The 60,948-nt window shown below is 39.5% G+C and overlaps 2 protein-coding genes across 3 annotated transcripts in view; both read right to left on the reverse strand.

Moving 5' to 3' along the window:
- tmem214 (transmembrane protein 214) overlaps positions 1-7,396 on the reverse strand; it is a 21,175-nt gene extending 13,779 nt beyond the window's left edge. The window contains exons 1-4 of one of the 2 annotated variants that reach the window (XM_017710711.2): positions 7,075-7,396; positions 1,619-1,812; positions 770-920; positions 194-328 (exon numbers count right to left, since the gene is read on the reverse strand). In XM_017710711.2, coding sequence (XP_017566200.1) covers positions 194-328; positions 770-920; positions 1,619-1,812; positions 7,075-7,234 — 640 coding nt within the window. In that variant the 5' untranslated portion in view covers positions 7,235-7,396. Of the gene's footprint in view, positions 1-193; positions 329-769; positions 921-1,618; positions 1,813-5,912; positions 5,999-7,074 lie in introns of those variants that run through there. The other variant, XM_017710712.2, reaches the window with a different exon arrangement.
- A 22,224-nt stretch (positions 7,397-29,620) lies between these two features.
- On the reverse strand, positions 29,621-58,814 carry mapre3b (microtubule-associated protein, RP/EB family, member 3b). The gene is made up of 7 exons (XM_017710713.2): positions 58,708-58,814; positions 52,066-52,193; positions 45,788-45,933; positions 44,337-44,493; positions 43,777-43,925; positions 36,395-36,547; positions 29,621-30,885 (listed from the first exon to the last, which is right to left on the reverse strand). Exons 2-7 carry the CDS (start codon positions 52,184-52,186, stop codon positions 30,820-30,822), a joined length of 792 nt encoding a protein of 263 aa, XP_017566202.1. The 5' UTR covers positions 52,187-52,193; positions 58,708-58,814; the 3' UTR covers positions 29,621-30,819.
- Positions 58,815-60,948: the final 2,134 nt, after the last annotated feature.

Genomic DNA, 60,948 nt, shown 5'->3' on the forward strand with positions numbered 1-60,948 from the left:
CAGAAAATAAAACTGAAATGAACCCAAATAACAAGTATCCCATTTTCTGAACTCAATACGGACTACAATACGTTTTATCAGCACATTCTGCTCTATACAGATACTTTTTAATTGCACTGATTACTGCTGAAGCTCCAGAGCCCAGACAACTGAATTTGGGACAGCCCCAATAATTAACATATGTATGCTTTACCTGCTTGCTTGTCTAACTCCCGGAGCATGGTGAATATGCAGTGGTCGAAGAAGTCTTTCAGAGCGTCTGTGCTTTTTCCAAGTATATTCTTAACGATGCTGCGCAGCTCCTTGCCCGCAAGACAATATGGGTAATCTAGACAGAAATCCTTTTGTTAAAACCATTAATTGACACTAAAGATGTGTTCATGCTGCAGGGCTGGAGCAGCTACTTAAACATTCTATCTACAAGCTACATTCAAAGTGTTGTCACTGAGGCAGGAGTTTTAATCACCTTAATAAAGTCAATGTGAAAGCACCAAGTTGATTGCATGGCACCACAGGACCAAGATATCTACCAAATTCTGTATTTAAAAACAAGCTGACAAAGTAAGATGACCATATGCGTATTAAGCATCTGGCTATTCTATTTTACAACAAACTTCAGGAGCCTAACATGTATATTGTGTTAAGTATGTTTGTCAAGGGCTACTGAACAAGATTGCACAGATTTTTTTTTTTTTTTTTTTTTTTTTAAGTGAGAAACATCCCATCAACACATTATACAGAAAAGGGTTGAAAGGTTTTAGACACCCACCGTGAGCATAGCTGCTGAGTGTGGGATCTGTGTCTGGAGCAATCAGTTTGCTGTTGAGGTATCCAGCCAGATCCTTCACCCACACGCATGGATTCTCAGGGAACAAAGCCTGACTTTTCTCAAGCTGTTGCTTCAAATCCATTACATCCAGCTGTGTGAGAGTTGAGAGAGAAGACCATATCAGAACATTTCACCTTTAATGTGAAACTTAACAACCAAACATTTTGAGAGGAGAGAGAGAGAGAGACAGACGTTTGTACTTCTTGACTTGGCAATATGTTCCCTTTTGTAATTATGACCAAAATGTTCAACTTTGGTCTCAAGAGACCACAAAACAAATGTCTACACAGTTTTGGAAGACTGGGTGTATCTTCGTACAACATTTTTTTTTTTTGTACAGACCTAAATTATTTTTTTATTTTTCATGAGAAATGTGTACCATCTTGCCACTGTACCCTTGGAAATCAGACATATGAAGAATACAGATTTGTCACACGTAAGCCAAATTTCAAATCAGGGTTAATCAGTCACTTTAATTGATAGTAAGTGTGTACCAGCTACTGTTTAACATGAGTTATGTGGTTGATGAATTCTAAGCCAAATCTCCAAATTATAATCCCCCCCCCCCCCCCCCCCCACTTCCTGGAGTAAAAACGACTTTCTAACCTTGAAATCTATGGTACCTCCATGGAATAGCGGTATTTCTCATAAGGGCACTTCATGAGAAAAACTTAATTCCTGTTACAACTTCATTGATATTTCAAAATGCATTGCTATGAGAGTGAGCTCCACATCTTATGTTTGGGAGAACTACCAGCTTGCATAAAAATAAAGAGAGCTTGTACTCACAGCTTTGATGGCTTCCTCCAGGGATTTGTAGTGGGTCTGTTTTGAGCTGCTGTTAGAGGGAGACTTCTTGTTCTGCTTCCCTGCATTGGGTTTCTTCTGTTGGACCTCAGCTGGCGGAGGAACCTGCTCTTTATTCAGCTTCTTTCCAATCTTCTCAAAACCCTCAAATATAGTCTCGGACATTTTCACAGCCGCTGAAGTCAAATAACAAGAAAATGAGAACGAACATGAGGCAAAGGGAGCACTGACTGAAAAGGAGAAAGGCAGAGCAGATTACTCAAAGCAGTCACAAATCTTTTGCAACCAGATGCATGCAAAAGAACTGCCTTTTCATCCTTAGCCTAATATTTTGTAATGATATTCCTCAAAGGGAGAAAAAAACGCAACCGAGAGAAAAGTAAAGTAGGGCTAGCACATTTCAAAACTGACCCATAATTCTGAGCATGACTGACTTTGCTCAAATCACAGCACTAAGCTTAACAGGGAAATTGTGGAGCAATATGACATCTAGTGGTTAATACGGAGAGAAAAAAAAAAAAAATACAAATGCTTCCTTTCTTAAAAACAACAAATTCCATGTTCTTGGAGAAAGAACCACCAAAGACAGGCAGATTGGACTTAATCCTGAGAACAATTGCAATGCTGATTACGTCTACTTAGGGCTGGGCGAAAAAAATGATAATTACAACAATATAAATTTCCGCAACAGAAACAAATTTGTTAACTGTTCAATATAATAGAGCATTCTCACACTTCTGCGTTTAGTGACAGTCCTGGCAGCATTTTCGACTGCAAGGAAAGCGACACTACTCTGCTGTCACCACGAGAGGGCACACTTCCGAGCTTTGCGATGAGTAAAACCAAATAGACCACTGTAGTTGTGCATCATTCTGTAGTCGTCATTATGCCCATATTAGGAACCCATTTGCCTATGGCCAGGATGAATAGGGTTTTCGTAAAGTCGCCTCTATTGCACTGTGTTGAATAAAAATCTTCAGAACCTGATACGTTTTGTCCTGTGTACATTTTTCTCCAGAATACCACTGGATCCTCCAAATTACGAGGTCATTAAGAGCTATAATACTAATATTGCTACATGCGAGCTAAAGCTATAACGCATCGATTTTATGTCACTATGCTACACGAAACTAAGGCGGGCTGCCACAGTGCTCTAACCAGTTGTGCCATCTTACCAAAACGTTATACTGTAGTGCATTATTTACGGGTATACTCGGAAATGAAGTGGATATTTTGATAGGCTACAACTCCTTACCCTACCCGTGGACAGTGGGTTAAAACTATGAGGCTGAACATAGCTTCTCTTTGAAATGTTCCCGTCCCACCTTAACTGGTGCAGTAGCCATGACTAGCCATCACAAACATTAGCAAAGTAGACAAATCAGAATCCTTTATTGATCCCAGAGGGAAATTGCAGATACTTGCAAATTGCAGATAATTGCAAACACTGACCTGTCGGTTCTGTTAAACAGCAAAATAAGTTAATGTCACTGTTATGCCGAAAGAGAGAAACACCCTCATATCATGCCTTTCAACCCTCCATGAAGCTGAAGTCAACTTCTTTTTCACTGCTTCTTGTTAAAAATTTCCCATTCTATCTTAAAATTCATAGCAGCTCCAAACGTGGCTGATGCACCATTTAAGGTGGAACGGGAGAAGTCGAACAAAAAGCTGGCAAATGCCCCAAGAAAATGTCCTCGGGCAAAACGTTACTGGCATTAAAATAATAAATCAGGATATTCTGAGAGCTTAAATCAATGAGCATCAGATGAAGAACAGAAAAGGGAAACCTGGTGATACTGCTCTGACTCCTTTTCACTTCCCCTCAGTCTGAACACAGAAATGTTTGCTGCCAAAACCTGCTTAAGGAGGCTGTCAGTCTAATGACGAATTCAGTGCACAGTAGCTTTAGCACACATGTAGCAAAATTAATTTCAACTCTTTAACGACCTCTAGAGGACCCAGTGGTATTCAAGAGAAGAATGTTCACAGGACAAAACGTATCGGTTCTGAACATTTTCATTTAACACAGGGCGTGACTGAACATTTTTCAAAAACCCTAATAATTCCAGGCATAGAGAAATTAAGCTTAGACCCGGAGTTCCTAATATGGGCATAACAACATGGCGCCAACTACAAAATGATTACACGACCACAGTGGGTCTATATACTTCGTCAACATATGAAATGTGAAGTTAAACGTTTCCTGTTTGAGTGGAGCAAATCGGCGATCTGTTCTCTCGTGAAGTGTGAATGACAAGATAAGTGGCATAACTGTACTGGCCAGCAAGCTAACTTCTATTCTAACATCCCAACAAGCTTTAGCAGCGTTAAAGCACATCTGCTCCACACAACTATAGCAATGTTACAGCGCTCGGTCATATTTTGGTGTTCTGGCGCAACAAAAGTGAAACAAAGAACTGGGTTCATGTACGTTACAACACCGATTTAAACAAAAGTAAGCCGAAAACGCAGTGTGTGTGGCACTGGAGAGTGGGAGAATGCTAGCTTCCCGGGGTATACGTTTAGAGCAGCTGGCTAACTTGAAGCAGCACTCACCCGCACAGCACGGCCAAATAGATGTTACTGTACATCAAACAAAACAAATACAGCACTGATTTCATTTTAACCATACCTAAAAGCTGGGCGTTGTTTGTGTAGTGTTAACGAGTCACACTGAAACTAGTTCTTTTTACACAGCAAGCATCTGATGTATTGTGGTCCTGCCCTCAGACTACTAAGATAGAATAGACAAATCCAGATGTCTGCTACCTTGTGTTTGAACACCGTGAAATACTGACATGAATGTGGCAGGAATGATGGTCTATGAATAGGTTAGCACTCGTCACCAGACAGCTAAAAATAATTTGTCTTTGTTAAATTATGAATATTACAAAACTGTGGCTGTGATTTAACAGTTGGTAAAAACAGCTGACTTGAAACTTTCTCCCAACATCCCACGACAGATTTGCGAAATGTTCCATTGTTTAGCAAGTGTTTGTCATTTTCTGACCAGAAAGGATAGTTAGTCTTCAAACTTGAAAGAGATAATGTGACATCTCGATATGGATCAAGATCAATGGACATTAACATTTTAGCGTTATAAAATTTTTGGACATACGGCCCAGGACTACCTAGCATTTGAAGCATTAATAGCTACTTGCAAAGGGGACCGTGATCACTATAGTTATCTTAAATCAGATGGATGGAAAGATATTAAAAGACACAGTTTAAAAGCTCTACACCAAATCACGCTAGATGCTGAGTTGGTTCTCCACTCCAGCTGGATATCTGCTACTACAGCATATTTGACAGGTATGCTGGAAGTTATTCTGACTAAAACAACCACCAGCATCACATACGTGTAACACTACTATGTTTGAGCAATATGTAAAATTCCACACAAATGTACAGGAAAAACATACAATGTACTCAACACTTTGGAGATCCGCAGCTAGCCATTTTTTGATGTACTGCTGTACTACTTTCATCAAACAATCAACCATGCACATACAAATAGGCCCAAGTAAACATTTCAAAGCAATTAAAAACAAGCACGCCAACTGGAAACACATCTCACTCTGACTGGACTCACATTCATTTGCATCAGATTACTTGCAGCATGCATGTAAACAACAATTTTCCATCAAACTGTTGAACAGTGTGCACATATAAACACCAATCTGAATGTATTCAATTGGATTGGCAAAAATCTTTGCATGTGAATTTTTTACATTTTGTAAAAATTGTGAATTTCCCCGCTGTGGGACTAATAAAGGATTATCTTATCTTATGTAAGCATGGCCACTGTCAGACTGGTTAGAGGCACACACCTGGTTTGAAGGTAGCCAAATAATTTCCCATGGAAGACTTAACATGAGCATTCCCACACAGTGCACAATGAAAGCTTTTTGCACAGTGGTGCACAACTCTGGTCCTGGAAGGCCAGTGTCAGAATCCAACAAAGTAATTTACCTGCACAAACACACCTGCTTACCCACTTAATTAGGCAATTAACAGAGGAGCGTATGTTAGAGGACAGAAACTACCAAACTGCGCTAGACAGTGGCCCTCCAGGGTGTGTACGCCTGGACACGTAAGATTTAATATGTTAGCCTTGTCTAAAGACGGCCTGTACAAGCCAGGTGAATTCATTTAATGATTTATACAGAGCAGCTCAAGTGAGTGAAGCTGTGAATGCATCACAAAAGCCTACAACTAATCAGCTATAAGCAACATAAACAAACCAATAACCACACTTTATAAATACACTCACAGTGTAACAGTAAACGTCTGTTCCAGCTATTGTAATCTCGTGGTCATCTGTAAAACCTTTGCAAGACATACTAATACAACATAGCTTTGAATGAAAATTTGACAAAGTAAAAAAGGACGTGAACAACAAGAGGCCGACAATCACATATTCAGCACAGTGTACACTCTTATCAGTTGGGGATTATCATGAACAAAAATAGTGTCCGTCATATGTTTTGTTTGGATATACAAATGGTAGAGAGACAACCCCTAAGGCACAGACTACGACCCGTAAAAATCCAGTACTTTTAGAACTAGGACAGGCCATCACACAGCAAAGTAAGGTTACAGGTGTACTACCGTCATTTCAAACGTGTGGAAACTGTAACAGTAAAAGCAAGTTTCGTTCAGAGTTGCGTTTCCACCGCTTTTTAGTTTCTGTGAACATGTCGTCCTAGCCTAGAAAACGACTCTTGTAGTTAGTTAGTCTCTCCATGCATAATTAGCGTCCATGCGGTCAAATGTATCTACATGAAACGCTTAACCTATGTTTCAGATAAAAGCTGGCGAGCTATATGTTCACCTAAAAACGACTATTCGTCTGGCTAGTTAACAGTTTCTCTACCACACGTCGTCCTAAAAAATAGGATGTTAGCTTAGCTTCTAGCTAGCGTTCTGGTAACGACTGTAGTTAGGTCTACATGTGAAAGTCATCACTTTTCTGTACATTTCCAACAGTTACACAAGTGAAAGCATGTTTAATGTGCACGCGTACATAAATAAGTTAAAACATTAGTCGGTAACGTGGCTAGCGAAGCCGTTAGCTTAGCTAGCTATCTCTGGGTGAGGTAATTCTAACGTTAGGTCAGCTAGCTAGCTACCTAATGCACCAGTTAGCTACCGTCGGCTGGTTCGGGCGACTTAGCTAATCCAAGTTAGGAACTTTGTTAAAATCACTTTTACAGGGGATGATTAAGAAGAACCTGGAAGCACTTAAAGTATGACTTTATTGTTTAAGACGAAGCGCAAACTAGCAAGACGCTTTAGCCCGCCAAGCAGAATGACAGCTAGCTAGCTAACGCGGTTAGCGTGTTTCAAACGGACGTTATCGAGCGACGTGGCACTAAACGCTCAGTTCAGAGGAAAATTACACTTTGAAAAAACAAAACAAACGTCTTACTTACGATATGCGTCGACTCTCAGTAAATTGGACTCACTCAGGGCTTTCCTCCCACCGCCACCGGACTTTTTATCGGGTTGACTCTTTGCAACGCCGCTCTGTTTCTTGCCTTTTCTAACTACCTCCCATTTACCTACAGAACTGTTATTTGCAGATGATGCCATTATTTATTGAAGGCACCAATATTGCCAACGAACACAAAGCCTTAAGAAATGTTTCTGTTAAACGCCGGTTCTCCGTTCTCCTTTTCCTACTGATAATGGTCGCAGTTCGCTGCTTCAGCCTTTATTGTGTTTCAAAACGCCTTGTGTGCCACGTCTGCTTTGGTGGTACGACGTCACAGCGCATCCGACCCATAGCTGTACGCTGTATGTGGATGATCTGATTTCGGTTCGTTTTCAGGTCATGGAGAACTTTCTTCATGTCTCCCTGAGGCACGACAGTTCATGTTTCTGGTCTGCACTTCACCCATTTACGTTTGTTCTACTAAAACCTTTTGCACTGTAGAAAGGACATTCAGGGCTTTTCCCTAATATCTAATATTTTGTAGTGGACTCTCCTTCCACCCCACCGGATGTAGGCCTATGGGGGTCCCTGCAACCCAGGGTTCCTGAACAGTCTGTTCCACTGTTGCCTAAGTTCTGACACTCCTGCTGATACCAGTACAAAGGAAGAGGTTGAGGTAGGTGAGGAACCGGTTTCAAGCTAATAAAGAGCATGAAGCAGACTAAGCCTACACAATCCACTGTCCAGTTAAGGGTTCAAAATAACATGTGTGCATCTGAAATGCATTATTTTTGACCGAGGCATTCCACACAATGTCTTGATTTCTGTGCAAATGCCTTTCCAAACTTGTACACCAAAGTAAACTATTTGTCTGGGCCTTTTATTCTGAAGGCACAATCTACCTACAGATCCTGGATATTAGGCTGCCTCAGAAGCTTCTCACCTGTACAACATGTGCAATTATGAAATATGCAGTTTTGATCTGAAACAATAAAGGGCAGCCAGGTAAAAGTGTTTTATTTTCTGTCATTAAAGAGAGTAACTTATTTTGTATTATTAGAACAAAATGAAGAGGAGGGAAGTCGTTTCAGTCAATAAGAAGCTTTGAATTGTTCATTCACTTTTATTAAATAGCTTACAAACATTTGTTTTTCATAAAAAAATATAGTTAACTGGGCCCAAAACTGTGGCACTAGATAACTGCCAATCAGATTTAATGCCTGTCCCTATGGTGTCCTGCAAGTTTTAATCCTTAATCCATTCATATTTAATTTATATAGCAAGTGTCTCTCTATTCTACTGTAGTGACCTTACATATTGCTCTGTAAAAGCATAAGCTAATTTTAAATGTATATATTTATTTGGAAATGGCTCTTTGGTTTCACAAAAATACGCTGACAAAATGTGTCAATGCAAACTCAACATATAGAGAGGTGAATATACAATGTAAATCCTCTGCACAAAAGTCTATCTTCTTCTTCTTTCGGCTGCTCCCTTTAAGGGTCGCCACAGCGGATCATCTGCCACCATCTTGCCCTATCCACTGCCTCCTCTACTTTTACACCAACCATCTCCATGTCCACCTTCACTACATCCATAAACCTTCTCTACCTCTTCTCCTTCTACCCGGCAGCTCCATCTCCAACATTCTTTGACCAATATATCCACTATTCCTCCTCAACGCATGTCCAAACCATCTCAACCTGGCCTCTCTGGCTTTATCTCCAAACTGCTCCACCTTCACTGTCCCTCTGATCTGCTCATTTCTAATCTTGTCCATCCTTGTCACTCCCAACGAAAATCTCAGCATCTTCATCTCCGCCACCTCCAGCTCAGCCTCCTATCTTTGAGACAGAGCCACAGTCTCCAAACCATACATCATAGCAGGACACACTACTGTCTTGTAAACCTTCCCTTTCACTCTTGCTGCTATCCTTCTGTCACACATCAGCCCTGACACCCATCTCCACCCACTCCATCCTGCCTGCACCCTCTTCTTCACCTCTTTTCTACACTGTCCATTGCTCTGGATGGTTGACCCAAGATATTTGAAGTCATCCACCTTTACGACCTCTACTCCTTGCATCTTCACCTTTCCACCTGCCTCCCTCTCATTCACACACATGTATTCTGTCTTGTCTCTACTGACCTTCATTCCTCTCCTCTCCAGTGCAAACCTCCACCTCTCCAGATTCTCTTCCACCTGCCCTCTACTCTCACCACAGATTACAATGTCATCTGCAAACATCATGGTCCATGGAGCCTCCTGCCTGACCTCATCTGTCAACCTTTCCATCACCATTGCAAACAAGAAGGGGCTCAAAGCTGATCCCTGATGTAACCCTACCTTCACCTTGTAACCATTTGTCACTCCAACTGCACACCTCACCACTGTCTCACTATCCTCATACATGTCCTGCACCACCCTAACATACTTTTCAGCTACACCTGACTTCCTCATACAGTACCACAGTTCCTCTCTTGGCACCCTATCATATGCCTTCTCTAGATCCACAAAGACACAATGTAGCTCCTTCTGATCTTCTCTGTACTTCTCTACCAACCATCTGACCTTCCGCATTTCTGTCTTTCACACCATACATACCCAGCACCTCTTCATCCCTTCTGTTCCCTTCATCAACAAGTCCATTGAAGTCTGCACCAATCACTAATCTCTCCTCTCTAGGGACACCATCAACCACTTCATCCATCTTACTCCAAAATTCCTCTTTCTCCTCTAACTGACAACTAACCTGTGGTGCATATGAACTGACCACATTCAAAATTACACCATCACCCTCCAACTTCAGGCTCATGATCCTGTCTGACACTCTCTTTACATCCAGAACACTTTTCACAAGCTGTTCTTTTAGGATTATCCCTTCTCCATTTCTCTTCCTCTCTACACCATTATAGAACAGTTTGAATCCACCTCCAAAGTTCCTGGCCTTACTTCCTTTCCATCTGGTCTCCTGGACACACAGAATATCTACCTTCCTTCTCTCCATCATGTCAGCAAGCTCACTGCCTTTATCAGTCATTGTCCCTATGTTCAGAGTCCCTACTCTAATCTCCACACTCCTGCCTTTCCTTCTCTCTCGCTGCCTTCTAACCCGCTTTCCTCCTCTCCTCATTGATGGTCTTCGACCTACAGTTGTCCAATTTCCACCGGCACCCTGCTGGTCAACAGCACCGGAGGCAGTCGTTGTTAACCCGGGCCTCAACCGATCCGGTATGACAATCATATTTGTGGTCTGCATGATTACTACTAGTTACTACCGCACTATAATACTCACTCCCATCATGATGAAGTTCTTTGAAAAGCTGGCTAGAAATCAAATAACATGCAGACTTCTGACAATGCTTGATCCACTCCAGTTTGCATACTGGCCTAAGTGCTCCCCTGATGATGTCATATCAGCAGCACTTCACCTGAGTCTGGCCCATCTGAAGAATAAGAACAGCCATGTGCAGATGCTCCTCGCTGACTTGAGCTCCACCTTCAATACAGTCTTCCCCATGCACTTGGTAAGAAAACTTGGCCCTGGACCTCCTCATAGACAGACCCCAAAGAGTATGAGCTGGAAGAAACACCTTTAAAACTATCATCATAAACACCAGAGTTTCCCAGGGCTGTGTGGTGAGCCCTTTGTTGTTCACCTTGATGACTTGTGATTGTTGTGCCAAGTGCAACTTGAACCACATTATTAAGTTTGCAGATGATACAACAGCGGAGGGCCTCATCAGCATTTAATACGACTCAGCCTACAGAAAGGAAGTGAACCAACTCGTCATGTGGTGTGACAATAACAACCTGTTACTGAGACTACTGTTGACTCCAGGGGAAGCACATGGTACATCCTCCACTTACGATCTATTATAATGCTGTGGAGTCAGTGAGAAGCAGTGAGGAGTGCATATCACGGACAACCTGACATGGACTACACAAACCACACTCCCACAGCAGCGCCTTCATTTTCTATGACAGATTAGAGGAGCAAATTCGCCTCTGTAGAAAGTTGTGACTTCTCCTATCCTCACAACTTTCTACAGAGTCACTACAGAGTATATCCTGACCAGCAGCCCCCCCAGTGTAAAATGGCAACTGCACCGCCACAGACCATAAGTCCCTCCCAAGAGTGGTGAGGACAGCAGAGAGAATCATCAGATACCCACTTCTCTCCATAAGAGGTTTGTCTACCTGTCACACTGCCTCAGCAGAGACCCCACCCACCCTACATGGACTGTTCAGCCTTCTGCCCTCTGGCAAGCACTACCATAGCAAGGGGTGAAAGACTGTCAGACTCAGCAGGAGCTTCTTCCCACAGGCCATCAGACTACTCAACCCCCTCTAACAATACACATCAAGCTGGCATATCAGGACTGTTGAACACCTGAACATAGACACAAACCATCTGAACACTTCTATTACAACTCTGTGTTTGCTATTCTTTTCTGTGCAGTTTTTTTCCTATACAATAAAATGTAAACTTGACACTGGTAAATAGTGATAATGAGATTTCCATTATGTAGATATCATGTATCATATCCATCCATTCATTCACAGTAGGTGGCTCCGGATTTAACAAAGTTCTGGTAATTGCCTTTTTGCTAGCTTCTAAAAGTATGAGAGCCAACACTGTGAATGAAAACAAAATATAAGAAAGCACATTTGAAAGGAATGTCCTTTCCAAAAATAACTTTTACATTTCTATATATCCTCTTCCAGGAAACAGCCCCTTATCCCCAAGAACATGAAAATGGTCAGCATTTTTTTCTCCCCACTGTGTGTCTCTAGCATCCTGTACTCATACCCAGATTGTGATTTAAAAAAGCACATAATATTTTTCCAAGATAATTCTCTCCACATGGCTGAACAAGTTCATTTCCATTGCAGTTGGCATGTAATGCCATTTATCTTCTTTAATTAGTACATTGCCTTCCCATTTCTCTTTAACATAAATTGTATTGTCAGATTTTGCCTGAAGAAAACCCTTATATAATCCAGAAATAACTTTGTTACACACCTCCAATTTACATGCAGACAAAAATACTGTCAAATTGAATGCTTCACTTGCCTTGAAAACTTTAGCCACAGCATAAACTATTTTTGAATGAAAAAAAAAAACATTGTTTTAACACGGTGAATATCAAAACTCTGACTGGATCCAGTACTATGAGAGTCACTGAATATAAGTACCTTGGAATTTGGCTGGAGGACAAATTTATGTTTAAATATCACCTTAGTAATCTAGTCAGTAAATGTAACAAAAGCTTGGATATTTATAGTGGAATAAGTTTCCCAATGCATACTAGGAAGAGGATCATAAAAATAACCTTATTATCTATTTTAGACTATGCTAATGTAGACATGTGTCCACCAGTAGCCTTAAACCACTAGATTCAGTCTGTCACTGAGCTCTGAGATTCATCACTGGAGAAGCATACATAACTTATCACTGCACACTCCATGACAAGGTTATTTGGTCCTCTCTAGCCAGGCAGCAGGAAACTCACTGGTTTGTTGTTAGCCACATGCCATCTTATTAAATATATTAAATCAATGCTCTCAGTAAGTATTGGTGTTTATCAGACTCGCTCTCATGACTAGATTTCCTGTCGGGTTCCAAAGGTTTTTACTGAATTGGGAAAATCTGCTTTTGGTTACAGTGTGTAGTGAACTACAATATGCTACAGGAAATTCTAAAGCTCCGCTCACTGGTGTCACCTGATTATTTTAAACTTTTAATCTCTAAATCAAGTCAAGTCACGCCAGCTTTTATTGTCAATACTGCAATATGTACAGGACATACATAACCACCTCCACTGAGCAACTGCAACTGTTCAACTGATGTTAGTTCTTTTCTGCTGTATTTCACTATTTTATTACAACTGTTTTATTTGAGGTTGTCTTTACTTTTCTATTTTATTTTACTATTTTATTAAATATATTTATTTTATAAATATCATATTTATTATTAGCTAAGTTGAGTCTTTTACTTGCTTTGTTATTTTATATATAATTTGTTATTATATATTTTATTGCTATATTATGCCTATTTGTTATTTGAGCTATTATGCCTTTATAAATCTTCTTGTCTTGCTGAGCTTTGTTTTAGTCAATCCATTTCATTTGAACTTTTTACAATTCTTGTTTAACTTGCTCAGCAACACTGTAAGTGAGGGTCACCCTTAATGTACTTCCAAGTTGAAAAAAAGATAGATAAGATAGGCAAGAGATAGTTGTCTTGGTACTCCTCACCAGGGTGCAACTACACATGCTGGACACCATCTGAGCTAAACAAATGTATCTTGGTCAGACCACATAACATAGTTCCAGTAATCCATATTCTTGGACTGCTTGTCTTCAGCAAACTGCTTCTGGGCTTTCTTGTGCATCAATTTCAGAAAAGATTACCTTCTGGGAATGATGGCCATGCACACCGAGTTGATGCATTTTGCGGCGTATGGTCTGAGCAATGACAGGCTGACCTCCCACTTCTTCAACCTCTGCAGCAATGCTGGCAACACTCATGCATCTATTTTTTTAAGCCAACCTCTGGATATGAAGGTGAACACGTGGACTCAACTTCTTTGGTCAACCCTGGCGAGGCATGTTCCAAGTGGAGCCTGTCCTGGAAACCAGCTGTATGACCTTGGCCACCACGCTATAGCTCAGTTTCAAGGTGTTAGCAAGGGGTTGGTCCCTCTCCTACTCAGAGGTTGCACAGGGTGAATGGCGGCCATGCACTTGGAGTTTGTACTGACAACGAGAGGGTCGCCTCAACGCGAATTGAAATTGCAGAGAGGAAAACTCTGACTGTTGTGTGTACTTATGCATGAGTATTCGGCCCAGTCAATGACTGAGAGATCTGGAGAAGCGTGATTGGGAAGAATGCCTGATCTAAACCTGGATGGTGATTTGTTCTTGGACTTCTGTTCCAGACATGGATTGTCCATAATGAACATCAAGTTGGAACACAAGGATGTTCATAAATGTACATGGTACCAGAGCTCAAGGTCAATCATCAACATTGTTGTCATTTCTGCTGATTTGGGACCATATGTTCTGGACACTTGGGTGAAGAGAGGTGCTGACCTGTCAACTTATCAACATCTGGTTGTGAGTTGAATTAGATGGCAGGGCAGACTGATGGGCAGACCTGGTAGGCCCTAGTGAATAGTGAGGGTGTGCTGGGAATGACTGTCGGAGGCCCCAGTTCGGAATGATTTAACTCCCACCTCCGGGAGAACTTTTCTCATGCTCCGGAGGAGGTAGGGGACATGGAGTCTGAATGGACCCTGTTCAAAACCTCCATTGTGGAAGCTGCCAGGGGTAACTATGGCCATAAGCTTGTGGTTGTCTGTCAGGACAGTAACCCAAGAACCCTCTGGTGGACACCGGTGGTGAGGGAGGCCGTCAAGCTGAAGAAAGAGGTCTTTAGGGACTGGATGTCCCAAAATGGTGGTAGAAGCAGAATCCAAGTCAAGTTCCATTTCCCTGGTGGAGGTCACTGAGGTAGTTGGCAAGCTCTTCAGTGGCAAGGCACTGGGGGTATATGAAATTTGTCAGGAGATGCTTAAGGCTCTGGATATTGTGGCTGACACACCTCTGAAATATTGCATAGACCTTGGGAACAGTACCCTTGGACTGGCAGACCAGGGCGGTGGTGCCTATTTTTAAGAAAGGGGACTAGAGGGTGTGTGCAACCGGGGTATCTCACTGCTCAGCCTCCCTGGGAAAGTCAATGCCAAGGTGCGGGAAAGGAGGCTTCGACCGAAAGTTGGACCTCAGACTGAGGAGGTATGGTATTGTTTGGTATTTGTTATTCTGGCCTCTGTTGTTTGTTGATCTTGTGTTCCTTTGTGTTATGTCTGTCCCTCCTTTTCTCCGCGTTGGCTTTCGGACCATGGACCGTTTTGACCCTGATTATGGATTTGCCCTTAATAAATCTCGCTCATCTCAGCATATGCGTCCATCTCATTGCTCCCCCACGTTACATACAGAGTGAAACAATATTAAACAGAGTGAATGTATCCAACTACAATATGGATTTGTGGCAAATTATGATCAGTAGAGCTGATCTGTTTTTTACTTTGGTTCCTTAACTATCTATCTAGTAACTTTAGTCACTTTTGGGTTAAAAATAGAACAAGAGAAAAGGCTAGGCTAACACAAATATTAGCTAACTAGCTGACCTGCCAGGTAGTTTCACCTTGCTTCACAGTGAGTGTGATAATGTGGAGAAACAAGTGGGATAGAATAACATTATTGTTATTTATAACAATATGCCTCTCAAAACAGACACATACCAACAGCTCCCATCAGTAAAGCAGTGACTCATGACAGCAACAACTGGGCTCAGCTAACTAGCAGCACACCACAGCACCACCATTGGCCATCAGAACCTGTCATGTCATGGAGGAATGTTGACCTAAAGACTTTGTACAGATTGTCTGTGATTTTGTTGGTTCACTGGTTGTCCTGTTTGGTGGACGATTCTAAGCGAAATGAACCACTTTAGGCAAAGGCTATGCAACAATAGCAGTAATGATATTTTGAATATAGACTCTTTGTGGGCTTTTGTTGTGGCACACAGTTGAAGAAAGCAGCTTGTGTTACAGATGTACTCATACTAATTACTGATTTTATTGTGGTGCTTTTCATGCTACATGTAAATGATGTATAGACTATTTATCAGCATATTTATTAAACAGGACAAGAGGAATGCATGCTTGTGTTCTTGTTTTTATTTATTATTTTTTTAGGAGTGGCACTAGCCATTTATTGAGGCGAATCCCACTGGCATGTGCCGTACAGGAGTGGCACTAGCCATTTATTGAGGCGAATCCCACTGGCATGTGCCGCACAGGAGTGGCACTAGCCATTTATTGAAGTGAATCCCACTGATGTACCATTTAGGAGTGGCACTAGCCATTTATTGAGGCGAATCCCACTTACATGCTGCTCAGGAGTGGCACTAACCATTTATTGAGGCGAATCTCACTGGCATGTGCCGCTCAGGAGTGGCACTAGCCATTTACTGAAGCGAATCCCACTGGCATGTGCCGCTCAGGAGTGGCACTAGCCATTTACTGAGGCAAAGGCCACTAGCATGTGCCGCTCAGGAGTGGCACTAGCCATTTACTGAGGCAAAGGCCACTGGCATGTGCCACTCAGGAGTGGCACTAGCCATTTACTGAGACAAAAGCCACTAGCATGTGCTGGTCAGAAGTGGCACTAGCCATTTATTGAAGCGAATCCCACTGGCATGTGTCGCTCAGGAGTGGCACAAGCCATTTATTGAGGCAAATCTCACTGGCATGTGCCGCTCAGGAGTGGCACTAGCCATTTACTGAGGCAAAGGCCACTGGCATGTGCCACTCAGGAGTGGCACTAGCCATTTACTGAGTCAAAAGCCACTCGCATGTGCTGGTCAGAAGTAGCACTAGCCATTTATTGAAGCGAATCCCACTAGCATGTGCTGGTCAGAGGTGGCACTAGCCATTTATTGAGGCAAATCTCACTGGCATGTGCCGCTCAGGAGTGGCACTAGCCATTTATTGAGGTGAATCTCACTGGCATGTGCCGCTCAGGAGTGGCACTAGCCATTTACTGAGACAAAAGCCACTAGCATGTGCTGGTCAGAAGTGGCACTAGCCATTTATTGAAGCGAATCCCACTGGCATGTGCCGCTCAGGAGTGGCACAAGCCATTTATTGAGGCAAATCTCACTGGCATCCTGAGCAGCACATGCCACTCATAAAAAATAATAAATAAAAACAAGAACACAAACCTGTGTTCCGCTTGGCCTGTTTAATAAACACGCTAATAAATTGTCTATACATCGTTTAGATGTAGAATGAACAGCAGGCAGATGTACTCATACTAATTACTGATTTTATTGTGGTGCTTTTCATGCTACATGTAAATGATGTATAGACTATTTATCAGCATATTTATTAAACAGGACAAGAGGAATGCATGCTTGTGTTCTTGTTTTTATTTATTTAGGATTCAAGGATTCAAGGATTCAAGGAGATTTTATTGTCATTCGCATCACAAGGTACATGAGGTGGAACGAAATTAAGATCTCATGGTCCAGTTTACACCCAAGAGCTGTTATTAAAATAGATAAATAAATAGAAGTACACAAGAGAGGGAGAGTAGGAAGTTAGCAGCAATATGAAGTCCAGAGTGCAAGTTTGCTATAGCAGCATAATATTGACTTAGAGCAGTGGATAAAGTGTCTAGATAAAGTGTCTCAGTGCGGTTTAAAGTGACAGTGTTTGTAACAGTACTTGTTCTTGTAAGTGTCAGTTGGAATTTAGGAGCCTTACAGCTTCTGGTATGAAGCTGTTTCTGAGTCTGGTTGTTTTGCATTTGATGCTCCGCAGCCTCCTGCCTGAGGGGAGCGGGACAAAAAGTGCGTGTGCTGGGTGGGTGGGATCCTTCCTGATGCAGGTAGCCCTTTTCCTGCATCTGGAGGTGTAAATGTCTGTGGTGCTGGGGAGGCTGACTCCAACAATCCTCTGTGCAGCCTTCACCACCCTCTGCAGTGCTTTCCTATCTGCAGCAGAGCAGCTTCCATGCCACACGTTGATGCTGGAGCACACGACGCTCTCCACCACACATCTGTAGAAGGAGGTGAGGACTGCCCTCCCGAGTCCAGCTCGTCTCAGCCTCCTGAGGAAGTAGAGCCGCTGATGTGCCTTCCTGACCAGAGTGGAAGTGTTGTTGCTCCAGGTGAGGTTGCTGCTCAGGTGCACACCCAAGTAGTGGCACTAGCCATTTATTGAGGCGAATCCCACTTGCATGTGCCGCTCAGGAGTGGCACTAGCCATTTACTGAAGCGAATCCCACTGGCATGTGCCACTCAGGAGTGGCACTAGCCATTTACTGAGACAAAAGCCACTAGCATGTGCTGGTCAGAAGTGGCACTAGCCATTTATTGAAGCGAATCCCACTGGCATGTGTCGCTCAGGAGTGGCACAAGCCATTTATTGAGGCAAATCTCACTGGCATGTGCCGCTCAGGAGTGGCACTAGCCATTTACTGAGGCAAAGGCCACTGGCATGTGCCACTCAGGAGTGGCATTAGCCATTTACTGAGTCAAAAGCCACTCGCATGTGCTGGTCAGAAGTAGCACTAGCCATTTATTGAAGCGAATCCCACTAGCATGTGCTGGTCAGAGGTGGCACTAGCCATTTATTGAGGCAAATCTCACTGGCATGTGCCGCTCAGGAGTGGCACTAGCCATTTATTGAGGTGAATCTCACTGGCATGTGCCACTCAGGAGTGGCACTAGCCATTTACTGAGACAAAAGCCACTAGCATGTGCTGGTCAGAAGTGGCACTAGCCATTTATTGAAGCGAATCCCACTGGCATGTGCCGCTCAGGAGTGGCACAAGCCATTTATTGAGGCAAATCTCACTGGCATCATGAGCAGCACATGCCACTCCTAAAAAATAATAAATAAAAACAAGAACACAAACCTGTGTTCCACTTGGCCTGTTTAATAAACACGCTAATAAATTGTCTATACATCGTCTAGATATAGAATGAACAGCAGGCAGGTGTGCCACTAACCGAGTGGCATGAGTGGCATGTGCCACTTATCGATGGCAGGTTCCACTCGCTTAGCGGCACATGCCAACACGTGCCATTTCCGGATGGTGGAGGTGCCACATCCTGCTGCCAGATGCCACTTCGGGATTGAAGTAGATGTTGTGTTGGTGTTTATATTATCCAATATAAAAACACAGTGAAATGGTGAATGCTTGCTATATTATCAGCTACCATAAGTGTTTTTAAAAACGCTGTGGAAAACGTATTGCAAACTAATTGTGATTTTGCGGCCTTCCAATTTTCAAAGCAAAAGAAGAGCGAGTAGCCTATCAGTGGCCTTTGTGGGTGGGGCTACTTGGCACAGTGCACTCTATTGGGGCAAGTATATGCGTCTGCGGCCTGGAGAACCAGTGGGCGTAACAAATGGGCAGAGACACTGGCATTTTCTTGCATCATCCAATCATATAACAGATGGACTGTCAATCAAAACTTGAATTGGCCAGTCACAAGTGTGAATGACTTGTCACTCATTTTGTGCATCAATTAATGGTTTGAAAGAAAGTGCAAAAATGCATCACATACTGCTCAGGCGTGCGGAAATGGGAAGATAGTTTGAAGTTGCCTTAAAAAATTTCTTATTTGAGATCATATATTATTATAACTATTGTTTCACTTGCATATATATATATATATATATATACACACACACACACACAACAGGAATCTGTAATTCACAATTCGTTACTGTACTTAATTAGTTTGTTCATGCATCTTTACTGAAGTATTTCTATTCTGGGCAATTTTTTACTTTAACTCCACCACATTTCAGTCACATATCTTATTTTTTACTCCACTACATTGTGTGAAATCTGTCGTTCCTTTTGGTTTATGTGTGCAGGTGTTCATGCTTATATGTACATGCTTAGGCCTCCTTGGCAGGTAAAGCAGGACAGAGTTCATGCAAACTGACTGACCATCTCACATAAAGGCATTAGTGAACTGATAGAACATGTTCTTCCTGACTTTGTGGGTAAAAACATGAACACAATATAGAAATATGTGCATGTGTGTAGTTCTAACCAGCATGTGTCTTTTTCTGAGTTTATACAAACACTGTTTCTACCTAAACTTTGCTTGTTCACAAAAGTTATTCTATAGCCACTTAGTTCCTGATGGAAACTGTTTGCCTTCAGGCACCCCCCCCCACCCCACCCCCTACATGTGTTCATGGCATTGTCACGCAGGCAAGTTATAATCAAAACACATTTAACTGATATTTCATTACCACTAGCTGGGCGTATGGTTGTTGGGTTGTTGCTACACAGCTAACTTTGCACTACCAGCTGGCTGCACAGCTACATCTCTAATGAAATTAATTATGTCTTTTTTCAGGCAAACCAGCCTATGAACTTCTGGAGTGTCTGATCAGGTATTATCATTACACCTTGGGCACGCAGAAGTCAAAGCAATACACCAAGCGGTTTAACCATAGGATAAAGTGGCAGCAAGCTCACACAGGGAACAGCACTGCACCTGCAACACCGCTGGCCGAACACTCTAGCTGGCCAGAGATCAGAGACAGATGTAGCTGAACACACTTTCATGTTCCTGTGCTGGGATGCTGTTAGTCTGGCACGGGTCTGCCTTCCTCATGGCCTATCCCCCATGAGATGGCAGCTGTGGTTGCTGTTTTTTTGGGGGGGCAGCATACCTTCAAAGTTGGCATAGCTGTTCTGGCACTATTGGTGGACACAATGGCATGGATATTGGAAGCTGTTCTTCCTCCTCTTGATGTGTACCAGTCAGGGGATTGATGTTGCTGTCTTGTCTAAGCTTCCACTGCAGCTGCCTGTGTCTCTGTTACTGCTGCCAGTAATTGTTGGTGCAGGATAGACCGTTCACATCCATCCTTTCCTAGGCCGCAAAGATGCATTAGGGACTTTGGCTACATGTGGCATAATGGGGTCTGCTTAATGATGGAAGTAGTCCTCTGTTCCAGAAAGACAAACAGCCGTGCTGCCAGTGTGCAATTTCTGAAATAGGGGTGACGAGTCTGAAAGTGTGGGCCTGTGCTCACATAGACTTGTGCTGCAAACACAAATTTGTATCCCTGACATTCTTCTTTCTCCACTGACGCACTTGGACGAGCACCTCCTTCTTAGCTGTGCCAGAGGAGAAGCCCACATAGTGAGCATCATCCAGTAGGCTGGAATGTTAGTGACTGTTTTTATCCCTCATATCTGCACTGCTACTTCAATTTTAAACAGGAGAGCCCCAACACGTGTGCAAGACTCTACTTGCTATGCCACCCATGCATGTGCGGTGTGCACACTTCGCTTGACCACTGGAACTGAGGATCACTCTCAGTTTGAGCAGGTGTTCACTGAGGCATTGAGGGTGCATATGAACATAAGACATGAGCAACACTGAAATAATAATAATAACAATAACACAGATAATAATAATAATAATAATAATAACAATAATATTAATAACAGCACTGAAATTATTATTATTAATAATAAGTGTAATAATAATAATAATAACAACAGACAATCAGAATCGCCTTCACTTTTACACTCATCAGCAGTATTAAGAGAAAATATTCTCAATGTATGTTGTTTTCACTTGTATTATTTTCTTATCTTAACCATGTTTTAACCTAATTCCAGTATATGTAAATCTTAAAGCTACAGTCTTTGGTGACATCCTAGAACTGCATGATTTTAACTTTATGTAAAAACTTGGCTTCTCTTGTTTGAACAGGACTGTTCCAGAGTGCCCAAAGTCCATAAAAAAAAAGATCTTTCCTGGCCTGCACATAGCCCTGACCTAAACTCTGTCTAGTGCCTTTGGGATAACCTGGAATGCCAACTTTGACACAGGCCTTATTGCCCAACATCACTGGCTGACCTCAGTAATGGTCTTGTGGCTTAATGGAAGTGAATCCATGCAACATACAACATTTATAAAAGCAAGGGTGAACCAACTTCATATCAATGCCTGTGATTTTGAAATGAGATGTTCACAAAGCATATGCATATGTGATGTCTGGTTATCCACAATTAATGCCAGCATTGCTTTCAATAAAAGTAAATACAAGTAAATGATAAAAAAATGCAACCAAATCTATAAATATGCACCAATTTTATATACAGAACTAATTAAAACACACAAAATGCTTTTCACAGTAATCAGTGAGCATTCACCCTTAATAGAAGCAGTTTTATTAGTGGGTTTATTTTCTATTCTTTTCTGTTTCAACCTGATCATGTTCATTCACTTGTGTACAGCATTCTCTCTTTGATTCCTAGTAGATGAGACACTTAAGCACTTTGTCCACATTATGATTTAAGGAGGCTCTGTTCATCTTAACTGAAATTCTTTTTTAAATAATATTTACTATAGCCTCATTTCCAAAAAAGTTGGGACACTGTGCAGAATGTAAATAAAAACAAAATGCAATGACAAGCAAATCATGTAAGCCATATTTTTACAACAAAATAGTACAAAGACAACATATCAAATGTCGAAACTGAGAAATTGTATTGTTATAAATATGTGCCCATTTTGAATTGCCAACAACACGTTCCAAAAAAGTTGGGCATGTTTACCACTGTGTTTCATCACCTCTTCTTCTAACGACACTCTGTCACCGTTTGGGAACTGAGGAGACCGACTGCTGTAGTTCTGAAAGTGAAATGTTTCCTGTTCTTGTTTGATACAGGATTTCAGCTGCTCAACAGTTGGGGGGTCTCCTTTGTCATATTTTTTTATTTCATAATGTGCCAGATGTTATCAGTGGTGACAGGCCTGGAATGCAGTCAGGCCAGTTTAGCACCTGGACTTTTGTAATACGGAGTCATGCTGTTGTAATACATTTAGAATGTGGTCTGGCAGTGTCTTCCTGAAATAAGCAGGGCCTTCCCTGACATCGTCTGGATGGTAGCATATGTTGCCTAAACATCTCTGGCATTTGGCAGACACTCTTAGCCAGAGCAACTTACAATTTGATAATTTTTTTACCCAGGTAGTCAAAGATAAAATTAGCCCAATCTTGCCCAAGAACTAGTATTACTATAGTGACTGATTACTATAGGGTTTAGAGCTTTAACTTGCATTTGTGGATGCAGCGATGAACAGTGCTGCCTGAGAGTCCAAAGATCATGGCCAGCAAATATTGTTTTTTGGCTTTGTTCCTTGCATACAGAGATTTCTCTAGATTCACTGAATCTTTTAATGATATTATGTATAGTACATGATGAAAAGCAAAGTTCTTTGCTATTTTACTCTCTGATCTGCATCCATTAATGATGGCACACCAAACGACTGCTCTGATTGCTGACAGCCCCCATTGACTGGCTTACTCCAGCAGAACTAGCTCTGTTTGTTACCAGCGGAGTGTGGGCTGCTGCCACGCCTTGTAATACAGCTAATAAGATTTCTCACTGCATTTTCAATGTGTGTAAATGTATTTAGCTAGCTTTCTACTATAGCTGTTGAGCTACAGCAGTGGTCACCCACCATTTCCCTGTAGATCCAGCTTTGTGCAGAGTTCTGTTCTAAACCTAATCTCACACACCTGATCCTACTTATCAACACGACTGCAAAATTTATCTTACCACCTGTGGGTTGGTACTAAACTCTGTGGGAAGGCTGATCGCTAGGAACTGAGATGGTGACCATAGAGCTACAGTTATCTAGCAGTCTTTGCTAGCTGGAAAGCCACCCATGTGTGGAGCTGAGCTTAGCATCCAAAGCTAACTTAGTTAGCTAAACATGTAATACTGTTTGTCACGCTCGCAATGTTAGCGAAACAGTATGGATAAAACAAACATTTATTTGGAATGGTTGTTTTCCTACTATTCTGTGCACAAATCAGTTTTGCAACAAATCTACTGAGAGAAGTGTTGCAAAAGTCAAGGTGGGCAGATCTGAAGTTGTGCTGTAACCTTTAGGAGGTTGCAAGCTCGAGTTTGTGGTTGTAGAGTTAAAAATTAATTTGAGTATATTCACCTTAGTATATTTTCTGTGTGTGAATATTTTAACACGCAAGTTTAAATTTTAATTCTACAAGTGCTCAAACTTAAAAATTCAAGTCCAGGTTTTATTCTACAAGTGCTCAGATCAGGTCCTACAATTTCTCAACCTTTGCAACATAATTACCTCCATAGGTTTCCTGGTCAGTGTGTGTTCCCCCAGTGTGTGTGTGGGATGAAGGAGCTTTGCTGCTGCTGTGTGCTCCCCAAGCATTCAGACCAGGACGATGACAGTGTGGGGTGTGTGGAGGGTATTGGGGTCTGAGGAGCTTGATCCCCCATGTCACAGCCTGCTCCTGTCTCCCAACCCTCGTGGTCAGAGATTTTTTGAAAGATTTCATCAAGACAGGGAAAAAGGTTATATTACTGATATTGTAATGTTATCGTTTGTGTCCACCTGAAGTGGTGAGACAAGGCCTGTGAAATCCATTACACTATTGCGTAACGTTGCTTTTAGGCAACAAATGTATTTCTGCAAAATCTCATAATTAATAAAATGAGACTGAATGTTAAAAAGATATTTAAAAGTGCCCACTAAGAGAAAGTATGACCAGAAACATGCTTTTTGTTGACATACTTGAACTATTCGCTTTATTGTTAACCCTTTCATTGCCTTTAAATATGGATAATGGTTTTGTAAGATTTACTTAAACTTTTATCACTAAACGTGCAGCTATTTACTTGACTTCATACATTTGAGTTGCTTCTTGTCTGAGCTGTCAGCTTTTTCTGGCCTGCTTAATAAAATAATAACAAATTAGGCCATACTTTTAATCAATTATTTCTTCAATAAAAAAAGACAAGAATGAAAAACAACTGCTGAATGTAATTCTCCAGGACCATATAGTTCTCCAGGACCAGGTTGCAAATCAATGTTCTAAGGGATAAAGAGAAGTTGGAAAATGGTCCTGTAAAAGTAGATGATGGCTGCATTTGGTACATAAACTCACTCAAATGTTTTAAGTGGGAAAGGAATAAAGTGGATGGAGGAAAAGGGGAAAAGTGTGAGATATCATCAGATCTTCTGCTAGACCCCCTGCAGTTTGCGTATCGGGCAAATAGGTTGTTGGACGATGCAGTGAACAGGGGACTCCAGCTTATTTTTCAACAGCTTGAACACCCAGGAACATATGCAAGAATTTTGTTATTGGACTTCAGCTCAGCCTTTAATGTGATCATCCCAGGACAGCTACACAACAAACTATTCCAACTCAGCGTGCCAAGCCCCACCTGCTCTCTGCTAACTTCCTCACTTGCAGAGAGCAGCAGGTGTGGTTGGGAAAGTTCACCTCAAACACCCAGATCAGTACAGGCGCTCCACAGGGTTGTGTCCTCTCACCATTGCTCTTATTACTGTACACGAACAACTGTACCTCCACTGATCCCTCAGTCAAAATCTTGAAGATTGCAGATGACACTACAGTCATCGGTGGTGGTGATGAGTTTGCCTACAGACAGGTGGTTGATCAGGTGGTCCTTTGGAGCAGCCACAATAACCTGGTGCTGACCACAGCGAAAACAGTGGAGATGACAGTGGACTTCAGGAAGAGCCCTCCAGCCCTGCCAGCACTCAATATCCTAGACAGAACTGTGATCGCAGTGGAGTCCTACAAGTTCCTGGGCACAACAATCACCAAGGACTTGAAGTGAGACAGCAACATCAGCTTCATCATTAAGAGAGCCCAGCAGAGGAGATACTTCCTGCATCAACTGAACTGCTGCACTCCCTTCACTGGCTTCCTGTAGCTGCACGCATCAGATTTAAAACCCTTATGCTTGCCTACAAAGCCAAAAATGGACCAGCCCCTACCTACTTGATGGCAATGGTGAAATCTCGGACTGTACCATGAGCACTACGAGCTTTGAGTACAGCTCGGCTTGACTTGCCACCCTTCAAGGCGTGTGGAAGACAGGCGTCGAGAATGTTCTCTGTACTGGCACCCAAGTGGTGGAACTCACTTCCACTGGCTGTCCGTACAGCGGAGTCTCTCGCTGTCTTCAAACGCAGACTGAAGACACATCTCTTTGCACAGCACTTAAATGGTCACTAAAATTTTTAAAACTATACAGACCAACAAAGCCACAGGCCCAGATTGTATGACTGCATTTGTGTTGAAAACCTTTGCTGAAGAGCTCTCACCTGTCTATCACAGATTATTCCAGCTTTCTATAGATACCCACACTGTGCCAATACTCTGGAAAAAATCTGTAATTATTCCGGTTCCTAAAACAATCAGCCCTCAGGAGAATAATGATTATAGACCGGTGACACTTCAAATGTTTTTAAATCATTTGAAAGATTGATACTTGAAAAGCTTCGAATACAGGTAGAACCGCTAATTGATAAATTCCAGTTTGCTTATACAAAAAAACGAAGCACAAGTGATGCCATAGCAACATTAATTCATTTTATTCTTAAGCATATTGAGTGTCCAACTGCATATGTTCGACTACTGTTTATTGATTTTAGTTCAGCCTTTAATTTAATACAGCCACATTTGCTTCTCAGTAAGTTAGTCCATGCGAATGTAAATCCATTCTTAAATAAGTGGTATTACTCTTTTCTGTCAAATAGGCCACAACAAGTTAAATTTAACTCTGCTCTGTCTGATATAACAGTCTGTAGTACGGGTGCCCCCCAGGGGAGTGTTAGTTCACCTTTCCTTTTTACTTTCTATACTAATGATTGTGTTAGTATGGACACAAACCAGCACTTGATAAAATTTTCTGATGACACAGTTTTACTTAGTCTGTTAACAAAAACCTCTAACCCAAACACTTATCGTATAGCTGTAGAAAATCTTGTGGCCTGGTGCGAGGTACATAAACTCAAGATTAACACAAATAAGACTGTGGAAATGCTGGTGGACCCTTGAACAGTTGGAAACTCTGACCCTGTGTCCATTCATGGTCAAACCATTGAGCAAGTGAGCTCATTTAAATATCTTGGAGTTTATATAGACTGTGATCTGAGTTGGAAAACACAGGTGACCAAGGTGTGCTCTAGGATCCATCAGCGCCTTCATTTTCTGCGCAGACTCAAATTATTTGGTGTCTGTAAAAACATCATGTTAATATTCTACAGAGCTGCTATTGAATCAATTTTAAGATATGGTTTTACAAGTTGGTTTGGCAGTTTAACAGTTAAATCAAAGACACAATTAAATAGCCTAGTTAAGACAGCAGGGAAAATAATGGGCATTTCTGCCCCTCTTGGCCCTCAGGAGCTGTGGCAGCAGTCTATAATTAGGCAGGTTAGGAATATTGTATCTGAGAGTACACATGCGCTCTATCAGGAGTACCAGCTCATGAATTCAGGCAGGAGATATAGGGTTCCCTTGTGCAGGCATAATAGGTTTAAACATTCTTTTGTACCAATGTCAATTAAAATCCTAAATAATAATGACATCTGACTGTTTTACGGTCGTATAGGGGTTGTGGGGTTGTGTAGAAGTATAAAATGTAATGTACTTTAAATCTGTAATGGGCTGTGGGGTTGTGTAGAAGTATAAAATGTAATGCACTGTAAATCTTTAATGTATTGTAATGACATGGGTTTTGGTCACATGAAATTTTGTATGTCTGTCTGTTCTTTTGTTGTAGTGCAGTATGCCCTCATTCCAAGAAAAAATTCTCCTTTGGGAGACAAATAAAGAAATTAACTAACTAACTAACTAACTTAAATGAGCATTGAATTAAGTATTGAATTTCATGTATTGTACTGCACTTATGTATTGTACTGTATTGCACAGAGTTCTGTGTTCAACTCAGTTCCTCTTTCTCTGGGTATCAACAGTGACTTTTATTTCTGGCAGTATCTGAGCTCAGGACTGTCTTTCTCTCTAACCTATTGGTAACTAGCAAAGATGCTTTCTCTAGATAGACAAAGCACTTCTTGTAAGTCGCTCTGGATAAGAGTGTCTGCTAAATGCTGTAAATGTAAAGCTTCTTCCCACAAGCCATCACTCTCTTGAACAGTTCAAATATTACACATAACAATGTTCCAGCTTCTAAACTGCACTTCTAAATATACTGATACTGTTCTACTCAGGTTTTTTCTACCTCAATAACTGCTGTATTTATGTATGTTATCTGACTGCATAAACTCACAGATCACATCATGTTAATATCTCTGCACCTTATTCCATGACCTCGTGTCCAGAATGAGTGCTGTGCCGGTGCTGCATTGTCTTGTCTGTTTACTGTGTTGAATGTCTGTTTAATTTATTGTATTTATTGTTTCTAGCTTAATTTTATGCTAACTTAATGTCTGCACGTCTGCACTTTGTACTTTTGTTCCTTGTTGCACCGTGATGTTCCTCGAGGAACGTAATTTCACTCCACTTGTACACAGATGGAATGACAATAAAAGCCTCTTGACTTGACTGGTATATAGCATCAAACTCAACTCCATTCTCTGGAACTGCCGCCTCAAACCAGTGTTTGTTCTAGCATCTTAGTTACTTGCCTTATTACCCCACTTACCTGACTGTCACCACATTGATCCCTTTCTCTGCCTCTATACACCCGTTAACAGCTGCTGCACTCAACACTTTAACTTTAGACTCATACTTCGCACATTGTAAGATTTACAGGTATGGCTGTATGCGTGTGTCTGTGTGAGTTTTTGTTATATTTTATATTTGTCTTTTTCTCTTTTGCCTGATACTGTACAATGTGAGTTCCTGTAACCCAAACCAACCAAAACTCCTTGTATGTGTAGCATACCTGGCCAATAAAGCTTGATTCTGATTCTGATTGACACAAAGGGGAACCCATCCTCCTCTGGTCGAAACCAGACTGTTTTTTTCTTAAGTTAATTCAACTTGAGGACACCAGAGTTAAGCCAAATCAAACTTCTTAGTTGAGGCAAAAGTTCTTCTAACTCACATTTCTAATTGATCAGTTAATTTGTTTTACACTAAGCTGATTCTTAGCTGACACCATTTCTATCACACAGTCCTACCAGACATTTTCACCTCTTGGGCTTCCAGACATGGACAGCTGTGTGCTCACCAGGGTTGAACACTACATTCTTTTTAGAAGTAAATACGATTTTTTACAGTGTACTAAACATTTAAGAGCAGAAATCTGAGTAATTTCAGGAGTTTGTTAGTGATACAGACTAAGCGTTCACCCCCACCAGCAGGTTGTGAGTTTGAAACCCAGTGATGCTATTAGCTGTCCATAAATGTGAGTATGAGAGGAGAAAACGCCTGGAAGGACTGTCTGATGGACAGAAAACCAGCTAGTGGGGAAAAACATTCTATCTCATTGGTCTAATGGAGTTGGAGAACTAAAAAAGAATTAGGAGAATTTTGGCTAAACTAAGTTTGAGTTGGGTGAACTCAAAAGCACTATAATCAGTTACTCTATAATTTTACTTTCATTTTTAACAGTGTTAAAACCTAAACTGTATCAATTGCATCATTTATTGTAAAAATCCTTGGAAATTTTTGAGTCATTTTCCAGTGCTGAATTGGTCAATGTGAAGTGTATTCATGGCGTAGTGATGGATATAGTTCATCAGCAGAAACATCTGTATTAAATTCTCTCTCTCATATTTTTGGCTACTTGTAGGGACAAGATCAATATTAAGCCCTCAGGGACCCCTTGCTCTATAACATGTGCATTACAGCTTTGATCATGGAGATCATATTGTGATGAAGTTGTACACAGGAGGTAAACTTTTGCAATGGTGTGGACATGCCTACTTGATGCAGAACATCTCTCTCTGGCTTATTGATTGACTAATGATGGACTGTTGAATGTGTTGTGGTATGTTGTGTGTGTGTGTACTATATGTCTACAATTTTAAAAAAGTTTTTACAGAACAGAAAAACTGAACAACTGCAGAGAACAACTGCATCCTCACATCGGATTCAAAAGATACAGTAACCAAGAGTGATGTGACAAATGAAAACACAGGTCACTGTTTCCTTTCCAGATTACATTTATTTTAAATAAAACTAATAGATGTATGTGCCGCAGACAGTCATCATGGCCATGCAGCCTTGACATCACATTAGAGTGTGGGTAGTTGAAGGAGCAGACAGGTACTGTCAATTAAAATAATTCTTTGTGGCATTTAATGCTGTGCAGTATAAATAGGAAAAAAAATACAACACTGAATAATAGCTAAAAACTGGTTTATATGTCAGACACAGATAACCATCAGCTGGTCTGTGTTTTTCCGTTGTGTCCATCATTTTTACTCATTTTAAACAGTGTCACTACAAGGTCAATTTATGGTCGTTGTTCATAAATAAATACATCTCATACTCTTCCAACCGTTTTACCTCTAAATGCTCATTAGCTTTGATTTTTCCCAAACCACCGAAACATACTTATTTATAAATAAAACATCAGCCTCCTGTGTAGAGAGTGTAAGCACTTAGCAGAAGGTGTATGCATTAGTATTGTCAGTGCTTGCATGTCCCAGTTACACGCAATACTCTAGAACCCATGTGAATCCTGCAAATGGCAAATAATTTTAGAATTTCAGCTACAGCCTTGAATTTTTTCAGAATCCAAAAATTCACAGTACAGAAAACTTCAGCTGATTCTAAAGTCTTTCCCTGATCACTGGCTTTCGACCCTAAATTTACTTTCTGTACAGTATAAACAGATTCCCATAAAACCCCAAAGTATTTCAAACACAAGACATAAAATATAACATTAACTCCTGTAGTCATGCTATCTAGTGAAGCAGCGTTTTAAAAAAATATCACCAGACATTAGCCAATGAGCCATGTACAGTAGCAATGCAGAGGATGGGTGTTTTGTGTGTTCTCTAAAAAAAATGAGTACCTTTGATATAGCACAGGTAAAGTGTGAGCTCTATCATCAGGCCAAAAATGGTATTTACAACCAATTTTGTTAGCTAAAACTATTAGCTAAGTGCACCACTCACATGACGCACATGTTAAAGGCTTTCACGCTAATCAGCAGTTGTTTAAAATAGATTGACTAATAAAGTAACATTCAGAATGAAGAATGCAATTAAAAAAGGATCAAGAGTGTAAAAAGATTAAATGAAGGCAAAAGAAGAAAAATACTGAATAAGAGAGATGGAATGGGAGAAAGAGCAAAGGACGTATGAATGCATTATTTCTTTTTTTTTTGTGTGTGTGTTTAGTATTCATCCTGGTCCGGTGCCTGTTCATCGATTTCATTATCCTCTGGGGGAGCAAAACCATCCTGAAATGAAACATGTTTCACAGTCAGAAATCCACAACCAAGCAAATGGAGTATTGATTCAATAATGCTATAAGCAGTCTCTTTTGTGGCTCATCCAATTAGCTATCTAGTTTAGCTAGTTTGGCTTGCAGAGCATAAAGTGTTCTAGGTTGAGGACATGTGAAAGTGGCAGTGGTGGTAAGAACCAGTTTTCCTAACCTAAACTACTAACTAGACTATCAATCACAGGCTAACAACTTTGTAGATTAACCAGTCCCAGGCTTGCCAATCATAAGCTTAATCAGTCACAGGCTATCCAATCACAGATTAACCAATAGGCTAATCATTCACAGACTAATAAAAAATAAGCAAACCTAACCTTTTTGTGGCTCATCACCTTGTTAGCTAGTTTACTCTGGCTTGCAAATGTGTCTCATCACCTAGTGAGCCCTCAGTTTTATGTCATAATATGCACGCTCCCGACAAGTAGGCTGTCCCAATTTATAGGTCCCTCAAAAAAGATGCCTACTGGGGTATCTCATTTTGGCCAAATATTGGATTGGATGTTTCCTCAGGTGCTGAGGCAATCCTGCAATGCAACGCAGCACAACTTTTGTTTGTAGATGGCGGGCAAAAGTGGCTCGGCAAGCAGCGAAGTCATCTTCAAATGTACGTTATTCTGATTTTCGGTGGTATTTTATTTGTTTTCTTTTCATGAAGGTGAACAAATTACTTATAGTTTGCAATTTAGGTATGTCAGTGACCATTTGACAGTTTTTGGCACGCCAATCCATTAGTATGCATGCTAGTGGATTTTGAAGCCTTAGGCTACTGTTTTGAATAGCCAGTTGGCTAATAAACTACCTGGCCAATGACCAAGTAGCTTAACTAGCGATAGGTTTTGTCAAATGTTTACTAATGACAACATCTTAACGTTGATCCGGTTGTGTGAGTCTTGAAAGATTTGGCAGAATACAAAGAGTTATATAATGCTTTTCTGTAAAGATGGCTAGCTATTTTGTTGTCCATGTGCGCATACACGAGTTGTTTCCCCTTTTTCAGGGACCAGATCAGCGCTTGGGGCATTTATAAGGGCTTGTATAGAGAGAGGCTGTATACTGGGAGAGAAAGTCTGCTTTGCCAGCCAGGAAGTATAAAAAAGTAGGGTGTTTGGGTCCCCAGTTACATCATGGCTTTTCAAATCTTATCCACATAGGTTGTAGCTGCAGGTTTTCATTGGAAACAAGCTCCCCTGATTCTCCTTAATTGGGAAAAAAAATTATTGATGAAAACCTGCCACACTCTGCGGATACAACTGGACACCAATAAGTTAGTTATGCATACTCGGTTATAGTATAAAATGTAACAACAGCTAATCATATCTTAAAACTAAGCAGAAGTGGTTAAGTGCTTTCCTAATCAAGTTAAAATTTTGGTTGAATAAAGTTGGATCTTTTAATTTCTTTATCTATTCTTTAAGAAAGTTATAACCGCTAATTTGATTTTGTTAGCTGACAGGACTGTCCCTTGGAATTGGGGCAAAGATGGCAAAACCTAAAAAAACCCCCAAAAAAACCCATTTTATATATATATATATATATATATATAAGGCAAGTTCCAACAAAGAGCTTATAATTAACATTAAATTAGCCATAACCATAACCGAAAGATTAAGAATTGATCTATTTTAGATCAATTCACCTTATTTGTGCATTTCTGGAGGTTAGATAACAGGTTTGCCTTTATTTTAGGAACTGAAGACTGGACCGTTCAGGAGTGGGACTGACAACCATCACCAAGGATCATGCTGCCTGCTGGTAGTGAGTACTGTGCAAAGGACCCTTCATCATGCACTGATCCAGGAAAGCCTATAGAATCATCCAAAAACCTTTGCCTGAAGATCACATACAGCCTGCAGCTGCACAGATGGGTAGAGCTTCTCGATACTGTAACACTGCATCAGGCTCTCACCATGTGGTGATGTGTTAGCATTGATCCACTTGTACCATCGCAACACACACTAACACACACTAGCATGGCACCACTATGTCAGTGTCACTGCAGTGCTGAGAATGATCCACCACCCAAATACTACCTGTTCTGTGGTGGTCCTGACCACTGAAGAACAGGGTGTTCAGAGGAAAGGTTACATATGTAAATTACATATGTACACCGTTTAAGTACAGCAGTGGTGCTTGAATTCTTACATTTAAGCATCTGACAACAACTGCTGTCCATTTTGCTGCTTCATTCAGAGTAAATACAATGAAAATCACCTTATAAACCGCCAAAGCAGGTAAGTAAATGCTGGTCTCATGCAGAGGGCGGAAACAAGTGGCGACATCATTGCTGTCTAAATTCATCTGTCTTATAAGGATAGACAATGGTTGGAACGCTGTCTACTTAGACAGCTGCCTATGTAGACATCAGCTACTAAGAGAGCTCACTACGTTTTGGGACACACCCATGGAATGTTCTGAGCCGAGAATACGTGAGAGTGGCAGTGGTGGTGGCAACCAGTTACCCTAACCGAAGGGTGTTTTTCAGTCTTATCCCCAAAGGTCTGGTGTGGCTGCAGGTTTTCATTCCAAACAAGCTGAAGCACTCCTGATTCTACTTGATTAATCAATTGGTATCAGTCTTCAAACCGTTGATCACGTGTGCTTCTGCTTTATTGGAAAGAAAACTTGTAGCCACACCAGCAATTTGTGGACTGCCCTAAAAAAATCAACTATTTAGACCAATCAATCAAAAGTTAATACATCATAATGAATCATAGATTAACTAGTGGCAGGCTAATTTAATATAGATTAACCAGTCATAGGCTAATCAATCATAGGCTAAATGATTATACGCTGATGGGCCACTTCATTAATTATACCTCCTTCTATCTACACTATTTGTCTGTTTTATCAGGTCTTACCATATAGGTGCACTTGGTAGTTCTATTAAAATTCTATTACATTAAATGTAATCCATCGTTTCATCATATTCCATCTTACCCTGTCCTACAATGGTCAGAACCCACACAGGACCACCACAGAGCAGGTGTTATTTGGGCGGTTGATCATTTTCAGCACAGTGTTGCACTGGTAGGAGTGGATTAGACACAGAAGTGTTGGTGGAGTTTTTAATCACTGTTTACTAACTGTCCACTCTATTACACACACCTATCTTGTTGTCCCACCTCAGGGGTGCTCTATCCTGGTCCTGGAGAGTTCAGATTCAACACACCTTGTGCTGAGTGTAGTTTTGTACTGCTCGATGGATGTTAACCAATCACAAGCTAACTAATCATATCTTAACCAGCCACAGGTTAACTGATCATAGATCAATCAATCATACACTAACCAATCATAGGTTAATCAATCATACCCATCATAGGCATACTTATCAAAGCTCCATTTGAGCTGGAATAGATTTATTAGAGGGGGTCCGGTAATTTAATTGGTCTGTGATTTGAACAGTCATTTCATACAGAATAAAGGATCTCTGTAATTTCCCCAGATCACTCTAAATCGCCTGGAACATCAATGTTTATAAGTTTTAAATGGCCTATGGTAGCCAGTAAGGACTGACATATCCATGACCGATGACCATAGAAAGTGATGTAAACCTTTTCTTTTGTGTGTGGCTGACATTTTGGGTGACATTTAACTTACCCCTCTCAGTGTTAATACTGGAAAACTAGAAGTAGAATAAAATGCATGTATTTCTAAACCACACCTACGTCTGAGCACACACATAAAAAAAAAAAAAAAACATATAAAAAATACATATTTTATTGTTCCCATGAACAACAGATATCATTAGACAAAACCAAATAGCTCCAATATAGCTACATAACCTCTGTGTCTGTACACATCTCATTAATTGTGTTATTTGCTTTGATCTATGGGGAGATGTGCACACAACATTTGATACACAGTCATTTTGAAAATGGATATTTAATTAACTGGTAACTAACATGTACTTGCCAATACTTATCCTAACAACAGTGAGCATACCATACCTGTAAAAAGTGATAATACCTGTATAAGTTTGTATAAGTTTCAATAGATGCTTACTTGTCTAGAATGTTTGCTTAAAAATGGGTAGTTTCCTATCACATGAGAGTGTAGGAAAGTCTTGTTTAATTTATTTCTAGCAGAATTATCTAGTTGCAACACAAGTTTTACGAATTCACCAAATACTTACATTACACTTACACCTTACATTATTTTTTCCATTGTTTGGTGCAGACAGGTTTCAGTAATAATGCACAAACTTTTTACTTTTGGATGTAATGAAGCTGTTGTTAGTGTTATATGTAATGCATCTAAAAAGCTATTTAAACCCAAAAAGGAAAAAAAAATATCTACGTAGTTATTATATTGCATTCAAAATCCAGAGGTTGTGCATCATTGCTGCAACTTGGCAACAACATTTGTTTTGTTTGTGTATTGTATTCAATACTGCTGAAACACTATTGAAGATCAAAACACAAAATTAATATAAAGTAGTTATTGTATTACATTCAAAATCCAAATGTTGTGTCTGATTGTTGATACCTAGTTGCACCATATACAATTGTTTTTAGTGTTGTATGTAATGCTGCTAAAATATTATTGGAATGAAAAACACAAAATACATACAAACAAAATTGTTATTGGATTAATTTTATACATCAATAATGATGCTGCAATATACACAGTTGTTTTTAGTGGTCTATGTCATGCAGCTAAAATGCTACTGAAATTCAACTTACCAAATAGTGCCCAACAAAACACAAAACACATTGCCTTTTTCCTTTCATTTGTAAATCGGCCATCACCAAAAACATTGTGGATTTTGGGGTTCCTGTCATAAATTTGAGGATTAATTAATGTATAATGTAATTAACTGCTGCACCAATTAAGATGGAACAGGAAAATTCGAACAAGGAGCTGGTAAAAAGGAAGCCAACTTCAGCCTCATTTGTTGACTCAATGAGATGTTGACTCAAGCAGGACTACTACTACTATTTAGGAGCTCTGAGGTTGACAAATTAAAGAAGGTAATTTACTCTAGAATTATTACTTAGAAGACTTGTAAAAACTAGACATGACAGATTCGTACTAAATAAAGATCATGGAGCTCATCAGTAATCACTTAAATTACAGCACATTCCTAGGTAATACCAGTCTTGCTCGAATATAGATTAATAGATTTTATATATATATATATATATATATATATATATATATATATATATATATATATATATATATAATATAGATTAGGGCTATAGATTAACCAATAATAAATTTAATAAATAAAAAAAAAAAAAATGAAAAAAAAAGAATGAAAATTTCAAAGAGTTTTCAACTCCGAGAAGCCTGGATCAATTACGTCAATTTATCAATTACGAGTCTCAAAGCCAGTTCTTGAGGTTGGCAACCCTAACTATAAAACTAACTATTCAAATCCTGTTGGTATAATGGCGATGGACTTCCAGAGTTTAAAAGGTTAATATATAGTTGGAGTATTTATCATTGGGAGCTCATTATACCTCAGTAGCATAGAGAATGTCGACAATCTTGGTAAGGATGGGATTATTCTCGCTTTCATGCTGCTGGCAGATGAGCTCAATGTCACGGAGTTTGCTGAAGTAAAAGTCTCTCTCCTTCTCCAGACCATCTACTGTCAGCTTCAGGTCCATCAGCTACACAAAGAGGACAACACAGCCAGAGCAAACCAAAGGTTAAAAGCAAGAGAAAAATTCATTTTAGTGCTCAGTGTTGAGGGTGGGACTCTCTAGTCACCTCTTGATTTGACTCTAATCTATTAAGAGGGCTGTGATGAGATTATAAAATGATCACTGATGCTTCTTGATGCATTTTTTTTTATACAGGGTTTCATTTTTTCTTTTTCTCACTGTGTGACAACTTGGTAATTTTAAAGCAAATTATTTGTAATAGTCCATAATGAATTTACTTCCAATATTGTTTATGAATGAATCAAATAGAAGCGACGAAGTCAAATGGAAGGCTCTCATTCACTGCTCTTGTTTGGAGCACATGAGAGGCTACCTGCTACTCTGTGATAAAATGCGCTGTTGTGATGACACAAGATCCTGTGGAACTGGATGTCCAGGCATCACGTTACAGTTATCCTACCTCTTATTTTTAGTGATTTCATGACTTTGGTTTTGGTCTCACTGTAGAAAGAGGGGGCCAAATGGGAAGCTTTGATAGTGGTGAGAAAATAAAACTATCACAAAAATGAGTTGCAAACATATTAAGATATTGCACACAAACAGGAGAACCTGGTACCTTTTTTCTCTTGCAACATTTTTTTAGGATAGATCTTTTGTGACAGATAGATCTTTTTTTCTTTGCGCTTTCCTGCAGTACCTTCCTCTTTTACATTACTCATTTCTCATCAGCAAGAGCTGCCGCCGCACAGCCCGCCATTTCAACTAATACCATCATGACAGACGTTAGCCAAGCTGGACCTCAGGTGTGATTTTATATATATATATACACGCACACACACACACACACACACAGTCAGGCCAAAAAAATGTCCCCACCTGGATATTACAACTAAGCAAATAGGCAAGAGCCTCCCATTGGATAATTATTGCATGGGTGATTATGTTTCAGCTGGCAACAAGTTTTTTAACCCTAACTGATGCAGGAAGTAGCTTCTCATCTGTTAAACAACAATGTCGAAAAAGACATCCTGTGGTCGTGGAAAAGAAGGGAACTCAAGGGATTGGGACTAAACAGCTGTGTAGCCTTAAGAAAACCACTTATCAGTGAGGCTAACCGGCAAAAACGGCTTCAATTTGCTAGGGAGCATAAAGATTGGACTCTGCAGCAATGGAAGAAGGTCATGTAGTCTGATGAGTCCAGATTTGCCCTGTTCCAGAGTGATGGGCGCATCAGGGTAAGAAGAGATACGGCTGAAGTGATGCATCCATCAGGCCTAGTACCTACTGTACAAGCCTGTGGGGGCAGTGCTATGATCTGGGGTTGCTGCAGTTGGTCAGGTCTAGGTTCAGCAACGTTATGTACCCAAAGAATGAGGTCAGCTGACTACCTGAATATACTGAGCAACCAGGTTATCCCATCAATGGATTTTTTCTTCCCTGATGGCAGGGGCATATTCCAAGTTGACCATGCCAGGACTCATCGGGCTCAAAGTGTGAAAGAGTGGTTCAGGGAGCATGAGACATCATTTTCACACATGGATTGGCCACCACCGAGTCCAGACCTGAACCCCATTGAGAATCTTTGGGATGTGCTGGAGAAGACTTTGCGCAGTGGTCCAAATCTACTATCATCAGTACAAGATGTACTTCGAGAAAAGAAATGCAACTCTGGACAGAAATAAATGTGACATTGCAGAAGCTTGTGGAAACGATGCCACAGTGAATGCGTGCCGTAATCAAAGCTAAAGGCGGTCCAACGAAATATTAGAATGTGTGACCTTTTTCTTTGGCCAGGCAGTATGTGTGTGTGTGTGTGTCTATATATATATATATATATATATATATATATATATATATATATATATAGCCCTAACTAGCTATAAACACTGCTCAATTTAGTAACTGAATACAAAGCAGTAACACTTTACATTAAGCGTACACGATCTGCCAGTAATTAAGGCATTTACTAATGAATAACTAATCAGAAAGCAATAATTCATTAATCAGGAACAAATGAACAAGTTACATATTAGCAACTACAAGATGAAATTAATAACACACGTACTAATGAATGAAGGCTTTCTTCAACATCTGAATTGATCAGAAATTCAATGTGTTAATTAATGTGTGAATTTGTTGTCACAAATCCCTCTCAGACACAGTGCTTTGGAATGTTGGGTCTATTTAAGTCAACTGTGTTCTCTCTGTAGCTCAACATTGCTTGTCGTCGTTTTCTCATCATCGTCCTTCTGTTTCACCATGCTGTGTAAGCAGTCCTCATATTTGCCTGTATCTATTTGTCAGGTCTTGAGTTTATTGTTTTTGATTTCTTGTGTTATCTTGTCAGTTTCTACTTAACTAGTGTCAGTTTATTTAAGAAAATCAAACACTTACACTGACAGCTTTTCGCGACTAATCCTCCTTTGTAACAGTTGCCATAGTTTCATTTCATTGTTCATGTTAAAATATGACACATTTGAACTCCTGAGGGAATGGTTCATTCTACAGTTACTACTGAATTCGGAAATTAGTTAATAATTGATAGGGGCAGTGTAGCGCCCTTCTTCCAGTGTCATAAGATTAATTCTATGCACATTTTTGTGCTTTACATCATCTTGTACACCTGATGGAACTCAACTGCTATTTTACAAGCTCCTGTTGTGCTGGTTGATCAGAGTAAGGAAAGAGTAAGGATTGTCAGAGTAGGGAAAATACTATGCAGTGTCAATTTTCAATTTATTATAAGGAAAGCAATGATTACTGATTCTTCATGATGAATTCATAATGTCTGTGCCCCTTAAAGTAAAGCGAAGAATCAATCATACTTTATTACTGATTAAATACAGATTCATACAAATGTTTGTGCCCCCTTAAGTGAAGTGATGAATGAGTCACAATTTATTACTAAGAGCTTACAAAACAGAAGGGATTAATCATTACTTACCAAAGTGGCAGTCACTGTTTTGCCCTCACAAGAACAGTGATGAGTGATAAGGCTCATAATATGGCTCATATAAAAATGACAAAATAAATTATCATCATCTTATGACTTTTACACAATACCCAGAGCATGTTAGTCTAAAAAGGTGTGAGGCACGAAAATACATACTAGCAAACACTCACAACACTCAACTAGGCAATACCATGTTGAAACATTGTATCTCTGATGTAACATGCGTATTACTCTGGTATGGGTATGCATAACTCACTTGTTAAAGTACAAAAAATGCTTTTATGTTGATCTGAAAAGATTTTCTTTATCATTTCAATGATTTTCATTCGCTTGTCTTAAACAGACAAGACTCTGGCCGCTTGACATATAGCAATTATTGCAATTACTGCCACCTACTGGCAAAGAAAAATAGCTTTCATTTTCAGCTGCAGAAACAGTTGAAGAGTTTCATTCTGAAATGCTCTGTTTCCATTACTGAAAAAAATAGATGTAACACATTTTGTGTATAAACATTTTGTGCCAATTGTGTACAAACATTTTGTATGCTTAATTAACACATGAATTCCTGATGAATTCAGACCCTTTATTACCATCATCTTTATTCATTAGTACATGCATTAGCAGTTTAATCTTATGGTTGTTAATATATAACTTATTTGTTTGTTCCTGATTAATGACTCATTACTTTCGGAATTAATAATTAGTAAAAGTGATTACTGGCAGTTCATGTACCCTTAATGTACAGGGTTACCAACAAATCTAATGAATTAAATCTTATGTCTATAAAAAAAACAACATTAAAGCAAATTGTAAACTAACTATCTGTGGTCCAGCTTGGCTGGAGTCAGTTATGATGGCACTCGTTGAAATGACGGGTTGGGCGGCGGCAGCTCCAGCTGATCTCTCTTCTCTTCCCATGCCCCCAAATCAAAAGAGGTCAAAACTGTTGCACAAACAAAAAAGACGCAAAAGGGGAAAGTACTGCAGAAAAAAAAATCGAAAAAATAGTGACGCAGAAGATTTATCCTAAAAAAATTTTGCAACAATTTATCTTCTTTGTTTGCAATATCTAATTAGTTTTGGAACTCACTGAAACCTCATTTTTGTGATAGTTTCATTTTCTCGGCACTAATAAACTTGACTCCACACAAAAAAGGAGTGCTGTATCTCGGCTCCAAAGTGTGCAACATACGGCAAAAGCCTACTTCTCAATGACTGAGAACAATCACAAAGCAATAAAAGCTGAGATAGAGTTTGTAATTTGCTTGGCCATTTCCGAGTTGGGTGGGAGCTTTGACATTGCTTGCTTGTTGGCAGCGACTACAAGCAGGCAGAAAATGGTTGGAAACATGCAATATAGTTTCTCACGCTTGTCATTTTTCCAAAATATTTAAGTTTAGTTTGACGCAACTTGAATGTGGCTCTTGTCCAGGTCCTTTTTCCCTTTCAACTTCACAGAAGCCAAAGTGCTTCCATATGCTACCTCAGGGGTTGGCAACCCATGTCCCTTTTACTGCCCCGATGCAGCACTGCATCACAACTTCATTTCTAGGTAAAAATAAAATCACTCTTTTGCAGTAAAATGAAACTCTGCTGATTGTTCTAACACAGATTTAACAATAAATGGTACACTGGAATTAATGTAGCCTATGACTGCTAGTTTACCTAGCTAGTAGCTAACGAAAAGGCAAAGAGAACAAATTAAGACAAACATTGAAAATTTGGAGATGAATACTTATTTGCATTGATAATCACTCCAGCTAGTTTCCTGATACGTTTGATCTGCATTGAGATTTAACTCAAACACTAAGCTGAAAAAGCTGAAGTCAGCTTATGGTTTGAATTTCCTCGTTCCACCTTAAATCGTGCAGCAGTTACATTCTGGTGCCTCAAGCACCATTTAAGGTAGAACCGAAAAATTCAAACAAGAAGCTGGCGAACGAGAAGCTGACATCAGCCTCATAAAAAGTAGAACATTGAGAGACATTTTACTCAAAACTGTTTGGTTGAAGTTTCCTGCTGGTGATGCGGCTACAGCCGTGCTAAAGATTTGGATTGCTGACTCCTGCACTAGCTTTTAATGTAGTGTGCACACTGTCTGTGCGCCGTACTTCCGCATTTCCAATTTCCACATTTTGCGTTCCTTCAACATGATGTTATGTATATTTTAATTGAAAATCGATTTTTGACGTGTGAATTGATTCAGGATCATCCACATGCGCATCGTGATGCATCTAAGAATCGATCCCCCCCCCCCCACTCCTACTCAGTGTAGGGCTGCCTTGACTGTAATAGCGCTCATACCACAATTACACCTTAACAAAAAATAAAACCACTTCATCACTCAATGCTCAGTGGACTGAACACAGAAAAACTCTAGGTGAAACAATCCTTATAATGTCACAAGCAGAGCCAACCTGTAGGCTGAATACGGACATATGCTATATAGTCAAAGGTATGTGGACACCACCATAATTATAGTTCAGGTGTAACAGCCATACCCACTGCTAACTGGTGGATAAAAGCACATATCCTTGCACTCTCGATAAACACTCACTAAAGAATGAGCCACACGGAACAAATCAGTGACTTTAAACATAGCACTGGTCATAGGATGGCAATAGTCTGTGAAATTTCAGTCCTGCTAGATCTGCCCCAGTGAACTGTAAGTAGTATTATTGTTAAATTTAAGAGTCTAGAAGCAACAACAACTCAGGCATGAAACGGTACAACACACTGAGCACAGCTGCTGAGTGCACCTTCTATTTAATAACTCACTTATAGTTCCAAAATGCTTCTGGAGGCAACATCAGCAAAATAACTGTGCATTGGCAGATTTATGAAATGGGTTTCCATGGCCAAGCAGCTACACACAAGCTTAAGATTAAAATGCATAATGCCAAGCATAGGGCAGGGGAGGGCAAGTGGAGTAAAGCATGCCACCACTAGACTCTCGAGCAATGGAAATGTTTTCTCTGAAGTGATGAATCACTCCTCACTGTCTGGCAGTATGACAGATGAATTTGCACGGTGAATGCCAAGAGAATACAATTTATCAGAATGCACAGCGCCAACAGTATAGTTTAGTGGAGGAGGAATAGTGGTCTGGGGCTACTTTTGCGCTTGACTCCTTAGCTCCAGTGAAGGGTAATGTTAATGCTACAGCACGCAAAGACATTTTAGGCACATATATGCTTCCAATTTTGTGGCAAGAGTTTGGGGAAAGCCATTCCTGTTTCAGAACCAAGCTCCATGGCCTGACAAGTGGAGTGTTATGGAACTCCTCTGGACTGCACAGGGCCCTGACCTCAACCCCACTGAACACCTTTGGGATGAACTGGAATGTTTATTATGAGCTAGGCCTTTTTGTCCAACATCAGTGCCAGATCTCACAAATACTTTTAAGTTCCCACAGACACACTCCAAAATGTTGTGGAAAGCTTTTCCAGAATATTAGAGGCTGTTATATCCACAAAGGGCTGGCAAATTCATATTAATCCCTACAGTTGTGGAATTAGATATGGGAGAGCCACATGGGTGTAATATATAGGTGTCCACATACTTTTGGCACTAGAGTATATGTAAATGTCTTGGTTTTTCTAGTAAGTTGTAGTATACTTTAATGCACATTTACCATTTGTTTGTTGAATTTAACACACTGAAAAAAAACATACTGGCACATTTATATATTTTAGGTCTTAGTTTTTCCAATATAGGAAAGTCCTTATGAAAAAGTCTGTTCACTCAGCAGCATCTTTGTAACACGGTCAGGCAGTTATTTCCAACCATACAAGATGCGGCTGCTGTCTCTTTGAATGGCCTAATAACTTAAATGACCTAATTTTTTGACCTAATTAACTTAAACTGAAGGTCAGATTTCTAAAAACATATTAGTAATCACTGGTAAAATCTGAAAAATCTAAATGGTTTACAGCATTTGGCTCACATTAACATTAACAGTTTTTTCAGGTTGTTGCTGCTGCTGGTGCGAACGAGGGGGCTTTACCCACGTGCGGCATAACTAGCAAGTTGATTGGCGGGACTTTCCCTGTAAACAGATTCCCATTCACATTTCAACCAGTGACCAGTCTCTTTTATAACATTTCTTGTCAAACTTAGCAAGCAAATAGAAATTAGCCACTAAAATTTGCCAATAAAAAGTGCCATATTTAAGTATGTATTAACTTATTTTCACTTAAGAAATCAACAAAACATGTCATCTGTTCAAACGTTTGCATACAACTGTATTTAGAAGCATCTGTGTGTGTGTATTTGGGTACACCTGTTGGTTGAGTTCCATGACCTCAGCATCACTGCCTCCATTCCGTAACATGGGGGTGCTGCGTCTCACACCAGTGAAAGGGGCAGAGCTAGGTGGCCGCTGGGGCATGGGCATGGTTTTAGGTCCTGTTGGAGAAGTCCTTTGAGGCCCTGCACCAAACCAGAGTCAATCACTGCACAGAGGTGAATACACCAACCAAAACCAAACAGCTCACCAATAACTAGTGAGAACCAAATATTTAAAATAATCAAATGATGCCATGGGTGACACCAGTTATTATATTTGAGTACATCAGGCTAATAAAACATACAGCTCTGGGCAAAAGTTTCTGGCCCTTGAAAAAATAATATATAAAGCTATTTATCTTTGCCAGTATACCTCAAACAAAAATCAATTTCAAAGCAAAACCAGAGGTGTCTCGGTCTCAGTACCATGAAGTCAGTTATGAAATTGTAGATTAGTAGCATCATAAAAAACAAAACAAAAAAATAGAAAATGTTCGCTCCAGTACTTCCTGCTTTTCACAGAAATATTTTTAGTCTATTAAAGAATGAGTTTACCTGGGTTGGACGAAGGGGTGATATCCTGGCCTTGTCGTGCTGCCTGGGGGTCGTACTCTTTGCCATCATAATTTGCATCAAAGAATTTCTTAAACCACTGAACAAACTCAAAGTTATCCTGGAACTTTCCCTTCACCAGCTTTTCAACCGGAATGATCTGCATCAAACACAAATAATGTATATAATAATAATAATTTTCTGATAACTTTTTTTATATTAGTATTAATGCATCTGTTAAACTGAAAATGTACTCTCATCCCACAGCAGTGTTTCCCACCCGGTCCTCAAGGCCCCCAAGACGTTTTTGTTCCAACCTAACTTGTAACGTAGACCATGGGGGGAACTGTACTGTAATTTGACAGTTACAGTATTCTTAGGTCATTCCTTAAATTGTAAAATGGATTGTCAGCTCAACCCAAATAAATAAATAAATAAATAAATAAATAAAACGTCATGTAGTAAGAAGCAAAATTAGCAGTAGATATAAGCTACTAAAATTCAGAGCTACTGTCTGCTCATAACTGTATGGGCATGTCAGAAAACAAAATGCTTGACAGTGGCATCTTCAAGGCAATATAAGCAACCCACGACACTATCAATTCAGTGTTGTTCAGTCCTACACGTTTGAGCAGAAAAACAGACTACTTTGCTATTCTCAGTCTCTGAATGGTGAGTAAAAAATGCAAAATGTAGAACGAGCTGTCCAATTGATATTTTAGAGATCTAACTACATTTTATATCCAAAACCTATTGCTATAGCTAGTTATATTTCTGAATATACTGGTGGAGAAATTTTGTGTGTGCCATATTTTGCGCTTCTCCTGTAAAGCACAATTGTGAGGAAACATTGTGAGCTTTGATGTTAAGGAGTTTGCTAACATCATTTTATACAGTAAGGGTGGACCGTTAGCAATCGAGCTCTCATAAATTAGGTCAATCGCTTATAATAGGATCATGCAACAGGTGGTAAATGCGTGTATGAAGCAGCATCAAGTTATGCTACAAAAAACATTGTAGTAAACCTTCATAACAAATACCATTAACAGATATAGAAAAACTTAACCTACTCAGAGTTTTGGCTGGGACTCGGAGCATTAAGAGAGAAGTCACTTTATGAGAGGATGAGGAATGTGATTAACTGCCATATACATACTTATACATACCAAAATATGTCCCACTCAACTCAAATCAAACAGAGGAAACTGCTGGAAGGAATTTGAAAAACCTCTCAACAGAAAACAACAAAAGCGTTCTTTCTCTTCCAGTTCATTTTAAAAACATCACAAGAACTAGACATAATAGTTTTAATAGTTTTCAAAAAGTTTAATTAAGCAAACACCTAAATTGGTAACAATTGAACTAGTTTAATTCAACTCTGATTAAACAATGGTTCAGTGAAAATATTTTGAGCTGACTTCTTTTTACAGTGTAGGTTCACCAATGGCTCTCACCTTATCCACATTCATTTTCTTGAAGGCTGCTTGTAGTACTTTGAAGTTGTGAATGCACTCATGCTCCAGTTTTGCTTGAAACTTCACTTTCTTCAGTAGAATGCACCCAGGGAACAACATGTCCATAAACTGGCAATACGCTGCACCTGAGAGGCATCATATGGGGGGAAAAAAAAGATGTCTCTCATGTGTAGAATGACTGATTTAACCATTGTGCTATAAAGGTAATTATGAAGTTTATATTCAGATTCATAAAGTTTATATTTATATAATTCATAAAGTTTATATTTAGATTCAGCTTAGAAATGAAACCTGCAGGAAAGTAGATCTCCAGACGAAAGGCTGTAAACCATAAACCACTGGTTTACTTCACCAGACCCCCCCCCCCCCCAAGTTAAGTGACAATAACCTACACATCTACACTGAATGGTCCAATCCACAGCCATACTGACCAGGAAAAAGAGGTCATCTGAATGGCAGCATATTTTGCGAATGTATATATCATTCAGCATTAATGCTGCCTTCACAGAGGAGTGGGTCACCCATTCTATATGCCCCCTATACAATCATGAATACTGGTTTTTGAACTGTGCACTGATAACAAGCTGAATGGTCTTTAGCCCAGAGGACAGTGTCCATGATTTCCAAAAAGAATTTAAAATGTTGATTCGTCAAAACCACAGGATACTTTTTTTTTAATGAGCTCAGACACAGAGAAGGTGGCAGCATTTCTCAATCCTGTTTATATATGGTTTCTTCTTTGTGTTAGCGAATTATTATTAGCGAGTTCTTATTAGAACGTTAGGCTATACCAAGGACAGTTAAGATGGGTCTGATGCTTAAATTAAAGTGTTTTTTGAAGTTTTATCAGGCTTTTTTTTCATTCAAACCTTTAACACTGAAGTGTGTCATCACACAAGAATGTTTCATATTTTATACTATTTTGGACTAAACCGCTCAAATATTTTGGATTTTTGTTTGCACATTTGTTGCATGCTTTGGACTGGAGGCTGACAGGATGGCCTCTCCCGCATACTGCAACCAGGCATAGACTGGACCAAAACACAAATGAGGCCCCTCATTGCATTGTCCATGCTTTTAAACAGCTGATAATTAATTTGTTTGCTTGGCAGCTTTCATTCTGTCTAAAAGTGCGAGTGTGCAGAGAGGGGAGTGGACTGGGTGCTGTGTTGGCAGTATTTGATGATTCATGCTTTGTAATTGCTCTGAATAAGCTTATGCCATCCATAAGTTGCTGTATTTTAATGTTTTGCTGCTCAGGAGGAGGAAGTTCTATTTGTATGAGCTTTGTAATAAATGAGCTTCATTGTATGCTCTGACAGAAAACAAGATTTAAGCTTGGCAACTTTAAAATAATATCTAATGCCCTGTTATCCATCTTTGACTTGTCATGAAGATGTAAGTACACTCCATGAAATGTTGCTTTTTTTTGACATATATATCAGTGTTTGATATTAAGTTAAACAGTACATATGGATAAACATAATAAAATAAATGTAATAAACCAAAAACTATGGGAATTTGACACTGCAATAAATTATTAAACAAAATTATTAAACTGAGATGTCATTTGTCTGTTAAAACAATAATACACCCTTGTATTCAGTAACTGGTAATGCCCCTTTTGGCAGAAACAACTTTAAGCAGGCATTTCCTTTCTACAAATTTCCAGCATCTACTGGGAGAAATTTTCACCCACTCTTTCATGCAGAATTCCTTCAAATGTGCAATGATTGAAGGGTTCCTTGTACAGCCTGTTTCAAACCCACCACAGCATTTCAATTGGATTGGGCTTTGACTAGACCATTCCATAACCCTCCACTTCCTTTTGAGTAACTCCTTGGTGAATTTACTTGTATGTTAGGGATCATTATCATATTGTAAGGTTCACTTTTTCAGCTTCTACTTTTTTACAGATGACATTACTTTCTCCTCAAGCACTTTCTGGTATGACTGCAAGTTGGCCATGCTCTGGGGAACAAAGCAAGCCTCAAACAATTTTAGTCTTCCCTGATGTTCTTTTTAGACAGCAAAGACTTTCTCCAAGCAAACCTCCAGCCTTTTTCTAATGAGAGACAGATGCACTTTTACATTAGTGTCACGAGCAACACATAGATCCTGTGATTAAATTTTGGGATTTTCAGAGACTTCTTTTAGCATCTTACATCTACTCTGAGATTAAATTTGCTGGGGCAGCCATCTGTATTAGTTCTTCTGCATCTATAGATGATCTTCTGGACAAAGGAATTACTGATTTCCAGTAAAACCCCTTCTGTGAGTCACAGGCATCTACACTTTTCTTTCAGAAGGTGTCAGAGAGCTCTTCTGATCAAGGCATGACAATACCCCACATTCCAATAACAAAGAGCAAACCAGACCGGATATCTGAGATTTAAATGCATTCCTATATGATATTCTATTACCTACAACATGTAATAGACTGTTCTAAGCATTATCACCTGATATATAGCATGAAATTGTCCAAAGTCTGCTGAAGCAATAAGAATTCCTTTCACTGGAGATAAAAGTGAAAAACAACTCCTGAAAAACAACCTTACACCATAATCCCCCATCCACCAAACTTTACACTTGGCACAATGCAGTCAGACAAGTGCCATTCTCCTGGCAACCACCAAACCCAGACTCCATCGGATTGCCAGACGAAGAAGTGTGATTCACCACTCTCCACACTGAGTCCAGTGGCAGCGCTTTACACCACTGCATTCCGCGCTTCACATTCCGCTTGGTGACGTAAGGTTTGAAAGCAGCTACTCGGCCATGGAAACCCATTCAATGAAACTATCTACGCACTGTTGAGCTCTTGAGCTGATCTCTACATATACATTTACAGTGGGGAAAAAAGTATTTAGTCAGTCACCAATTGTGCAAGTTCTCCGACTTAAAAAGATGAGAGAGGCCTGTAATTGACATCATAGGTAGACCTCAACTATGAGAGACAAAATGAGGAAAAAAAATTCAGAAAATCACATTGTCTGATTTTTAAAGAATTTATTTGCAAATAATGGTGGAAAATAAGTATTTGGTCAATAACAAAAGTTCATCTCAATACTTTGTTATATATCCTTTGTTGGCAATGACAGAGGTCAAACGTTTTCTGTAAGTCTTTACAAGGTTTGCACACACCGTTGCTGGTATGTTGGCCCATTCCTCCATGCAGATCTCCTCTAGAGCAGTGATGTTTTGGGGCTGTCGGCGGGCAACACGGACTCCAAAGGTTTTCTATGGGGTTGAGATCTGGAGACTGGCTAGGCCACTCCAGGACCTTGAAATACTTTTTACGAAGCCACTCCTTTGTTGCCCTGGCAGTGTGTTTGGGATCATTGTCATGCTGAAAGACCCAGCCACGTTTCATCTTCAATGCCCTTGCTGATGGTTTGCACTCAAAATCTCACAATACATGGCCCCATTCATTCTTTCATGTACACGGACCAGTCATCCTGGTCCCTTTGCAGAGAAACAGCCCCAAAGCCTGATGTTGCCACCCCCATGCTTCACAGTTGGTATGGTGTTCTTTGGATACAACTCAGCATTCACTCTCCTCCAAACACGACGAGTTGTTTTTGTACCAAACAGTTCTACTTTGGTTTCATCTGACCATATGACATTCTCCCAATACTCTTCTGGAACATCCAAATGCTCTCTAGCAAACTTCAGACGCGCCCGGATATGTACTGGTTTAAGCAGGGGGACACGTCTGGCACTGCAAGATCTGAGTCCCTGGCGGTGTAGTGTGTTACTGACAGTAGCCTTTGTAACGTTGGTCCCAGCTTTCTACAGGTCATTCACTAGGTGTGGTTCTGTGATTTCTGCTCACCGTTCTTGTGATCATTTTGACCCCATGGGCTGAGATCTTGCGTGGAGCCCCTGATCGAGGGAGATTAGCAGTGGTCTTGTAGGTCTTCCATTTTCTGATTATTGCTCCCACAGTAGATTTCTTCACACCAAGCTGCTTGCCTATTGCAGATTCAGTCTTCCCAGGCTGGTGCAGGTCTACAATCTTGTTTCTGGTGTCCTTCGACAGCTCTTTGGTCTTCACCATAGTGGAGTTTGGAGTCTGACTGTTTGAGGTTGTGGGCAGGTGTCTTTTATACAGATAACGAGGTCAAACAGGTGCCATTAATACAGGTAATGAGTGGAGGACAGAAGAGCTTCTTAAAGACGAAGTTACAGGTCTGTGACAGCCAGAAATCTTGCTTGTTTGTAGGTGACCAAATACTTATTTTCCACCATTATTTGCAAATAAATTCTTTAAAAATCAGACAATGTGATTTGATGTAATTTTTTCCTCATTTTGTCTCTACCTATGATGTCAATTACAGGCCTCTCTCATCTTTTTAAGTGGGAGAACTAAATACTTTTTTCCCCCACTGTGTGTGTGTATATATATATTATTAATTTCAAATGTAATATATGTATTATGTATTTATTATACATAATACATTAATAATGTAATATATTAATTTCTAATACATATGTTATATTTAACATATGTATTAGAAATTAATATATTACATTAGAAATAAATAAATTATATATATATATATATATATATATATATATATATATACACGCATATATACACACACATATGTACATACATATACACACATATACACACATACACACACACACACACATATATATATATATATATATATATATATATATATATATATATATATATATATATATGTATATATACACACATACATACACACACACACACACACACACACACACACACACACACACACACATATATATACATATATAAATAAAGGATGACAAACATTCCAACTACTTCTTAAATTACAACACCATTTTTCATCACTGTTAATGTTCCAACACTGTTCAACTGTTCATGGGGTGTACTTTCTACTTCACATGACTGTAGCTAAGTGAGCTCTCCCATTAGGACTTCACTCGCTAAAGCGAAGTCTTAACATGTTAGATGAACGACCAGCATAATTACGAAGTAACAGAGTAATCAACTAATCACATTTTGATTTCCAATAGACAGAGAAAAACACAACACTCTGGGCCTTCTGGAAGTCCTAGAAACGTTACTCACTGTTAATATGAGTGGCAGCCTAATCAGTGGGAAAAGTGGTAAACAGTGTCAAGTCAGTGTTTAAGAAGCTTCAAATGTCTGTGGTTAATCTAAAAAACACATTCAGGCAAATCACCAATACCTTAGCACTAAAATCTATTAGAATCTCATAGGGTCGCTAGCATTATTGTAAAGCTGGGGTCATAGGGTTGTTAGCATTATTGTAAAGCTGGGCTTTTTACTCATTTTTTCCTATGTTTCGACACTGCTTGCAGGCATTTTAATATAACCACAGCACTTTGTTTTGTGTCAAAAAACTGTGATATTACTGATCACTTCGAGTGTCATTCTGGTAGTCTGATCATATTCAGAGTCTGATGTTAGCAAGTCAGACAGACTTGTTAACATCAAAATTAAGGCATTTATGTTCTAAATATGTAATCCAACCAAACATCCAGTGTTGTAATGATACACTCCATAAATCTATACAATCTAAATTCATGTATGTTCATAACATTTTGAACAATAATGAGTATAGTCATGTTGTTGGACAACTTACTTAATAACCCTAAAGCTGGGAGGCAAGGGGAGGGCTAGGGTGAGGTGTTGACTGGTGCTGATGGTTTTCATATTTTGGTGTTGACATTATTAATTGCATGTCCACTGTCCACAATGCATACTGTCCCAGTTTTGCATTGTGATGTTCCATGCCTACAGTCATCGCATTTTCCTGTACTTACAGGTTGACAAAATAAATAACAATGTGCAATATACCATCCTTGAATTTAGTTTCTGGTCCTGGATTTCACTATAACAGATTTGTGTGACACTAGGTGACCAATTAGTCACAAAAAGAGGTCACTTAAGTACTAGTAATTACAAAATACAAGAATCGGAAACGGGATTCTGGAACTGGTTTCAAGAAACTGGAACTAAAGACCTCTGCACTGGACAAAAGCAACGTGACAATGTAATGGCAAGTGTGTTAGCTTGAAAAATTATTTGGTAAACAAGAGGCTGATAAGGCATCGAAAATGATGAAAAACAGTGGCAGTTCAATAAGAAAAACCAGCTAAATCCAAAAAAAAAGTGTTGGTTCATATGTGGCACATTAAAACTGAACATTCAGAAGTTCAAGAGATTTTTTTTCTCCTCATGCTCTGTTGTGTAAATGCAGTGAACCTACCTGAGCAAAGCTGCTCTATCTTGGTGTAGGTGAGCTGTAGAGAATCATTGACCCAAGCAAGCATGTCATGTCTGCTCAGGTTCTCTATGGTCATGGATGTGGAGTACACATTCACCGCCATTCCCCAGCTAAAGGGAGAGAATATGATGTCAATGCCACACAGTACAAGTAATGCAGACCAGACATTAGTACATCTATGCTAAAGCCACAAAGAACGAAGAGCTCATTTTGAGCATTAATCAAAAACTTTAGCCAGTATAAAAGAGCTTTGAACAACTGCACACACAAAATCCTAATAACTTTTGTTAAAACACAAAAAGGAAGTGACAAGGTCCTTATGATTTTGTGATACATTTACTTCAAAACAATGGGACCTAACTGCTCACCATCTGGCCATGAGAAGCAGTGATGCAACCCCACTGTATTCTCTAAAATGCAGGGGTATGTCTAAAATAGGGCTCCATCTATGTACTATTACTCTTTGTGTTGCAGTAGAGACATGAAAACAGCATTTTAAAAAGGTGAAAGTGCAGCCTTTTTGTTTATAACATTTACTATTTGTAAATATCTGTGACCTATCCATCCAGAGCTTTTCATATGGGATTAGAAATAATGTAAATATAAGCAGGTAGATCTACAGACCATTTTACTCAAGATTGCTGCTGTTCTCAGAACATTGCATTTTGCAGCAGGAGGTTCTCTGACAATTCTTAATTCACCTTTTTAACTGTAACAGAAACTAACGGCTTTACCATAACAGAGCTTGCAAAAGCCTTAAAAATACTCTCAGGCAATACCACAATTTATTTGCTGAATTTGACATGTCAAAAACAAAAAAAAAACAATAAAACATGATGAATAATGATTGTAATATTTTAGATTTTAATATTTTTTCCAATATCTTAAACTTAGTAAATAACCTAAAAACCTGTAGAAAAGTTTGTTCCCTACTGAGGATATGTTAACTTTGTCACTTCGAAAATCAACAAAACATGTAATTTGACCAGAGTCTACAACTTTTGCATAGAAACAGCATGTGACACGTAGCTGAGAATCAAAGATCTGTAATTGGTGCATGTCTAGAATGGATACTTAGAATGCGTCTGAAATCAGGCAGCATGTGTGTTGGTGTGAAAGTTCTTTTATTTGAGAACTGCACTGTTCTTAGTCCCCAGTAAAAAGATTACATTAATTTCCCTGCTCACATTACAGACCTTTCTGCCCAAACAAACACTTCAAACAGCAGGGGAGATGAGGGCACATGAAGTAAAATGTAGCATGGATATTGTATGTATTTAAATATGTTTAAATGGAATGTGCTTTTGGTCATCATCTAGTATTCCCATAGCAACCTCATGAGTGATGCCTGTAAGAATAGAAGAACCCTTTTGGTGCTATATATCAATCAATTTGAAGAATCCTTTCATGATGTAAGGAAATATGCAAAGGGTTCTTTTAGTGTTCATGGTTCTATACAGAACCATTCTCTTTACTAAAGAAGAAGTGTGCAATATTTATTCACACTCATGGTGGCTACGATAGAGCACCGTTTTGAACCACATAAACAACTCACAGCAAGTGCTAGCAAGAGTAAACTACAGCCTCCACACAATAGGGTTAGTTTTAATGTAATGTTACCTCTAAGCCTCCTATAGCAAACAATGACAGAAGCCCAGGTTCCTTGCATATCAATTCAAATTGTTCATTTTCTGTAAGACTTTATGCACAGATTCATTCAAAAACATACTACTCACTAAACATCCTTGCCTGAGTTTCCCTTTTATCAAGTTTAAAAATTTTCAATTTCAGCTGAAAAGCTCTGCTCATCATGTGTCACTTTTAACAAGGTCAGAAAAGAGAGTAAAACTGAGCTGTAGAGTGAATACTAGCTATACAGCAGGACAGACTTACTCACATTTGTATTTAAAAATGCTCAGCTCCAAGCCTCCATTCACTGTCCTCTCCACTGTAGCTTGGTGATTAATAACTGTAATGTAGAAATACGATGCTGTATCTCTGTGCTGGTTATGGTGTTCAGTAGCACTTGCTAATGCTAATGTTTATATGGTAGGAAGTTTTTCCTCAGTAGGAAAAACTAAACCTGGTGGACTTTTTCTACTCCAAAATAAAGCGCAATGAACGTAATGTGTGACGTGGTGCTAAATATAATAATCTCCTCCAGTCCTCCGCTTTGCAAAACCTGTCTCAGGCAAATTCCTGATGGTTCTGACACGGATTTCTGCGGAATACATTCTGCCATCTGAATGCGTCTGCTTTGACATGGAGATTTTCAGACGTGGGACCACAGCGGCAGAAGTGCAGATTCATACAGAGTTCAAATGTTTTAAGTTTTCCGTGATGTACTTCAGCCACGTCAGACTAGCCTTTCTGCTCATGTTTGAGGAACTACAAGACATGCAAACTGATCTTCTATTAACCGGACTGAGGCCGAAGGACGATTTTTGAGGGACCCTCCACTGCCACTCTGTTAAACGGTGCAGGTGGAAGTTCGATAATGCTACTATTTACAGCCGGATGTGACGATGCAGCGACGGCAAAAAAGGTCCTTTGCTGTTGGAATTATTTAAAAAAATTTTAAATAAAATATTAGGTTGTCCCCTACTCTCCCCAAACAGAGATATCAGCAAATGCACAGATACACTTATCCCTGGAAAACGGTAAAACAGCAGCCAAGGATGAATGAGCTGCCAGTGGTTAAATTCAGGAGGGATCTGTGCTGCAGATTAACTGCAGACTAACAGTGTTTTGTACTAAAAGTGTGTGTTCCAGTCACTGGGGGACAAACAAACACTATGCATTGATTCTCAGGTCACACTGGTAGAACACTAAACTTTGACCAACAGGATCTGCAAGTTGTACCAATTACTCATATAAACAAACACATGAAATCATGAGATCACCTCCTGCTGATGTGTGAACCCGCACTTCAACAAATATGACGTAAGTGTGAATATGACTTGCACAAAGTGATTTAGACTATTGTTGACATGATTTTTTTCTTTTTTTTTCTTTTTTTCAAAAAAGCAGTAATGATGCCCTACCTCTTATTCTTTAACAATACCTTTTCACAATTTTACACGGAGCAGTGACAATGTGTATCGGTTCATTTTTAATAAAAAGATACATTGGTGTAATTTTGTGCTCAAAAGCTTATCAAAGCAGCTGAATGCTAAGTGACTGCTACAAATAACATAGGCACCCTCAGATCTCAGTCGTGACTAAATAAAGGTTATTAAAATCTAGACCGCAGCTCTAAATTGCATTCTGGATTTTTGTTGGACTACCCAGCAGCCAGCCTATGAGAGTTGATGTCTCTTACTGAGTTAGTGACTGATGTCCATTGTTGAAATGTGCATGTGCAAATGCTGCCCATGATAAGCAGCAGGTAGTTATTCACAATTAAATGTTGCTGTCTTACCCTACCATTGACACCAATCTATGGCTAAAAATTGACAGAGGACTGCTAAAACTAATCTTGGGGAATCATAGGTCTTGAAATATAGATCTTACAACCCCATAAAAAGAAAATGCAATGATATGCAAATCAAGTAAACCATATATCAAAGGAAAATATCACAAACACAACATATCTAATGTTAAAACTGAGAAAAATGTATTGTTTTTTGAAAAATATATGTCCATTCTGAATTTGATGCCCACAACATGTTATAAAAAAGTTTGGATGGGGCATGTTTACCACTGTGTTTCATCACCTCTTCTTTTAACACACTCTTTAAATGTTTGGTAACTGAGTAGGACCAATTGCTGTAATTTTGAAAGTGAAATGTTTCCTGTTCTTGTTTGATATAGGATTTCAGCTGCTCAACAATTCAGGGTCTCCTTTGTTGTATTTTTCATTTCATAATGTGCCAAATGTTCTCAGTGGGTGACATGGCACTTTAGCACCTAATACAGGAAGAACGGTTTGGCATAAGCAAGGCCTTCCCTGAAAAAGACATTGTCTGGATGGCAGCATATGTTACCAAAACATGTATCAGCTTTAATATTTAAAAACTGTGCACTGATAACAAGATGAGTGTTCCTTAGCCTGGAGGTCACAGTGTCTTTGAGTTCCAAAAATAATTAAAAATTTTCATTTGTTGGACCACAGGACACTTTTCCATTTTACCTCCATCCATTTTAAATGAGCCTGGGCCCAGAAAAGGCAGCAGCATTTCTAGATCCTGTTTATATATGGTTTCTTTTTTGCATTTTAGAGTTTTAAAATGCATTTGTGGATGCAGCAACAAAGTGTGTTCATAGACAGGTTTTCAGAAGTGTTCCTGAGCCCATGCAGTGACTTCCACTAGAGAATCATGTCTGTTTTTAATGCAGTGCCACCTGAGGGCCCAAAGATCATTGTCGGCAAATACTGATTTTTGGCCTTGTACCTTGCATACAGAGATTTCTCCAGATTCTCTCAGTCTTTTAAAGATTGACTTGTAGATGATAAAATCCCCAAGTTCTTCACTGTTTTACATTAAGAAATGTTATTCTCAAATTGTTGCACTATTTGCCCACACAGTCTTTCACAGAGTGGTGAACCACTCCTCATTTTTACTTCTGAAAGATTCCGCCTCTCTGGGATGCTGTTTTTATATCCGGTCATGTTACTGACCTGTTGCCAATTAACCAATAGGTGTTTTCTTTGGCATTACAAATCTTTACCAGACTTTTGTTGCCCCATCCCATTTTTGGAACATGTTGTTGGCCTGAATTAAATATTGGGTCTAAATGATTTGTACATCATTGAATTTTGTTTTTATTTACATTTTGCACAGTGTCCCAACCTTTGGGGTTGTATAATGGCTAAAATAACACAGTGGTGAGAACATGTATTTGAGGCTGACCTGTGTCTGACTGTTGTTGATTTTTTTTTTCCATCTTGCTGTATAAGCACCCTTAATTAGCTATAATTAACTGTTCCAGTAACTATGTGAGGTTATAATGATGAAGCACTAGCACCAGAATATAAACTGTAATTAATTCATTTACTGGAATTATTACTTTGTAAAGTTACCCTTTTTTTACAACCGTAATGTTAGCTGGTTCAGAAGTTATAACGGCAGTGAGAGAATGAGTTGTTTTTGGTCGCTTTTTTATATTCTCATGAGAAAATGTACATTTTGCTTGACTTTACACATGACTCTGAGTGACTATAGACTTTGTGCAAATCACCACTTTGTAAAAACCTCACTAAGTTAACGTCAGCTTGTGCAAGTAAAAATCATCTTGGAGTCTGAATATGCAGGCTGTGTTTATATAACTTTACACATCAAAATACGTCCTATTCTACATCCATTGACTTGTCTAGTTTTGATTAGTCCCTGATACCATTTATGTATCTGGCTGGCCACCAGTCCATCACAGAGGAAGGGTCTGTGTGTGTGTGTGTGTGTGTGTATATGGTATACCTCTGGACAGCATGTACACAAGAATATAATATGACAATTTCCATTACCTTTCCAAAAACCTTCCAAAACTTTGCAAAAAGCCCTCAGGTTTCTTCTTCTCATGTAGCTCTGGCAGTCAAATTTTCCAAATGCCGTGAGCTTTATGCAGTACTAGTCAAAGGTGGACAGCAAGTCGCTCCTATTTTTGTTTTTAATTTGATTCTATTTAGTTGCACCTGAACTGCTTTGCTGTTCCACTTACTTTGAAGCTGTAGCACTTTATGTAAGGGTAAAATGATACTAAAAGGAAAAGAAAAGCACCTATAACAAACTTTTGTTCTTGTGCTGATGCTGGAGGTATTAATTACAGCTCCATAGGAAGCTCATTATTGGAAGTTTTTTATTGACTTGATTTTTTAAAAATACCAACTCTGGTTGTATTTTTATAGAACCTGTGTAAGAATTTAAAGCATTTACTAAGCACTTAAGTCTTATGATAATATTACTTTTACTTCTTACGTAACAGTACTTTACTTAAGTATGGTTAAGACTACTCAATCCATCACTGGTCCTAGTTAAAATTACACTAAGCTAACTTGACTGTAATTACGTCATCACATTAAAGGTCTAACTGCAAATCAGGTTGGTTAGTTAACCTAGATAATTGGCTATTAAGCTGGCTAGCAACGATAACAATAGCAAAGACTGCAAGAGCATGTTGGACAGGACATTAATATTTAGGTTTTAATTATTACACCACTATATTAAAGAGCAAACAAGCACCATTACACTCTTAGCGAAAGCAGCTAAGTATGTGGCTGTAAATTAGCAACGATAAACTTCTTCAGGAGGCCTTTGGCTACAAACAGACTGGTCAACTGACAACTCAACGGATGCACTAATCAGGACTCGCACACTATGAAAAAATTCCAGCTAAACTGTTTACCATACGCTTTAGTCTTACGATAGTGAGCAAGACTACGAACGTTTGTTCAATGTGCATTACCGAACGGCAAAAGCTTCCAATTTAAGTAGCTAGTTAGTTAACTGGTAGACGTTTCATTCACAATCCTCAAACGGGTCAGGATTCTCACCCTAGTAACATAACTATAACGCTGCTGTGTACACTGTTTGTTTACTAGGGCGCGCGATGACCACAGTAACGTTAGTCCAAATTACATATCATCTAAATAGTGGCAAACGTTTTAGGAGTAGACATTTTACTCACAGTCCTCAAAAGAGGTCCTTGTGTGTTGTGTTGCGTGTCCCTCGGCCCGTCGCTGCGTGTGTTAGCGATGACCGACTGATGAGTGAATCGTTCTTCTGAACCGGTTGTTTTCGACACACTGCACGAACCGATTCACAAGTTCAACTGAACCACAATTTCTGTACCACTTACGCAACTTTGGCCCATCATAGGATGAATATCCGAATTCCATCTTTTACATTACCACAGCATACGATATTACCCTGTAACAATAACCCCCTTGAACTCACTTGCAGTTTTCAGCGTTAGTCTGCTCCCTCTTTCAGTGAATCACGCTGACTTATATTTTTGAATCGACTGTTTGAAACGGACGTTCGAGTCATTGAAACGGACAGGTTGGAGGAGTCGGTTTGATGAAACTGAATCAAATTTCACTCTGCTGAGCGCAACGCTGCGACCGGCTAAGCCAAAGCAGCGCGTACTGAACAGGCAGAGCGCAAACACTTTTTACCCGGCTCGTCACATTAAGCACTCTAGACGAAACGGACTACGGGTTATGGTAATGCTTGTGCTTACATGTAACAAACCAGTAGATTACCTCTAGTCGAAATGGGAGTTTTTGGTTTTGCTGTTTTATTCTGAGGAACACTGCAGGGCCGTGGGAGTCCTACACATGCGCAGTAGTGTTTTTTCCACATGGTACTAAAGAATGAGGTAAGCTCGACAATACGGATGGACGAATGAAGCCAACTTTATAGACACAGTGTTTTCCCTTATTTGGACACCAAAAATATGATATCACGATATACAAATAATAATGCTAACAAGAACAAGAACAGCAATAACAACAACAATAATATAATTATAATATGGTGTGAGTATTTTAGCCTACAATTGTTGTGGTCATTTTATTGATGTTGTTGTTGCTGTTATTATTATTATTATTATTATTATTATTGATGATTATTGTTGTTGTTATTGTTGTTGGTTTTATTATTATATTACAATTAATAATAATAATAATAATAATAATAATAATAATAATAATAACAACAACAGCAGTAAAATTACAAAAATTTTTAGAAGCCCTTCACAATTAACACAAGATACAAGGTTGGGTGACAGCTTGTGATTGAAATGATTTCTCTCATTATTATATCCCTTTTTTAGTATCCCTTTTTCTGAACCAGTTCTTTTGGGTTCTCACTGACTTCAGAGGGTACACCCTCTGGGTAGACCCTCTCCAGGTTTTTGTCTTCTACACGGCCATTAGCGTTTGGTCATATAAGCTGCCAAATTACTCTAATTTAACCATCTGCAACACTGATGTAATATCAAATAAACAGAGATCCACCCCCAAGGTGCAGGAACAATTCTTGGTATAAAAGGTATGAGGGTGCAAGCAGGTAGGCCAGAGGCTCTGCCTGGCCTAAAGGGAGTGAATGAATGGAGGAAAATCATGAATTGCCAGAACTGCTATTTTGTGGACGTACAGTGCCTTGAAAAACTGTTCATACCCTTTTTTCCACATTTTTTCATGTTACACCCACAAACTTAAATGAATTTTGATGGGAGTTCATGTGATAGAACAACACGAAGTAGCAAGTGATTGTGAAGTGACAAGAAAATTATACATGGTTTTCAAAAATTTGTACAAATAAAAATAGGAAAAGTGTGGCGTGCATATGTATTCACCCCCTGAGTCAATACTTTGTAGGACCACCTTTCGCTGCAATTACAGCTGCAACTCTTTTGGGTATGTCTCTACCAGCTTTACGCATCTAGAGGCTGAAATTTTCGCCCATTCTCCTTTGCAAAATAACTCAAGCTCTGTCAGACTGGATGAAGAGCGTCTGTGAACTGCAATCTTGCCACAGATTCTCAGTGGGATTTAGGTCTGGATTTTGACTGGGCCATTCTAACACATGAATATGCTTTGATCTAAACCATTTCATTGTGGCTCTGGCTGTGTGTTGAGGGTTGTTGTCTTGCTTTCGTTTATTTTCAACTTTAATCATTCTACCATATATCCATTTCTTAACTAGTCACAATGTGTGTAATATAAAAAAAGAGTACTAGCAGATAATGTGACAATTATGGTTCATTTATGGCACAGAGCCAGTGTCTTGGAAAACTCGTTTTTACATTGCCAAACAGAGTTGATATGACCAACAAAACTTTATAGACGTAATCCTTGTTTTTCTAAGTTACTGGCAGGAGTGTTTGCTTCTTTCTCTGCTCTATCTTGCTAGTCTTTTATGG

The sequence above is a fragment of the Pygocentrus nattereri genome, chromosome 1, assembly GCF_015220715.1.
Source record: "Pygocentrus nattereri isolate fPygNat1 chromosome 1, fPygNat1.pri, whole genome shotgun sequence".
In the NCBI taxonomy this organism is placed as follows: domain Eukaryota; kingdom Metazoa; phylum Chordata; class Actinopteri; order Characiformes; family Serrasalmidae; genus Pygocentrus; species Pygocentrus nattereri.

Bases quoted from the DNA above. Each gene is read 5' to 3' on its own strand.
- mapre3b (XM_017710713.2), bottom strand. From the start codon at position 52,186: ATGGCGGTGAATGTGTACTCCACATCCATGACCATAGAGAACCTGAGC. The intron at 44,494-45,787 runs GTGAGAGCCATT...TGTTTGATGCAG, and splicing joins AGAAAATGAATGTGGATAAG to ATCATTCCGGTTGAAAAGCT. The intron at 30,886-36,394 runs GTATAATGAGCT...GTTTCATTTCAG, and splicing joins ACATTCTCTATGCTACTGAG to GATGGTTTTGCTCCCCCAGA.